The sequence below is a fragment of the Micropterus salmoides genome, unplaced genomic scaffold (assembly GCF_014851395.1).
Source record: "Micropterus salmoides isolate LMB-PRFRI ecotype aquatic unplaced genomic scaffold, ASM1485139v1 Ms_hic_scaffold_20, whole genome shotgun sequence".
Classification (NCBI taxonomy): domain Eukaryota; kingdom Metazoa; phylum Chordata; class Actinopteri; order Centrarchiformes; family Centrarchidae; genus Micropterus; species Micropterus salmoides.
Genome location: NW_024041151.1, coordinates 22,433,283 through 22,505,371, shown reverse-complemented (window position 1 = coordinate 22,505,371; position 72,089 = coordinate 22,433,283). Strand labels below are relative to the sequence as shown.

The following is a 72,089-nucleotide window of genomic DNA, read 5'->3' as shown; positions in this document are numbered from 1 at the left end:
GAAAAGTGCTGTTTTAATGCAGTGCATTCTTAATTCAGTGCAATGAATGATGCGAAGTTTAGTAATACATAACGTTAATGTTAGCCTATAAAAGCGTTCTTATAATCCGTGTTCTAGCTTGCTGTGCAAAAACCTCGTTGATATTTACACAGAAAAATACAGTGTCATGTATATACAAATTAAAATCCCTCTGTCCATTTATCCATCCTTCTATTCAATCCTCAGTCAATTGGTTCATCAATATTCCACAGAAAATGTCAACTCATTTTAAAACTGTTTATGCTTGGCTGATGAGAAAGTTCATGATAAAAGCAAAAATGAACATTTTCTTTCTCCAATTTGTTTAAAAGTTACATTTGAATGAAAACCTCACCTCGTCTGTCCTCCATTTATCCCCCCCCTTTAGATCTCTCTCTCTCTCTCTCTCTATATATATATCTATATATATATATATATCCCGCCCACCCGAGATGCAAGCTGGGAGGAGTTGAGGAGGAGACGCAAGGAGAGGAGTCGAGGAAACGGGCATTTAACGAAATGAGATGTCCTTTCCTCGGAGCAGTCATTTTAAAGTGACGTCAATTAAATATGACCTGTTGCACAGCTGCGTCATCTGTCCACTGTTAGAGCTGTGATCTCTGTCAGAGCAGCAGACCAGCTTTTGGCACTAAAGGCTACAGATCATTTCTTCACAATCCAGAAACATGTCTGGTTACATTATAACATGTACAAACATCTCAAGGTTCTAATAAACATAGCATCTGTGGAAAACAGTCAGATTACAGCAGCCTAATCATTCACTAGGCTACACAGTACGCTAGGCCTACATGGGCACTATTTGGCTATTAAAACATGAAACAGATTAGTGCGGAATGCTGTGGTTGATATTACAGCCTAATAATTTGACTTCAGCTGTTTTGTCACGATTATAGCAGCTGAACTGGTGTGATGAGCAGATCAGCTCGGACATTAATGGAACTCACAGGCCTATACACATAAATCGTCCACCCGCCCCACCAACTAATTTTATTTTCAGATTTGGAGACCAGCATCTGCATGGACGTTTTACCCCACAGCTTTAGTATATGAAACTGGACTCCGTGTGAGACCGTTTGGATGTGAAGATGAACACAGAACATGAATTAACACCAGATCCTGACCGATCCTGTCGGGAGATTTATTATTAATTTATGTTGCTGTGGCTCGTGCATAAGTGCGCACAGTGTTACTGGGGAGACGCTTGATACAGCAGCTATTTAATGTTCATTTTTATAATCCTGCTGCCCATCCACCCATCACATTCAACAACATCAGTGATATCTAAGTGAAATGACATTAAGGAATGCGGTTAGAACAGCGCTTTATGAGGCGCTACACGATGAAGGGCAGAAAGATTGAGCGCGCATTAGATTATTTTTAGTAGGCTTAACTGATACAACTTATGAAAACAGGAACACTGCAGCGTCCTGCTCTGGCTATGGGTTGGTCCAGCTGCTTGTCATGCCTCTTGTAAAAATCACAGCGGCTGAAAAGACTTCTGCAAAGGATACACTAATGTATCCTCACTTATAGCTCCTTCAGCAAACCTCCTCGATCCTTGCTCCTCGATGTGCATTATAAGAATTGAGATGTCCTTCAAGATGGCGTGCTGAGATCGATTTCTAAGTCACATGCTTGAGGATCGAGGAGACAGAAATCTGGGAAATGAGAAAGGCTCCACGGCTCTTCTGTGTAAGTGCTATTTGCGTTACTTATAACAACTGACCCACACTGCTGCAGGCATCTGACTACTGTCTTCAGGTACAAGTAATAGTAGCACAAAAGAAAAGTCTGTAAGATTGAGGCACTTTGCTGCACATGCCCGGCAACCTCTTTTTTTCTCCCTCAACTTCTCCTCTGCGTTGTCTTTTCCATCCATGATTTTTGTCCACGTTTCAACTGTTTAATTATGTCTGATGTGGAGTTTGTGATTGATTGACAAGAGTAAAGCGCTTTGGCTATGCGCCGACTCCGAAAATCGTGGGAGCCAGGCAGGCAATGCGAAACAAAAGTTTGCACTACAAAAGTGGGGCAAAACATAGATTTTGAAATGTGGGGTGGACATGTCCCCCCCCATGTATAATGTCTATTGCACATATGCAAAGAACTTAAAACCATACCAGGCGTTTAATGGAGACCTGCGTTTGTCAAAATGTGTTTCCACACCAGGCCTGTAGGCGGCTAAGTTGTACGGTACTAAATGTATATTTTGGACATTTGTCCCCAGTAGTCTGAAAGAAGACATGTTAAGGAAGCAAAGTGGCCCAAATTCTCAAAATTGACTAGTGCATGAAAAAAACACAATAATGTTTTGCATGCCTTGTCTTAATTAAAAATAGGGAAAGTCTATTGCTTTAAAAACTCATTAGAATTTTATAGCTATGGACATCATGGTTCATTTGGGTGGTGTTGCTTAGCTATAGACTAGGGATAAAAAGACTTGTGTTTTAATGTCAAAGCATTTATCTCTCCAACTGCAATGACAGTGGACAAAATACACTTACTCTCCTAACAGATTTTCTATGCTGACTGATCCCTTTCTTTCTCTAATTTGCTTTTGATGTCTGGGTCCATCTGCCTTCATTCCTCCCTCCCTCAGTTTCCCACCCTCTCACTTTACCACAAAAGTGTTTCATTCTCTCGTCCTGCTGTTTTTGTTTTTCTGTTTTATAGCTGTTTTTTTTTTGTTGTTGTTGTTGGTCGGCTTCCATTGGTCTCGTCCTGACACCTCAAGGCTTTCTTGCTATTGTATCTCAAGTGTTGAACAAAGTTTGATAACGCAAGGATTCACAAGCTCTCTCCTTTTGAAATAAGTCCAACAGATGGCTTCCAGGCCTCCCCAATGCAGGAGAATGCAAAACAGTGAAATCGTTTTCTGGCATTTAAAAGGACCGAAAAAATAGGAGATGGCACACTTTCTCTTATTTTTCTCTTTTTCTGGTGTAGAAGTGTATATACACAGAAAAATACACAGTAATGTATATACAAATCTAAGCTAAACTTGCTTAGTTTTTCATCCCTCTGTCCATTTATCCATCCTTCTATTCAATCCTCAGTCAATTGGTTCATCAAAATTCCACAGAAAATGTCAAATCATTTTAACAAAACTATTTATGCTTGGCTGATGGAAAAATTTTATGATAAAAGTGAAAATGCACATTTTCTTTCACCTATTTTCTCAAAATTTGGTTAAAAGTTGCATTACATTTGAATGAAAACCTAGCTGATGATGCTCTTTATCTACTTACCTCATCTGTCCTCCAATTATCTACTAAACCATTCCTCTCTTTGTTACAGCTGTATGTGTTTCTCTGTGATTTCTCCATGTTCCTTTTCTGCCCTAGTTCTGCCTCGGAAGTACTTCAGCTGATTGCCGAACGAGGTCCACCTGGCCTTGGAAAGCGGTCTTTAAAAGCTCCTGTGCAAGCGTCAGAAGAGGGGCTTCTTGATTTGGGACTGCTGGTCTTGCTGCCTCTCAGCTGGGGCATTTTTGTGTTATGTTCTTGTGTTTTTGTTCTTAATTTATTGTCTTGTTATGTTAATAAATTCCCTTGATTTGGTTGTTTTAAAGGTGTTATCTGTGTTAAGTTTGGGTCAGTGTTGGGGTGTTGTTCACCACCAAAGGGTGGCAACTTTAAACCTATATAAATATAAAGGGCGTAACACCTTTTATATTAATCACTCCTCACTGAGGTTTAAATGTTTTCGCATACCATCACGTCAACAGAATCTCCAGCAGCGAGTTAAAACTGAATCATTCTAACAATAAAAACTTCCACCAACAAACCACCACATCTGTCTTGAATATGTTATTCATCCTTGACATTACAAGGCTGAAATATGGGCAGAATTACCTTAAGATAACTGGCTCCAATGTGTTGGTGATTTTATTTTTTTCCTGTGTATGCTTTCTTCTGTGTGTTTATGTGCTTTATTGGTGTACTGCATGTCCTATACTGCTGATTTAATTTGCTCTGATCTTGTGTTTTATTGTAGCAGAAGGAGTACAAGATGTCCATATTTCTACTGCTGCCCTGTGCGCACACACTTTGGCATATCCGGGTTGCCAGGTCAGTCCAAGCATGTTAATGAGATCAATGTTCAACTACACACACACACACACACACACACACACACACACACACACACACACACACACACACAAATCCTTTGTTACAGAAAACAGCCAAGACTGAGACGTGTTACTATCATCTCAACACTGTATCACTTCATCCTCACCACCTCTCCATCCATCACACAGGTCCATCTGTCTCTCATCACCCCTGTAATTCAACTTCCTTGTTCCGTCTCTCCATTCCTTCCCTTCACATCACTCCCTCCATCTGTCTCTCATTACCTGCTACTTTTGTCACTCTTGTCCTCTCAATCCAACACCTCCCTTGTTCTCTCGAACTTTCCTTGCCCCCGGTGTTTTTCTTTTTTTCCCCACCTCTCCTCCTCTCTGCCCTTCTTATCCCATTCTTTACCTCCACACTGTCTTTATCCTCCTAACGTCTGTCACTATTCTCACCACTCACCTCCACTCTATTTTCTCTGCAATCTGTTCCTCTTTTATCGCCCATCTTTGCACCTTTTGTCAGTCACTCCCCCCATACCGTTCTGTCTCATCTCTAATTTTTCACCTTTGCCCTTTCATCAGCTTCCATGACTCACTCCTCTCTTATTCGCTACCCCTCCTCTTCATCCCCTCTGTCATGATATCCTTGGCGTTCTTGTCTATGCATTTGACCTGATTCCTTTTAATTACAGTCCTTTGCAGAGGGCAGAAGATGTGGCCTCTTTAACTTGAAATAAATGACATACATTGATTTTTATTATTTTTATTTATATTATGATATAAAATTTCGGAAACAGATTGACTTTTTCTCTTTCCTTAAATGTAAGGTCCTCCACTCAGGTTAGAGTGCTGGTTTTTTAAGTAGTGTAGGCAGGGCATGTGCGTCTTGCCAATAGAAACATGGTCAGTGTGGGTTTTATTTCAATCTCTAAATTAAAATCCTACAACTACTTCTTGCTTTGTAGTTCCTTACTTTGATTGCAGATCATTCTTTATCTTTTCTGTCTTTGAAATATATCAAACCAGTATTCTGCATGAGCCCATTATTGCAAATTGCCAACCAAAGCACAGCATTGGATCTGAGAGCTATGGTAGTATCTTTGTCAGCACAGAAATCCTCTTTAGAAAATTCAAATCAAACAGACCAAACCATAAATAAGACATTGTCACTCAGTCGTAATAAACCTTTGACAAATAAATGACAAATGTCATGCTTTACCAAATGGTGTAAGGTATGTATAGTGTGGCAGTTAATAAGGTAAATCATCAAAACTACTTGTGCTCTCTTTTTAACATGGTATTTCTTTCAACTTTTACATTTTATGTTTTTATTTGCAAATACCTTAATTTAAGGCCACATTCAGATCATTTTTAGCCCTGTGTGATGAAAGAAATAGTTGCCACCGTGATTGCTTTCAGAGTTAAAAAATTCTGTTTGAGTATCACAAACAATGTGTTTTGGTGTCTGATAAGCCTTTAAACACATTAATCTGTTACTTCAGCTGGATGTAATGATTGTATGATTCAATGATTGTATTTCATTGTCTCACCTGTACCTAGTGCAACCTGCTCAATCCCCGCTAAAGCTGGATTGATGGACACCAGGATATGTTCTCCTCATATATTCTCCTCAGTCTATAAAGAATCTTAATGTTCGCACCTGTGCAACACGTGTGAAGTCAGATAGCTGCCAGGCAACCTTTTAGTTGCATAAATAAAACAATAGTGCAGCTGTGAAAAAAGCTTTTCTTGGACCAGGGTAATTCTGTACAACCCATTCTGTTGCAGAGCATATTTCCAAACAAAGGCCCCCTCCTGCAGATGAATTGAAGTGGCCATAAAAACTCAGGTAGGAGACAATATATACGACATAGTTAAAGCATTACATCTCTGATAGAGTGTGCAACTCAGAATGACAGACAAAGTATGAGACAGAATGAGAGAAGCTGTGTTTTTGCACAGAAAATGAGAGAGGGGGAGATGAAGCGAGAGAGTGAGAGAGAGATAAATGGATGCAGAGGGGAAACAAATAATGAGGAGAGGATGAAAGGCAGACAAACATCTGCATATAGTGCAATAGAGAGAGCAGTTTTTCTCCTCATTGTATTACTCCCCAAGATCTCCTTAAAATAAATCAGTGTGGTTTATCTTGCCAACAATGCACTTACTCCTCTGTTCATAAACAATGCTTTTATGGCTTCTCACCAGATTAACTTACTTAGCCGGAGATCCTGATGGAGTGAAATGCACACTTGTTAGACTGTTTAGCTGGAGTACGAATGGAGGGGGGGAGGAGAGAAAAGCATGAAGACATAGTAAGAGGGAAGGAAAGCAAGCAAGGAAGGAAGGAACGCACAGAGGGAGGAGTAAGCGAAATGCTTCAAAGAGATGGCATTTATATTGTTTGTGAGGGGATAGTGGAGTAGAAAGAGAGGCAAAATTATAAAAAGTAACAGAAAGAAGAGAAAGTAAATGTGGAAAGAGTTGTAATTATACAACATTAGTAATAAACGCAAATGCTATGGAAACGCATTAAACTTAAATGACGCAGTGAAGCGACTCCAGTTGAAAGCAAAGAGAGCACTATGACCAAAATCAAAATAAATAACGTAGATATCACAGCTTCTTGCATTCATGGTATCAGGACTCTTCAACAACTTAATGTGATTATCTATTATGAGGTGCATTAACTTAATGTCTCTAATGGATGTTTTATGAAGTCTGAAAGTGCCCAAACATTGTCAATGACAAGATATTAGCTTTTGACTGTCATTTAATTTCTATCTACTCACATTATTTGTAAAGCTTTTGCTGGATTTTTTTTTTCCATATTTTTCATGATTTAAATTGTAAGGTGAAAAAAACATGCACCTATATGAATTGTTAAATTCAACATATTAGCTTATTTGTATACGTTATTTGTGATGATTTTACTGCAGCTGTCTTGACTCTTAAAGAGCCACATGCAGTGCTTCCCCTAGGATTAATTTGAAGGGGGGTGGTGGATCCCCGGAACTATTAGTGCAGGCGTGTTACGGATACATCTTGTGGTTATAAACCAGTGCACAAATTTTTGTCTGTTTAGGATTATCGCCATCTTGGTTCCTCTGAGACGTTTTTATTGCATTCTGATGCCGCTTGCTACAGTTATGCCGAGTCATTCCGATATTGGTTGATGAGACCATGGATTGGGTCCTATGAATTCGGTTTTAATTTTTCCCAAATTCTATATTTTCCATTTAAATTTTTATGAATTTTGTGTTTTACAATTTAAGCACATTTTGTCTTCAGGAACAGTGTGTAATCATGTGGTGGAGAGTAAAATTTCAGCAATTCAATAGGAAAATATTACAAATTGAATTGATATCAATGTATTTGATGTATCATGCAAATATGCATTTAGATACATTCAAACATATGTGCAGTTATTTATGGACAAGTCACAATAAATGTATTGCAACAGGACAAATACTGTAATAAGGGACAATTCGCAGTGAATGCATTGTTGCAATATATCGTGAATTATCTATTAAACAGGTTTTTAGGCTACTTGACAGAGGCTATTCTCATGTGGACAATGCTTCCCCTTGTTTACAAAGCCTGACTGGGCAAATATCTGACTCCGCCCACACAGCCATGAAATCTACAATGTGCTTGCATCTTGCATCTGCCGATGTGGTGGCACTTCCGAGAGTTTGTTGAAGTGATGAGCTCTTGCTAGCGCGCTGACTTCATGGTTGAAAACTCACAGACCAACGACACTCATTATATCCTAATGTCAAGTATACCAACCATACAATGACATGGCAGGCATGTTTTAGTTGAAAACCAGCCGTGCTTCCTGTGTGAGTTCCGAGGTTAGAGGTGGTTCACACAAGTGAATCTCTTTTAACTGGAGACATATTTTCCATAAAATCTTGTTTTCACCTTGGCCTGACAGCCCCAGCCATATCCCTGACTCCTACAGTGAAATTGGGTCTCACTCTACTCCACATGCACACACTCACTGTAAAACTTGACGGCTGCATGGTTGCAGTGCAGAGAAATGGTGGGAAACATGTGACTTTTGACCCCCTGGTCAGGGTCACAGCCAGGCCAGTGGAGACCTCAGAGAGAAGTAACATTATGAAGATGATCAGATCTGACAGATCACTTCCCCGCCAGACAGGAAGTCAGGTGGATAACTGCTCCAAACTGCCAGCGACTGTTGGACTGACATTATCACCTGCCTTTAAACACACGGTAGGAGCTGGACAACATTAGAGAGCTTCACGGGAACTGTTAAGGGATCATATTCCCCGTTAAAAGGAAAGAAAGTAGTGGTAGTAGTCTGGATTTGTTTAAATTTTAGCTTTAAAAGCCATTATATGACCATGTTCCTGCTCTTTATCTACATCTTTATAGCATTTGGAGATGGGATTTTTGTTAAGAAGCTCTCGTCTTCTGTTGGCTAAGCTTTAAATACTTGATAGGTATTTAAAGCTAAAGGTATTTTTTCTTGTGTTCATAGTATTTTTAAGATGCATGTCTGTGAGGCATTTATTCATCTTTGTAAAGTGTATTTCAAGGATGGCTGGCCATCTTAGTCATTGATATCCATTTTCTAATAGACTGAATAATTTTTGAATGAATATATTACTCAGGTAAGTTTTTTTTTTTAATTGATGTAATTGAATAATGTTTTTTATTTATTTAATTATTTTGACTTTGACTCATTTGATTGTGTGAGACTTAATTTAGATATATATAAATATTGTTAGTTTCTCTTAACAAACAGTGGTAGAGGTCCAGTGTAGTAGCTTTTTAGTGGACTATACACCTAAATATGCTTCACTCTTTTCACTTTTCAGTCTATATTTGTTGCAGTGAAAAAATCTGCAACCTCTAAGTCCATTAAGCCCTACAGTAGCAATGCCATTGATAATGGATGTATATCTGCCTAAGGCTAAATCAACTTTGCCAATATAGTGCTATCTGCTGTAGCAGACTGTGGATAAAGTGTGCAGTACATATTAGTGATTTACTAGGCTATTTAGAATGCTCCCATAGCCCCCCATCCCCCACATTGTAACTCAAAACTACATTATAGGTTCAGCCGCCTGCTTATCTGAAATCCTAATGAAAGTTTGGGTTCCCTCTATTTAGATGGACTATCATTTCTCTCCAGGAAAAAACAAGTGAACAATGTTAGATATGGAGTTAAGCTGTGTGATGAGTGAGATAGCTTGCAGCCAACTGAAAGAAGACATGAACATAAGAGACTGAAAAATGTACACACACATATAATGTATAAAATAAATGTGTGAGGACATTTTACCAGTGTGCAGTAAGTAGTACATGTTCAACTTTAGCCCTGACATTAAAAAAAACACTATGTGATCCAAATGTAAACTAAAGAAAGATTCAAGACACGTAAAGTTCATGGTCCATTTTTTAATTGCAGAGAGAGGTGGAATAGCATGTGGAAAGGCTTTTAGACCTGATTCAAACCCAGTACATTACTGTTATTATGTGCATGCCACTGAAATCCTGCATGGTACTATGGTACCTAGCAAGTACATTTAACCACAGTTTAGCTTGAATATGTAAAACAAAGTATACTGATCTGTTAATAAAATTTAAATCCATTATCTGTATTGTATTTTATCTGTTAAATCCACCACAGCAGTCATATACAGGGAAGATAAAAAAAAACAAGAGGTTGAAGAAAGAATAACCTTTTATCAATATATTTGCTCATTCAAACAAACATGACCCGCAATGACATAAATCCTTCTCTAGCCTTAACCATCCCAAATGCATGCCTAGCATCAACCCTTACATTAACCTTATCATGAAGTCCTAAACCTGAAACATCCATCGAAGAGGCGAGTCTCAAAAACGTCCTCACTCCGTAAAATGTCCTCTCACTCAACGTGTAAAACTCTGGTCCTCACAAAAATGTTTTGAAACGTCTTATGAGAACACAGACAGACACAGAGCAGACACATTTCCAAGCAGGTTGGGAGCTTCTCGTCCTACTGTGTGTTTATCTCACACCATTCATACTTTACTAGCCTCTGGGGAGTAGAACACATTATCATACAGACATCTGTCCTGCAAAATACCGCTCAGACGTCTACATTAATTCACAAAAAATACACAGAAACACAAAAACAAACAGTATACACACAGACATCTGATTATATATGCATGTTTGCATACATGCTGGCATACACACACACATACAAACTCTATCAGTAACAGTTAAATCAGCCTAAAGACAAAACCTCTCACACTAGCTTCTAGGTGGATGGATGCATTCTTTGATATGGTTTGACAGTGTGGAATAAAATGCGACATGCACTCAATTTAACTTTTCACTAAACTTGAAAAAGTTCAAAACCAAACAATTCAAGAGATGCCAAGGCGGGTCAAATGGGCCTCTGTGTCACCTGTTTGATACTTTTAGAGTTTGAATGATAGGAACACTGTCTTAATACAGAATTGCAGAATGTCAGTTTGTTCAGTCCATGTTTCCTTGTCTGGAAGGTTAAGTCATTTTTTACCTTCTCAGTTTTGTCTGTGTAACTTAAGCTTTAAGCTGTAAGCTTTTTGTCCCCCAACTCCAAAAGTGGATTTCATTTTTATTAGTGCTTGGCACGTTAACGTGTTATTAATGCATTCATTAATTAACGCTGACAATTTTATCGCACGTTAACGTTTTTAAAATTTTTTTGAAAGTCAAACCATGGGTCACGGGTGGGGGGGGGGTTGATCAGCCTGCAAATCACCCACCCAAACAAGCAGCGGAGGGGGGCTTTCACAGCAGATTACTCTGTGATTGCTTTTCCGTATTTTTACACGGCAGCAGGTGAGCCGCTTGCTTGTTAATGACGCAGCCTATCAAATAACTCAAACAACCCAAATCAACATCTGCACCCTGTGTGTTCAATGCTGCTTTAACGTTACCTGGTCCGTGCTGGTAAAATATCCACTTGTAACATCATTTGAAGTTTTTAACCAAGTAAAGTCTGTGCGAGTGAACAGATAAGATAAAATAGCAGTACATTTAAATTACAAGTGCACAGTATACTACTTTAGAATTCATTATTCAACTTTGCACGTAACAATGCAATTAAAAGCGATTAAAAATTTTACTTGTTGCCCAGCACTAATTTTTATCAATCATTAACAACATGGGCAATTGAAATATGCGGAGTCTGGCAATCTCTTCCAATCCTCTACCACCATCAAGACCATCCCCCTGTTTAAATAGCTGCCTACTTGTTGAACTTGGCAGTTGTGATTTACCTTTGATTAAATTGCCTTTGTACCAAAAACATTCTGGTTTATGTTGCTTCCCTTTTCCACACGAGCCAGGTTGTCACAGTATGTTTGAGATCCACAATGGAAATACACTACTTGCTTTGTAGTGTATTTCTCATTTTATATTATTTTATATTTTAAATAATCAAATAAAAGGGTGATCTGACTGCTGGAGGAGGTCAGATGCAGAATAAATATTAACTTTTAACCCTATTTTTTGACTGCAGAGTAATCCCAATAGATGAGCACACAGGAAGTACACTAAAAAAGCAATTACTGCACATATCCCTCGCTTTATATTAGTGAAGACTTTAGACTTGTAAGAAATATGGATCTCTAACATGGTAATTTTTTTGGAATTTTAAACAAATTATGTTTCCTTGCTGAATGTCTATATTTCTCTGCCAAAACACCATTTTAAACATCAAAGACATGACTTGCTGCATTTGGGGCAAGTGAAGGAGATAGACAGGAAGTAGGCAGATGTACACTGGGTTCACTGCTGCAGACACAGGTGTGTATGATTCAGTATAAAGCATTCCCGAAGGCATACACTGCCACACACGTATACACACGTGCATGTGTTTATAGCAGCATGCAACTGAATGTATAAATATACACACACATACAGGTGCATGTACAAGAGCACAGGCAAGACATACCAAGATGCATTCGTAGGGACGAACACTCACACATGCGCGCACGCGCACACACAAACACAAACACACAGTATTTCCACTGCAGACATGCATGCCAAACAGACAGCTCATTCCCCCGTGCTGCTGAGAGTCCAAGAGTATAAACGAGTCTGAGATCTGTATCAGGGCATTGAAATCAGAAACAGGTGCAGACATGCTGTCTGTCTTGCTTGCGCTCTGAAACACACACACACACACACACACGAATATAAGTTGTAATTTTCAGTGTGACATTATCTTGCAAATCTGTTAATTGTATTTAAGGAGAATTAGATTATCTCTGAACTCTGACCTCTACGTAGATGTCCTTATTTGCCAGACAGGAAATTGCTGTACAACCACTACATGGCCTTCAAGTCAGACCAGAGCTAAGTGAGATACAGTGTTTCAAATTAGTCTCACTTATCTTTTTTTTCAACCTTGTAAAGGGCTCTGCTCAAAATGTCCCATATCATTTCAGTAATGTAAAGTGTCTTGGAATGATTATGAACATACAGAGATAATAAGTTTAGAGATAATAAGCTTCATACCAAACATGTCAGTCAGTTGTAGAGTGGCGCAGGAGAGAGAGAGAGGAAGGATAGAGGAAAAGACATAGGGAAAATGAAAGAAAAAAAGAAGGAAAAGAGTTATTACGTGTGTTAATGGAAGCACCCAGTCATGAAGTAAGGTTGAGGCCATAACTGTGAGCAGACATGGACCAGAGATGAGTTACTGCACCGGACCTAGCCCCATCCCAGAGGGAGATGCTCACATCTGAAACAAACATATCCGAGGACCTGGGAGAGCCATGAAGCTAGCTGAAAGAAAATAGTTATATTCAGTTTTTTTCCATTACTCCCTTTTTCCAACTCTCGTTTTCAACATCTGTGAGCACAGGGAAATGTAATTTGGAAACTATTTACTTCATTGTAATTAGTCATGTTAGACAGTTACTCTTAAATCCATTTCTTTAGAATACCATTTAGTTAGGATTAGCTTAAAGTTTCATAAGTATGTTCATTTAGTTCAGTAACAAGGTGACCATTTTTCCTTGAGGAAAAATTAATTAATATATTAAATATACATATCTGTGAGTACAAAAATGTATGCAACCATGGTGTGATAAACCTGCAAAAGAGACAAAAATGTTATTGGGAACTAACCTTATTGACCCCCACTATCCATGGTAGCTCCATTTTATCTGACCCACACAAAACCAAAGTACTCTTGAAACAATTACCTGATTAACAAAATAAATCTGCCAACTTTTAATAATAGATTAAAGTTGTTTTTTAAGAAAACTGACAAAAAATTTCACAGGATCCAGCTTCCCAAATGTGCATATTTGCTAGTTTTCTTGGTTTTCTATGATGGGAAAATCAGTGTCACCAAGTTTTGGACTATTGGTCAGACAAAATAAGTGATCTAAATATGTTGGAACCTATGTTGAACTTGGCCTTGTGAGGCAACCATGGAAACCCAGGTGCTCCTGAGAACAAATGACTATTACAGCTTTAATTGATTTGATTCTGCCATAGAACAATGTACAAAAGGCAAAAACTAACAATACAATGGAAAAACAATAAAATCCTTAAAAAAATTATCAAACTATAAATACAATGTAACACAAAAAAGGTATTTTGCTTAAAACTGAAGCAAGACACAGGATAGAAACAGTAAGTTAACATGAAATAACTCATTTCTATAGAGATGTTAAATACACTGAAGCCATGGATTCCACTTACTTTCACTATGACAGAAAGAAATCAAACATTATAGCGAGGTTTGGAAAATAATGAACTGGCAGCAAATGGGATTTAAACTGCTAATTTGGTCCAGGAAAACAAGTAAACAAATGTAAGTTGAGAATGTCACTTGTTGCATTAATTAATTAATGTGTTAAGCTGCTTGTCACTTGTTACATTATTGGAAAACACTGATGCATTGTCACTGCAGAGCATTCTTTCAGTATTTATTTTTCCATTTCTTACCTCTCTTGTCTCTGTCATGTCTCCTTCAGCTGAAAGTGTTGTTAGGTAATTTCAAAGAATGGCCACCGAAACCACATACAATAATTTGTCCACTGTGGAAGTACCATACTGCAGAATTAAACTACACAGGGTCATAGAACTATAGGACACTGAATCTTCTAGCTTTCCACTGTCCTCATCTCCGTCACTTGAAATTTTTCCCTGTGTCTCTCAACTTGTGCCTCAACTAATTTCCCTTTTCGTGATGAAATAAGAGGATGAGAGTGAGAAAGATGAAAAGTTCTACGTCTCTCTTCTCCCCATCTGACTATCACCAAAATCTCCCCTTGAATCCCACTTTCTCATCTACTCACTCACTCTCATTTTTTTTAAATTGCTTTCTTCTTTATACCCCTCTTACGCTTCCCATTCAGATTTGCTTGAAAAACAAGTTTTGTCACAGCTTTATCGCCTTCTCTCTCGCCGTCTCTCTCTTTTCATATTGCCGTTCCAGCCATGTTTCTCTGCACTGCTCTCCATCCGCCCTCCTTCTCTTCACCACTCAAATCTTTCCACCTCATACCAGTTTAAATCTAAATGCTAATGACAGTTAAAGTCCTTGACCCTTCCCACTGCTGAATTTTGTATGAGGGAAGAAAAGGGAAGTAGGAGAGGAGAACAGTTTATTGTGGAGGGGTTAAAGGCTACTGGCTCTCATTATAAAGATCTGACAGAGGGAGAAACGGAGAATGAAAAAGAGTGACAGGCAAATGGGGAAAAAAGGCAATCTTTGAGATTAAAAATGCATATATGTATAGTGCTTTTAAATGAGAGGCCTTGGGCCAAGGAGGCAAAATAGTTTTGGTGTGTGCTTGAATGTATGGCCTTTCATTTGTTTGTGGACCCTCATTACATCATATCATATACCAAGTCCTAACCTCATGCATGATTGGACAGTAGGTTGGATGAACTTTCATCATATTTAAGTCTGCAGATATTAGAATCATATTAAGGGCTAAAGATAGAAAGCAAGATAGGCAAGCCGGTGATTGACAGCAGACATTTAGAGTTATTGAAGTGTGTTTGTGTCTGTGTGTTCATGTGGAAGTGTGTGTGTTGTGCTCAAATTGGCGTCCAAGTGTATTAGTGTGTGTTAATGTGTGTCTGTGTGTAAGTGAGCGTATTTGTTTCAGGTATTGAGCTGAACACTCTTTAAGCTGCTGACCTTCAAAAGCAGCTAAATGACAGGTAGGATCAAAGCCCTTTGGTTTAATAATGAACCAGTTGACATTTGAAGATCAGATCAGCAGCTGCATTACCATCAGGACTGAAGAGTAACAGATTACATTCCCAACGATTGGTTAGATCCAAGGCTCACACTGTTGAGTGCAAGGGTTGAAGACAAGTGGGAAGTACAAGACAAGTGGCAGTAGGGTGTGCGTCTCACGACTACAGTGTTCTGCTAATGAATTCTACAATTTGTTTTAGTATCGATTTGGAAATTTGACTTTTTTAAAAATAGAATGTATTAGTCAATAAAACACCATCAGTTTTGTTATAATGTGTAGCATAGCATTGAAGATACCAAGTTTAGAGATTTGATTTTTATTGAAGCCATTTGGAGTTCCTAATAAAATTATCCACAAAAAGGCTAAATGTTCAATCAATCCTCTAGTTACCTCAGTAAAACAATTACAGTTGCTTTTGGTTTTTAAATCAGGGGCATAGAAAATGGTCTCAGGATTAGACTTCACCTTTAGTGATGATATAGTCATAAAGACACAGAGAAAGCCACAATTTATTAATTTAAGCTAACTTGGAAATAACCTCATCGGATCTTATCTCACCGGAAGTCAGTCTCCATCACCCTGTGTGCAGAGGGCAGGCACAGATTACTCATAAAAGAAACAACTTTGTGAACAACTCCATCATCATAGTTAATTCCTCTTGCCTGTGAGTGGTAATGAACATTCAAACCTAATGTGTTTCCTATTAAAGCAATATGAGATCTTGTTAATTTTGTGCCAGATTTGAAAACTGTCGCTCTGCTCTTTTTTAATTGGCAGACTTTTTCAATTGTGTAACTGAGACCGGAATAAGTGAGTGAAGATAAGCTGCTTCATCTTCTAGGAAATGTTTGTTGGAATTATGATTTTATTTGCCAATGATATTCCCACTGATCAAGTACCGTAGCTACACATCAGTCAAAGCACTCCACGGCGATGGGCTATTAAGGGTTAAGATTGATATGAAGCAGGTGCTTAAGAAAAAAACTGCTCAAACTTTTCTTCTTTTAAATCAAACTTCAGCATGGGAAATTATCTTGTGAATAAGTAGTGTTAATGCAAGAACACCATCATAAATGAGACCCCAGGTTATGCAATCATGTGTCTCCTCTGAAACAATGCTCTTTGGTATACAGCAGCATTGTGAACCTTTTCTTCCTTTGTTTCAGGTTAGTTTTGTTTTTGGCTATTCAAATAAGTTCTCTAATAAATATATCTAAAGTTTCAAAGTTTTTTTCTTTCCTTGTCAGTGTAAAGTCCCTTGGTACACTAAACTGGTGGTTCTCAAGCTGTTTAATTTGAAGGATCCCTAAACTGACACAAATTAGACCCCATCTGATAGAATTTGTGTTTTTTATGTTTTATTAGAGCAGTGTATGAAACCCATGACCATTACATTCCAGATACATTCTGTCATTGTGTTACTTGGATACAATTGTTGTGAAAATCAATTTGTACTATTTTGAGACCCCACTTTGAGAACCACTGTACTAAATACACTGCTTGCTGTACACTAGAGCATAATGTACTACTGCAATCTACAAATCAAAAGCTGCCCCTTTAGAAAGGAAGCAAAATCATTACTGTGGAACAAATCAATACATATAATACAGAAAAAATATATAATCAATCTAACCATAGTTCATACTGGCTGAAAACAGATTTGAAAGTGATAAATTGCTGAATCTACAGTTTGTGAGGTAATATGATGTCTCCCTATACATCAATGTTGTATGTACTAAGGTTGTTTTGTTTTCAAATAGGTCTTTACCTTGTCGCCAAGACGAATTCCCTTCATTGAACTTCGTGAATTAAATTATTTCAGTTCATCGGGTACATCACTGAATTAGCCAGAGTGCTTTAACATTTTGTGCCAATTAAGTAATTTGCTCCTCTATAAATAAAACGCTTGAGCATTGATTTACTGCACACACGGTGGCTATTTATCATTCTATTTCGATGGTTGCCCGCAAGAAGAAAATGCAGCACATATAATATTATGTTGTTAGGTCCAGGCTTTTGATTTTCACGAAGATGATGTATCATATGTAATGACTAACACAACATTCTCAGCCAGAGAAATTATTTTAAGGTGATCTTATATTTTGACTGGTAGAAAATCAATCTTTCTGATTGAAAACGTCACAGGACTCCAGGCTCTTGTCAGCAATAATTAAGAACAATTATTGTTCATAGAGCATGAAATGATTCCATGAAAACATCTGCATTTTTAAACCTCATCTTGCATTAATAAAGTGTCTATTGTAAAGTATAATACAATGTATTGAGGGAATCAACAATATTAATGCTAGTACAATAAGAGCCTACCCAATCATACACTTCAGAGGTATAATTATAGAATGTAATTTCATCCCATCTGCCTGCAATATTAACAACTAGTTTTATTAGGCAAATGTTCTGAGTTCATGATGTTAAATGAATGCCATTGATTGATATTGTAATCAATTTGACAAATCACTTCTTGGCACTTACAGCATGCCGCCAGCTACAGCTTCCATCTTCATGTTATGTAATCAAGGAAAAATTATGCAAAGTGTTATGGTAATCAGAGAGCTAGAGGGTTGTGATTGTGAAGTCTTGAAGACGCTAACCTAATTATGTGGCTGTTGTTCTGTCAACAAAGTGTTTGCTAATGAATGGGCAGCCCGACAATGAATAAACGACTGAGAAACATCAAGAATATGGACGTTAATATATTTATTTTGCAATATGTGTGTGTTAGTCTCAGTATATTGGACTTCAATAGTTGTAGATTGGTTCAGGGTGTGTGTGTGTGTGTGTGTGTGTCTCTGTCTGTGTGTGTGTGTGTCTCTGTCTGTCTGTCTGTCTGTCAGATAGACAAGATAGACAAGATGAGGAAGTGTGAGCTGCAATTAAACTTGATTTATTTTCTTTGTTGGGGCAGAATAATTTGATATGCACATAATTCCCAGAAAGACGGCTTATTTTCTGTTCCCATGTGTGACTGTGTGTTTGCAATGGTCGTGGGTTGTATTTACAAAGCATTCTTTTTTTGTACAGTGCTTAATACAAGTTGTACTGGTATTAATCATGTAATGTCACTCAAGGACATTGGTATACACCAACCATTTGGACCCCCACAAAGTAAAGCACAACATTTTAAGGTTAAAGAGAAACTACACCCAAACTGGAAATCCTGCTTGTGCTGCCATCTAGTGGTTGCTAAATTCTGTGTCATAGTCTATGCAGTACAGCACTTTATAAAGCACTAGCTATCACAGTTGGGCGCAATCATAAGTACAATATCCCATGCCTAAATATTTTGTGGAGATCGGGGTTCGTGGCAAAAGGCAATAGTTTACTTATTTACACGTCACATGACATACTTGGTCTTTTCCAGAATCTAACCAAATAGCTTTGGTGGCTAAACCTAGCAAAACTGGACCGTTTCACAAAGTGAACCATGTGTTAAAAAGGCATCCACTTGGGTCCCCGCAAAGTCGAGATGCAGAGTGACGTGACAAAGCGAAGTTGGTATTTAGCGACCTGGGAATGAGAACGAGTTGGTACAGCAGCAGTACAGAGTTTTAGTGTGGAGTTGCTCTTCACAAGCTTTAATTCCACTTTTGTTGTTCTTTGTATGGTATGTTTTTGTCCTTTTATCTGGCTATGTTTGTTTTTGTTTACTCAGGTTACTCTTGCAAAAGAGATCCTGATCAACCTGATTAAATTAAGGTTTATATATAACTTTAAGTCTAGGGTTAACGTTAAGTTAAAGTTATGGTAAGGGGGTTGGTGTTAGGTATGTATTGGTTATGGTAACTGCAAGGTAAGTCTTAAGATAATTAATTTAAGTCAATGTAATGTCCTTCTTAGGGTGTGTGTATGTGAAAACAAAAGGTTCACTTGACGAATGATACCCATCCATACTGTCTATATACAGTGCTCAAAAAAATAAAGGGAACACTAAAATAACACATCCTAGATCTGAATGAATGAAATAATCTCATTAAATACTCCTTTCTTTACATAGTTGAATGTGCTGACAACACAATCACACAAAAATTATCAATGGAAATCAAATTGTCTCCTGTCTCAGATTGTCTCCTGAGGGATCTCCTCCCAGACCTGGCCTAAAGCATCCGCCAACTCCTGGACAGTCTGTGGTGCAACGTGGCGTTGGTGGATGGAGTGAGACATGATGTCCCAGATGTGCTCAATTGGATTCAGGTCTGAGGAACAGGCGGGCCAGTCCATAGCACCACTGCCTTCCAGCCACATGAGGTCTAGCATTATGTTGCATTAGGAGGAACACAGGGCCAAACGCACCAGGATATGGTCTCACAAGGGGTCTGAGGATCTCATCTCGGTCAGGTCAGGCTACCTCTGGCGAGCACATGGAGGGCTGTGCGGCCCCCCAAAGAAATGCCACCCCACACCATTACTGACCCACCGCCAAACCGGTCATGCTGGAGGATGTTGCAGGCAGCAGAACGTTCTCCACAGCGTCTCCAAACTCTGTCACGTCTGTCACATGTGCTCAGTGTGAATCTGCTTTCATCTGTGAAGAGCACAGGGCGCCAGTGGCGAATTTGCCAATCTTGGTGTTCTCTGGCAAATGCCAAACGTCCTGCACAGTGTTGGGCTGTAAGCACAACCCCCACCTGTGGACGTCGGGCCCTCATACCACCCTCATGGAGTTTCTGACCGTTTGAGCAGACACATGCACATTTGTGGCCTGCTGGAGGTCATTTTGCAGGGCTCTGGCAGTGCTCCTCCTGCTCCTCCTTGCACAAAGGTGGAGGTAGCGGTCCTGCTGCTGGGTTGTTGCCCTCCTACGGTCTCCTGATGTACTGGCCTGTCTCCTGGTAGCACCTCCATGCTTTGGACACTACGCTGACAGACACAGCAAACCTTCTTGCCACAGCTTGCATTGATGTGCCATCCTGGATGAGCTGCACTACCTGAGGCACTTGTGTGGGTTGTAGACTCCGTCTCATGCTACCACTAGAGTGAAAGCACCGCCAGCATTCAAAAGTGACCAAAACATCAGCCAGGAAGCATAGGAACTGAGAAGTGGTCTGTGGTCACCACCTGCAGAACCACTCCTTTATTGGGGGTGTCTTGCTAATTGCCTATAATTTCCACCTGTTGTCTATTCCATTTGCACAACAGCATGTGAAATTGATTGTCAATCAGTGTTGCTTCCTGAGTGGACAGTTTGATTTCACAGGAGTGTGATTGATTTGGAGTTACATTGTGTTGTTTAAGTGTTCCCTTTATTTTTTTGAGCAGTGTATTTTATAATGCACGTTTAACTGTCTGGCTTGACATTATTTATTTTGATTTTACTATGTATAAACCATGAGAATAAGTATTGAAATAATTAAAGTTAAACTTAATTAATAATTTAAAAAATGCCCCAAAACATGTTTGTGCATTTGTAGATCAATGCTCTCACAATGTGAGCCAACAGGAACAGATTTCATCTGCATCACGCTGTAGGCAGGGAGCTAATCAAAGCCTTGAACTTCCATGCAGTCCCTATACACTCAAACATTTGTTTGTCATAAATCCTCCTTTGCGTCGGTTTTAATGCACCATTAATTTACACTGAGATCTACAGTGGCTACAGATGGTTTTTACTGTGTTTTGGTGGATGATAAACATTTTGCTTGGGTAAAAAAAAAACATAGGCCAAGCCCTTCAGTTCCATCAGTTTCTGTCTTTCTTTCTTGAACTCATTCTCAGCATGTTAACGTGCACCAGTTGTAAATTATACAGATCATTTTCCGCTATCAGGAAACTCCCTCATTGAGTTAGATTGGTGTCCATCTGTTTTTGTGTGGTTAGTTGAGTGTGTGAGATTCTCTGTCAGGGGGAACTCCCCAGAATAATCCTTGCTGTCAGATTAAAGATCGATTGAGGCAAACCAGAGATAGTCTGGTATTACACCATCATGACATCATGGGGGTTTCTTAAATGCCAAGGAGGAAAGGATGGAAGGGTAGAAGAAAAACAAAGAAGAAAGGAAATGATAAAGAAAAAGGGGTGGGAAATAGCACTCACATGTAATTGATCCGGTTGATTATTCTCGTTTTTATCTTGTGATTTTTGTGCCCTCTCTTTCCGTTTACTTTTTTAATAAAATTACTTTTATGACATACCTGTTTGTTAAAGGTGCTTTATAAATATAAGCTGGCATATATTGTATCCCCAGAATGTCACTCCACCAATGTGAGTGAACTATTTCATTTTTAGTATGACTTAATGATATTTGAGGTTAGAACTTCTTTTATCTCCAAGGTGTGAAGTTATTGGGGTTTTTATTTCAGGGTGGATTTTTATTCAGTTTTAGGGTGTGTTTTTAAATTGAACTAAGTTCAAAGTGTGGTAAGTCCATGTGTTTTACTGATATGTGAGTCATTACCAGAAACGAGGTTTGCGGTTGCGTCCAGCCATAATGGGACCCATTTGCAATTTTAACTCTCTAATCGGCTTTTTAAGAGTGGTGTGAGTTTAATTCACATGGAGACTTGTTTTCAGAGAACTGCATGCTGCCACCAGACTATGGCAAGATATACAAATGTACTTCACATTGTAGATCTAACATCCAAACACAGCATTGAAATATACACAGTCACCTCATTTATACTTGGTATTAAAATCTATATCTGGATTTGTTATCCACATAATAAACTATCTATCTTTCCTTTGTGTTTACACAAGGTATGGTTATTGCATTCTTGTTATCCTCATTGCGATCAGATGCTCCAGAGCAAAACATGCCCTTTTGAAGTGGTGGCAAATCCGCCCCAGACTCCCTTAAAAAAAATGACATAATTTTGTGAATTGTTAAGTTAGGGGAAACTTTGAAACTGTTCAACAAATTCTTATTTGTCCCCCTCTTTAAATTCGGCAAATGTATCAATCAATCAAAATTTATTTATAGAGCACTTTAAAGTCACACAAAGTGCTGTACAGTAAAACAATAAATGAATACATAAAAGACACTAAAGACAAAGCTCACACGACGCATAAAATACAAATAAAAACAATACAATTAAACAACCATACAATAAAACAATAAAATCAATGCAACTAAAACAAGAAATATCAACTTCAGTTTTCAAAGGACAGAGAAAAGAGGTGGGTTTTAAGAAGAGACTTAAAAACAGACAGTGAAGATGCCTGTCTAATGTGCAGAGGTAGATTGTTCCACAGTTTAGGAGCTGCTACAGCAAAAGCTCCCCTCTGTGCTTGCGCTTGGTTTTGGGCACACTTAGGAGCAGTTGATCGGCTGACCTGAGAGAACGGGTGGGTCTATAGGCATGTAGAAGCTCATAGTTGTAGGGTGGAGCAAGGCGTTTAAGACACTTAAAAGCAAATAAAAGATTCTTAAAATGGATCCTATGTTTTACAGGCAGCCAGTGGAGTGAGGCTAAAATGGGGGAAATATGCTCATATTTACACATTCCAGTTAAAAGACGAGCTGCAGCGTTCTGTACCATCTGGAGACGAGCAATAGAGGACCCACTGACCCCCATAACAGTGCATTACAGTAATCCAACCGAGTGATGACAAAGGCGTACATTACTGTTTCAAAGTGCTGCCTAGAGAGAAATTGCTTTATTTTGGCCAGTTGCCTCAATTGAAAAAAGCTTGTTTTTACAACTGTCCTTATCTGTCTGTTGAGCTTATGGTCAGAGTCGATCTGACCATAAGCTCAGCTTATGATCATTTGCTTGATGTAGTGACTCAAGGAATCTAGATCAACACGGGGGGGTCCCAGTAGTGCCACCAAAAAAACAATTCACTTCTGTCTTGCCTTCATTCAGACTTCAGACTTAGAGCCATCCAAGCCTTTATGTCATCAAGACACTTAAGTAACGGTCCAACAGTTTAATTCTTTTTAAGAGGCATATAGATTCGAGTATCATCTGCATAACAGTGGAATGACATACCATGCTTCCTAAGTATGGAACCAAGCGGGAGCAAATAAAGAGAGAAAAGAAGAGGGCCTAATATTGAGACCTGTGGGACCCCACACGAGAGAGGAGCAGAAAAGGACACAGACTCTCCACAGCTGACGCTGAAAGTTCTACCTTCCAAGAAGGACCTGAACCATTTCAGTGCACCTCTCACAACCCAGTATGGTTAACTAGCACCCTAAACAGCCTTCAAATTCAGAATTAAAATAATTAAATACCTCTGTCAAACAGACTGAATAAAAAAAATAAATAAAAAAAAAACTTACCACCGTAATACCTATCAAAGAAAAGTTTTAATGCAGAGCCACTGTATTGCATTGTATTAGTTTGTCTAGGTGTTCCTAATAAATTCTAAAGAGAGTGTACCGTAACTAGCAAATGCCTTGACAAAATGACATGGTGGGTGGGGCACACGTAATTACATTTATTGGAAACCCTGTAGGCTATATGGCCATATAATATAAATTACGCTAGTTAGCAGTATTTATTTTGATGTAATACATAAACGAATAGTGGTCCAAAATTCTCTGAGCCCTGACAATTGGCTGTTTTGTTGCTGACACGGCCAATGCACTTCTGAACCATGCATAGCAACTCGGCGGTCCGTATAGACACGAAATTTATCAAACCCAGTTGTTTACCATGCTAACACTAGCTGACTACTTAGTTAGCGGGTGAGCTACAGTGTAGCACCAAGCACACAATTAAAAAAAAAAATTAAACACAACCTCTGCAAAGCCAGACTTTCAATACTATATTCAAACAAAATACTCACCTTTTTGACTTCAGGTTGTCTTGAATAAAACAGGAGAGCTGTGCTGGCATGTCCAACACTGACATGTGGATGAAAACCCCTGCAGGAATGCTTAGGAAACAACATTATTAGTGTGAAACATGAGCAGGGTACTTGACCTGGCCTCAACTTGAGTAGGCTCAGCTCCAACTACAATTTCAAAGTTATGCCACCATAAATTTTGCATTGAGACCAACTTTATACAAGGAAAGTAATAAAGTTAGTTCAAGAAACTACTTTTACGTTTAGTATTTCTTTGTTCAGGTTAATCAAAAATCTAATTAAGATGAGCAATTTCAAGTTCTCATTTTTACAGTGTAGGCGCAGCTGCAACGCACACAATAGACATTTTCATTATTCATGATGTTTTGTTGAATTACACATCTTTTTGTGCTTTCATGGCACAGAATAGACAACATTTCTATTCTTGCTATATTTTATGTTAGCTAAAATATCTGTAGGCTATAATGTTATGTTTGGATGCCAGCATATTGTAAGTTAAGGGCTGTACACCTACTTAAGATCCTAACACAATGTGAGCCAGACTACCTTCAGGTGTGGTAAGGCAGATGCGATCACATTTCAGTCAAGACTCATTTACATGCATTTTTCCTTATCTGGAAAATGTGTCCAGATATACATCACATTTTAATACCAGGTGTAAATGAGTGAGTGAGAAAGAAAAATAATGACATTATCTATGAAAATAAAAACACAATTTGTACTTATGTAAATTAGTATTTAGAAATTAATAAAAACTAAACATTGCACTAATAAAAGCATAATGATCAGCCATGCTGTACAGGCATGCCAACAAGTATGCACAGAAACATAGTTACAGCTGTACTAAAAGACAAACCAGTTTAGCTAACTTAGCTAACTTCACAGTTTAATGTCAGACTGGGTATGAATATCCATCATGATTCTAAATTGGTTTACGTCACATTTATATGGCAGGAACATTTCTGTCCAGTGTTTCTTGCCCTGTCGGGCTACCTTTGCTGAATGTTAGCCGAAATATTAAAAATAAGTAACAAGTTTTAAGTGATTCATTAATTATTAAATATCCAATCCATTTGTAGCTAAATAAATTGCTGACAAAATGTGGTGATGCCATTTGTGGAGACTAATTAAGAAAAAAATGATAGCACCAGTATTTCAGCAAGTGCCCCAAAACGATGTACATTTACATTCAATTGACAAAGCCCTGTAGCAGCTGTAGGAGGAATCGAGGCATGTTAATTTTACTCTTTCTCTTATTGTCACTAGGGACTGTTTTCCCACATCTCCACTAGCAAGCACTCCTGATGGTAATCAGATCTGTGACTTGCTGCTTACCTGAGCCACTGCACCTCATTAGCTCATTAGTCTCTAGTCACATGTTTTTGTCAGATCGTGTTGTTTTTGTGTTTGCCTGCCGAACTTTGTCTTCTGCTTGCTATCTGTGTTTCTGCAACTTCTTTTCTGTTTGCAAGTTTTCAATATATTTTCAGTATAAGTACTCAAACCCCGTCTCCTTCTCTAGTGTGTGGATTTCTTTTCTGGTACATTTTTTTGACAGTTGTTCATGCCATTCCATGAATAATGCATGATTCTGTTAACTACAGATAGAATGGGGTGAGAAGGAAAAAATAAAAAGGTTGAAAAAGACATAGTCTGCGATTTCAAACACAGCCTAACATACTACTCATACTAAGTATGATGTTAAATTGCGTTCAAACTACTGGTATTTTGTGTATGCGAGAAATACCCGGATGTGTACTAGATTAGCAAGAATTTCTGAGTTTCAGTTTACTGGACATACTCAGCTGCTCCACAATGCATTGCATCAGTTAAGACTGTGCAATTGTAGTAAAATAATTAGAAATTATAAAGAGTGAACATGAAACAGAAGCTACTCGGGACCCAGGGCGTTTAAGTACAAACCAAAAAATATTAAACACTAAGATATTTGTCATAAACAAAGTTTCATTCATAGCCGGGACTGGTAATGTGATTGATACAGTCACGTGATGCCGAGAAGACATATTGCTTGAGTACTTCAGAGTGAACAGTCTGCTGGTAATGGCATTCTTAACTTTTAATTTAGTACACAGTATGTGGTACATACTGATTATGTATGTAGTACTCACACAGACAGAAAAAGAGAGAAAAGGGATGGAATGACAATATAAGGGCAGCATACAATGCCAGAGTAAGAAACAAGAATAAGATGTAGACAAAGAGCTCCATAGGGGCTAACCAGGCAAGATTAAGAGTCACAAGTTTTTTGTTGTTTAAAAAGTAATTTGCATTTCATTGTTTCTTTTTTCCCCCCAATGGACAGTGCGCGCACACACACACACACACACACACCCAGAATGATTTCATCATTAATTGGTCAAATGCATCCACTCACACCTGTATCTCTCTCAGCAGTACTCCCCATGATCTCTTCTACTATCATTCTATTCATTAGCAAAAATGCATTACCGAAACATCAGAGAATAAAATTATTCTGTTCAAAAACTTTGTAGGTTACAGGATATTCATGCTTACGCACATGCTAAGGGTTCTCACTAAATAGTTTATAAAAATTTGTATTAGAATTGTTTCAATCAATGTACTATGGCCTTTACTTTCACCAGAACTCAAACCACTGAATAACCTATGGGAGATCTTATAAAGGAAGTTGATCCTTTAGTTTATCAGAAAAAATACAATTCAAAATCACCAAAGTTGGAGATACATGATTAAGTTACAGAAATGGTAATCACCTTTGAGATGTAGTAAGTATGAAGTTGCATGCAAAAAAGGATCAAAACAATCTATTTAGTTGTCACTTTAAGGATGTGGATGTGTGTTTAAGGACCACTAACCGCTTACGGTCTATAGAACCTTCAAATTAGGTGAGACTCTTATTGCCATGGCAACAATGAGAAGTTCAGAGACACTTTTCAGAATTTCACAGCAGCTTGACTGAGCCAGTGTTACCATGGAGTTCAGTGAGACACAATGACTGTGAGAAAGTGGGACAGCTGATGGGATTGGTATTTGGGGAGACGCCTGTGTTCAGTCAAACTCAAAAAGGCACAACTGAAATGTGTCGGAAACCAGTGGGAGATATTCCCAGAAAAAAAAGGACATGATCTCTCTGCGTGCAATCCTTTTTGACATTGCTGTCATTTTCATATTGATATTGGATATGGGTGACATCCTGGAATAAGTATGAGCAGTTATCCAAACAAATAAGTTATGAGGGCCATTTGGATACTCAGCATGAAGGCCTGTGGTGTGGTCTTAGCTAGAGACAGAGAGGAGGGACAACCGAGACAACTGTGTATAAATGATGGGAGTGGAGAGACAGAAGTTGTATGAGACAGACAGACACACTTAAAGGAGTTATTACGGGTGTGTGTGTGTGAGAGAGAGCAATAGACCAAGAGAACCAAAAAGCAGGAGAGAGTGAGAGTACACCAGACCCAATTAACAACCAGAGCTATATATCACTGCCAGCTAAATGACCTCTGAAAAAAAGAAATGATCAAGATGGCAACCGCTTGGCCATTACATGAAAATGACTGATTTCACAATATATCAGCAGTAGGAGGAAGAAAGAAAGACAGGGATGGCTGAGAGACAGAGAGGTGCAGAAATGGCAGACACAAAGTCTGGAGAAAAGAAGGCTCTGTGCTCAAGCTTTCAGTTATTAGACCTTCATTCGCGTTTGTTGCGTTCAAAGACAACCTCTGTATATGACACTAAGCACGTGCACTCAGCTTCTTTGGTTGACCATGGCGAGGCCTGTTCTCAGTGGAACCTGTCCTGTTGAACCGCTGTATGGTCTCGGCCACTGTGCTGCAGTTCAGTTTCAGGGTCTTGGCAATCTTCTTATAGCCTAGGCCGTCTTTATGCAGAGCAGCAATTCTTATTTTCAGATCCTCAGAGAGTTTTTTGCCATGAGGTGCCATGTTGAACTTCCGGTGACCAATATGAGGGTGTGAGAGCGATAACACCAAATTTAACACACCTGCTTCCCATTCACACCTGAGACCTTGTTACACTAACGAGTCACATGACACCGGAGAGGGAAAATGGGTAATTGGGCCCAATTTGGACATTTTCCCTTAGGGGTGTACTCACTTTTGTTGCCAGCGGTTTAGACATTAATGTTAGACAAGCTGTACACTCACTACTTTACATTGTAACAAAGTGTCATTTCTTCAGTGTTGTCACATGAAAAGATATAATCAAATATTTACAAAAATTCGAGGGGTGTACTCACTTTTGTGAGATACTGTATACTAATGTCATGGTAACATGCTGACGTTTAGCAGGTAAAATGTTCACCATATTAACCACCTTAGTTAAGCATGCTAGCAGGCTAATAGTGACTAATTAGCACTAAATACAAAGTACAGCTGACGCTGCTGGATTATTCCTTATTGGGTGTATTCGGTCACAGACCAAAGTGGTGGAGCCATTGACCGCTTTTGTGGTAAATAAAAACTTTCAGCTGCAGTGTAAACATGTCTGTCTCTCTCTCTTTGGTGTCAGGTGTTTGACACAGTCATCCATCCAACCCAAGCAATCTGGGAAAAAGATAGGACACAGTAGCATCAACCCATTATCATATTTCATTCAGTGCACTGTCAGACAACCAGGCAGACTATTACACACTTGTGCACGCACACACACACACACACACACACACACACACACAAAGTAATTGGCACAAAGTTAGGACCCAAGACAGAGAGAGAAAAAAGTGGACACAGGGAATATGTTGACCCACTAAATGTAATTTTGTGTCTGAATGGACTAAGACAATTGAACACAATTGATGTCATTCACCAGACAGACATTTCGTGTCTAATCTTGATGCACTGATGGGCATGCTTTCTAAGTAGGTTGGACTGAAACTCTTCATTAGGGAGACAAAAAACTACATTTTCTATCTATAGGGACCAATATACTATAAAAGGCATGTTTCTTAAGAGGACAGGAGGAAATAGATGTTAAGACATGGGGAATCAAGTGCTTTTGGGTCTCATATATGCTAGTTCCATTAAGTGACATTAAGTGATGTTTTTCTGATGAAACTGTCAAGCAAGGCGATTTTGGGTGACAGAAGTCTTGGTCCTCAACTGACCTGCTGAGAAACCAATTTAAGGAATTGAGGGTATAATGTTAGCTCGTTTCACTTTGGGACACTTTTTTTGAATGGGCCACTGGTGAGAACTTAAGAACTGATAAAACTGTTTTTTTTGGAAAGCCTAGAAACAAGATTTTTCACATTTCTATTCGACTTTATTTCTTTTTCTTCTTAAAAAGTGTATTAATTGTTTTAAAACCATAAGGGCAGAAATGTCTTTCCAAGAGCCCTTGATGGTTTTTTAGCGTACAATAGGCCACGGGCTGAGTTTAATATTAGTTGTATGTCTCAAATTTCACAGTTTGTGAATTTTGACTTTTAAATCAACACCTATATTTTACAGCAGGGCATGTTGTTGCTATTGTATGCATAATTAATGTATTTTTGTAAAGTTTGATTTTCTTTGCCAATTACTGATTTTTCAAAATGACTGTGTACAGAGCATTGAGCCAAAGAAAAGTAACAAACCACTCACACATTTATGGACCTGATAAAAAGTATAAGCAAAGTGGATTTAAAGAAATACTAGGATAAAACACTCCCAGAGAATCTTACAAACCTGTTGTAATATGAATATGAGTAAATTTACCTCGTACCTTGTTTCTTTTATTCTTCCACTAACAATAGGTTTCTGTAGGATGTTGTGTTGCCAACCCGATCGCATCTCATGCGTCACATATACATGCTTTGGAAAAGCCGTGTCTATTGTAACCAAAACGGCGATTTTGCGTGTATATGATACGCTGCAGTTTGCAATAGCATTGCAACACAAAGGAGGTTGACATGCATATATTTACTGACTTAGGTTTAGGCACTAACTAATGCCATGGTTGAGGTTAGGGAAGCCGTCATCTTTCCCCCACCAGTGCCTCGCAGCTCCAATTAGCAGTAAGTTGTGACAACCACTCTCCACAACAACCAGTGGCTGTAGAAACGGGGATGCCCCGCCTCGCGGCTTCTTCACACGGTAGCCGTATTGTGGCTGGCGACGAGCTGATAATAACACTGTCGCAGGCTATGATGTCATCAGAGCGACCGGCTCGGCCCTTTCGATTGCGCCCCCCCTTGGATCAAACTTCCTTTTATGGAAGGTTTGGTGGCAGAGATGGCCGAAGAAGCGTTTAACATATTTCTTAGTCCCCAAGAAAACAGGAGGCTACAGACCCATCATATCAGACAGAAAACATTCTTTATGCTGATGGTCAGGAAGCTGCTGGAGCTAGTTCAGCACGGCGACTGGTTCACCACTATCGACCTGAAGGATGCCTACATTCATGTGGAAGTGGCTCACCAGGTGGTCTCGTTGGGCCTGCTACACATGCGACGGCTACAACACTGGTTCTCAAATCTGGACCTCAAAAGGCACAAACGCTGCCCCGGCGGTATAGGGCGATCTACAGTTCTGGGTATCCCCACATCGGCTGTCAGCAGGTGTGCCACTCAGTCGAGTAGCATCATACGTGTCAGTGGTCATGGATGTGTCTCTGGGGGCCTGCCTGGGGAAGGCGGTAGGTGGTGTTTGTCCCCGGCCTTCTGTGCCGGACGTCACTGTGAGGGTTTATGGCCTGTGGCCGATCGTGTCGGTGTGATGGGCGGTGGCTTGTCGCGGCTGGGCGGACAGTCATCGGGCTCCACCCACTGTACCCATAGAGTCCAGTAGAGGGTGGAGCCTATGTGAGATAGAACAAAGGTTACGATATGGTAACCCTAGTTCTATTAGCACAGGTGGAGCCCTCCACGATGGAGCCCTGCTGCTTCGCTGCCGTCTACTGAAGAGGTGGCTGGATGCTAGGCAGTGTGGACACTGCTATTTATACGATTCGCACGTATCTGTAGCGTATCTCATTGGTCAGCTACTTTCACTAAGCAAATTTCAGTGGGCGAGTACGTGCGTGTGATAGGAGGAGATGTAATACCCATAGAGTCCAGTAGAGGGCTCCGCCTGTGCTAATAGAACAAGGATTACCATATCGTAACCTTCCTTACATCAAAATGTTGTTTTTAAAAGTAAAATTCGTTAATATTTGATTAATTACTAAAAAAATGGTCAGCAAGAGCAATCTTAGTATCACTATAGATTACAACAACAATATGTGAGGTAATCATATTTAACACATAATTTGCACTTTTTCATGACCACACCATTGGCAAGCTTAATGTTATGTTTTATTAAAGATACGTAACACGGAAAGGCTTACAAATCTCAGGGAGCTGAGACTTGGTGCGAGGTTGCTGTCTCATTGCAGGAAGTCTTCAGGCTCTGTTGAATCCCCTTGTGGTTCTTGTACTGAAAAAAAGAGAGAGGGAAAAAAGACAGGAGAGAAAGGGTTAGACACACGTATATAGGCATAGATGGGAAATTTCCTTGGGAGATGATGTGTGGTCTTGGTTCTCCAACTTCAGTTACGGAACTTCATTAGTATGATACGTTGCATCATTTACTGCTTTGATATGAATTCCTATAAAGTTGTTTCATGTTCTTGGTTTAATTTTAGATATGTAATGAGTGCATACATGTTTTGTGTTTCCCAATACCGTGCATTCAACCACTATAGGACATATGCATGTGAGTAGACAAAAATGCAACTGCTCTTCCAAATACCAGCACCCAGTTCTACAGCAGGTTACTTACAATATGCACTAACTAAGATGACTTATTTTAAAACAGTAATAAAATACATGTTTAGTATGATCACTTATGTAATACAGTAGTATAATACATTTGGTAATTAGTATGTCCCAACATTTGGCCCAGCACTCCTGTTGGGCCTCACATCCATGACATCCATGCCTGTCTACTTGCTAGGTGGACAAACCTTCTTTTAGACTGATCATACTTGGCTCATATTTGGTTATTGGTCCCTGATTCCAGGGTGGTTCCCCGTATTTATTAATTGTAATTAAGAATTTTTAATATTCATATTTTTTATTAATATTTCTAGAATATCTTTGATATTCAGCTAATAACCAAACCTGACCAATTGAAAACCCCAACATATTTGGTGTCCTGTGTGAGGGCATCTAAATACCAACTTTATTGCAACAATTATGCATGAATAATCCATAATTATTCATTCTGAATTCTTAGATATTTAAAAATTACAATTTTTTCTCTTTATTCAAATTGATATTCTGCAAGTTTCGCCAAGCATATTCAGTTGTGTTGTGGAATTTTTGTTGTTGTTTTGTTGTACCAGTGGATAGTAATTGCATTTTTTGGATTTTTTGGCACACTTTTGTTAAAGGGCTCTTAAGTCTGCTAGGTACCCCCCAGGGAGCTAGTTATTGACAAACTAATCTGTAAACTAGATTGACGCCACTCACCTTGCTGTTGTTAAAGGGCTCTTAAGTCTGCTAGGTACTTTGTAGAGTAGCTAGTTATTAACACAACGATTTGCAAGCCAGGTTGACACCGCTCACCTGTACCCTTGCCTTAACACATTAACAGCTTTCCCTACCAAATATTAATTGCGTGTCCTCTCTAACAGAGTGGTGAAATGAATCAGCAAGACTTCCGTAAGCTAGTAGCTGAAGCTAGTAGCTGAAGCAGGATACGGTCGCTGGTCTCCTCCACCTGTCCACGGAAGACAGAGTGAATTTGTCTAGCTACAATGCTAGCACATGTGATGTAGAATGATGAATGATGCAGAGGATACAAGAGCTCGTATCGTACATCAATGACATGTGTGAAAAGCTACAACGCTCCATCCCCGACGTACTTGCAGAAATGGTCCTCCTCTGCCAACGCAGAGCACAGCTACAAGCTGAAGAACAGGAGGAACGCTACGCCCAACTGCAGCATAGCTATCAGGCTGAGCAACAGCGCAACGCCAGCTTGCACTGGGACCACCTGTCCCATGCAAGCTCTGCAGATGGAAGACAAGAGCCCTCCCTCAACCGCTTAAAACAGCACCTGGACCTACAAGCCGCTCCTGATGTGTAGTCTTGGCAATGCATTCTGTTTCCACTTAGAACTTAGAACCAGCATACATGAAAAAGTTTTTTTCTTCTTTTAGTTTTTTTTGATGGTGAAGCCACAGGCCAAACTGGACAACTTCCTGTTTGTCAGCCATGCTTCCACGCAACAATCAGCAACCATTCAACAGACTATCTTAATCCTGTCAAGGAGCAAGTCTTATTAACCACCTGTACCTCCTGCTCTCCCTCTCTTCCCTTTCACCTTTCAAGTTTTCCCTTTTGGTTATTCGATCTTAACATTGATGACAAGGAGCAACAGAGGACGGCGTATGGATTAATCAAATGTCTGCTTGGAATGTAAATGATTGTGTGTATTGATTGATGTGTAAAAATAGGTCTAGAGTAGTTAGTAGTCTGCCCAGACGTAACCTCAACAGATCTGCCCAGACACTACAGCCTCTATGCCCTATGAACTATACATACTGTTGAACTATTTGTTCCCAAGAACACATGGACTGAGTAACCCTCAAGTTACTTTTAGACTCCTGGACTGTTCGGTCTTTTGACTTGCTCTGAAGACTGCTGCATGCACCCCACTCTTCAAACCAAGTAAGGGGGGATGTTGGGCCTCGAACACAATTCTGAACCGGATCCACCCCCTTCTCTTAGTCTCTCCCCCTCCTTTGTCTCTCACTCACATACACACACGCGCACACACACGCACACACATGGTTGCTAGATTATTGTATGTTTTTGTATGATTTGTTTATTGGCTTTATTTCATTTTGCTTAGAATAGTTAATAGTGATTTACTTGCTAAAGTTGCTGATCATTGATCTATGCTTGAGTTAAATAAATCCTGTTATAGTTTTAAGAAGTTGTTGCCTGTGATTATTTGTGTATAATGTCGTAAGAGTTGGTTTCCATGGACCCTTCTTTGTTTGCCATCTATAGGTGGACAAACCTTCTTTTAGACTGATACATACTTGGCTCATATTTGGTTATTGGTCCCTGATTCCATTATTAATTATAATTAATACTTTTTAATAATATTTTTATTAATATTTCTAGAATATCTTTGATATTCAGCTAATAACCAAACCTGACCATATGTTGAAAACCCCAACAACTTCATTTTAGCCTAGCACTTCATTTTCATAGAGTGCTTTCAGAAACTTAAAGAACAACATCCCAGACAGCCTGGACCCTCAGCAGTTTGCTTTCAGAATTAACAGATCCAAAGAGGATGCCATCTTCACTGCACTCCACTTTGCCCTTGAGAAAAACAACACCTACATCTGAATACTTTTTGTGGATTTAAGTTCAGTGCTCAATACAATCTCCCCCATGAAACTGATCAGCAAACTCAGCACTCTAGGCTCAAGTACCACACTCTGCAACAGGATATTGGATTTCCTCACTAACTGACCCCAGACAGATCAGATTGGCCCTGGAATGTTTTGCTTATTTTTGGCATGATGGTAAGATTAAATGTTGCTGTTCAAGTGCTTCATCGTGCTTAATAATGTCACAAAAATGTTTTTGAACCAGATGCACTGAACAGCGTGTTATGAATAATAGTGCTAAGAATGTTATTGAATACTTGATATACATTTTAAGTTAATGCCAAATAATTGTGATGAAGACCAATTTTAGTAAATAAAGGTGCAGTGAGAATATTTCAACAGTGAGTCTAGTAAAAGTCACGTTAGCAATGTTTTGAATAGACTTGATGTGACGCAGTCTGGCAAAGAGCGACAGACAGAACATATATTTATTTATGAGCAAGAGCCGTACAGAGAGACAGACATTTGTCAGAGAAATTTACCTGTCAGACAGTAGACACCCAAACAATCTGTGGTTTTGTAAATGGAGTGAACACAACAACTTATCAAGATTGCTGCAGTGCTTTTGACAGAAGGTTAAGTGAGACAAGGCACTGGAAGTGTGAAGAGAAAACTGTTATCGTAGCCACTTTCTCTCAAAATAAAGGTTTTGCTGATGAAGGTGGACTGTTTTTTCTGCACCCTATTAAGTCTGACGCGTAGGATTTATTTTTATTCAAAAATGAGCTAGTCACCTCAACAGATAAGTCCGGAAAAAGAATCACTATATTTAAATTGTAGAATATTCAAGTTCCAATAACATGAGCATCAAACCACTGCACTAACTTTCACCACATCCAGAAGAGAAGTTGTTGTTGAAACTTTGAAATTGTAATTATGACATAAAAAGCTCAGATTCGCCGGAACTTTAATCACATTGTACCTTTAACAACTCTAAAATAGCTACTATTATAGCTGAGACAAATCTCTAATTATTATTATTGTGTCATCACACTATTCCTGGCCTTTACTTTAAAAAATGATATTCAATGAATTTTACAAATTGAAATTTATAAGACATGTTCACTACATAAATACAACAACATAAAATGTCAAAGGTAATATAACATAAGTACAACAACAAAAACAGTCAAAGGCAATACAACATAAAATGTCAAAGGTACTATTACATGAATACAATAACAAAAACAGTCAAAGGCAATTCTATAAAGTGCAGAGTAATAATAAGTTTCAGTCTTTTGTATGAAATGCCAGTATGTTCCAGGGAAGACACTGAGATTTATCCAAAGTTGTCCTCCTCCGACTGTAATTGTTTTGTGACCATGTCATTCTCAATGACAGTGGCACATTTGGTTTCCACCGTTTTGTACATACAACACTGATGATTAGTTGGAACAGTTCTTTTGTTTTGAGGGTATCTTCTCTGATCTCACCACACTTTTATTTTTATTGTGACTGCAGTTGCTGAAATTTAACTAATACAAAATATCCCACAGCTATAAGATTTAGTTGCTGCACAGAAAAAGGTACAGGGTATATTGATGAGTTATATAGGCATTTTGACGGGTTGATCGGAATGTTTTGTAGAACTGACAGAGGCTTGAGGCTGATAAAACACAGTAGTCAAAGTCTGACCAAAGTTTTCAACCACACCTCAGGAATGAGCCTGGGAAAGCCAGAAATGCACAGAACAAAGTATTTACATCTCTACCACACGTCAACGCTAATCTTTTGTTAAACAACTAAGTTACAGCAAGGAAAAGTAATTCAATTTTGCTTCTTCCAGTGCACAGAGCATAACTGTGATCTGGCAGGTATGAACCAGTTAAACGCACACCAAGAGATCTCCAGGTCATCAAGAGTGAGGAGCAATGGTGCGGATGAGGAAATAAGAGATGGGTTGAAGAATTGCACAAGAAAGGCTTCGAGCAGACAGCTTCTGGGATGAGCCGATAGACAGACAATAAGTCAGTGCCAATGGGATTTTAGGGGGAGACAGAGTAAATTTGAGGGAGGTGAAAGGGTGGGTTGGGGAGGAAGCTTTGGATGTTGTCAGGCTTTTTTCTCGAAGTAGGTGCCAAACTGTTTGGCAGGAAGCGAGTTGGGGGGGGGGGGGCTGGTTCTGAGGCGAAGGATTGGATTTACAGAGGATGGGAGTGGTGAAACTTTGATTGCAGAGGTGACTTTTGCCGCGGCACCAACTGTGATGTCTTAATGCAGATGCGGAGAAGAACAAGGGAGATTGAAAGCGGAGGAGGTTATCTGTCACCATCTTCTCTCAACTGCCTGCAATCCTGTCGGCTTTAACAACATTTCAGGCAGCAAGAGTAGAGGTGGTAACATGGCAGAGAAGGGGGAGACGGTACAGGTCTCTGCTAAACAACACCAGGTGTGTCAACCACACAATTCAGTGAGAAGAGGAACTCTTTAACACTTTGTACAGTGTTTTGGTTATGTTGGCTCCCCCTAGCGTTCTCTATGAGTATTTGCTACACAATTGGTTCCATATGATTGACATTTTTAGGAGAAAGGGTGGACAAGGTGGACCACAGTGGCCAGGACCACGCTTCAACCACACCTCTAATCAACTGACAAGCCCATCTATACCCGTGCTACTCATCCAGCCGCGTTTGTCTCAGATTGCTCGACCCACCCTCCTTTTCCCTTCGCTTCATCCATTCAGCTTCCCCTCTTAACCCTCCCTCCACTAACCCCTTCATCCCCTCATCCCTTCATCCCTTCATCCCCTCTTCTTCATCTCCTCATCCCCTCATCCCTTCCTATTCTACTCGGTGCACACCTCTCTCATGTCTCATCTAGGTACCATTTGGGGGGCCCAGTAACTCACTCATTCAGAATAGTCATTGGCGTGGTCCTTACTAGTGAAATGGAGGTCAAATGAAAAAAAGTAACAAGGTAGAAATTAAATCAGTTGTGGCACCACACACAGCTTATATATCAGCTGAAACAGTGTGAAGCAGAAAGGGCCTCAGGTGTTGCTGTGCAATCTGGGTGATCAGTAACTCTGAGACAGCAAGGAAGTGCGGTAACAGCATGGAGGCATGAATTGAGATGAGCCAGGGTAGCTTTCTGAACAGCTGAAAATTTCTCAAACACGATTTCAGGGCATTTAGGTTTACTTTATATATTTTTTTTTTACTTATTTTTCTTCTTTTTCAAAAAGGGCACCTTTCAACCAAATAACCCCAGAAAGTAAGGAACCCCAGACACATGAACTTAAAGTCCCTTTTGCACATTGTACTGTTTTCCTGCACTGCATCTGAGGAGAAGTGATTAGTAAATACACCAATATCAGACAAGAACACAAAAGCTTTGTTCACTTTTGCACCAAAAAACACAGAGTTGCTGTGCAATGCTTTGTACTAAACTGATGCTTTACTCTGATGTTTCTCTGATGGATGCACAGATAAAAAAAAACAGGCTCCAACATGGCAATAATGTGCTTTGGTTATTTCTGATGTAGTACATAGCTACATTCAAACAATTAGAAATAAAAGCTAGCCGTGACTGTATCTTGCTTCTAACCTGGTTCCGTCGAAAGTAAGTTGAGTTCCTGGAAAAGTTGCTGCAGTGGAAAGGGGCTATTAGTACTGCATTTTATATGGTTGAACAGTTTTTATGTGGTTGTATGCCACTCACTAGTTAGCAGATCTATGTAGTGAGTGCTAATTAGTTAGCACTAAATAAAGAAATGATCAAATATATGAATAAATATAATCAATCCTGCAGTAGAAAACAACCACAAGCCATGCAATGTTTTTGTTTTCCATGCCGAGTTGGAAAGTTTTGAATGACTACTCTGTTTCTTGTCCACTGTGCACATTATCGTTGCTTTCAGAGACAAAGTCACAACAGTTGGTAAACATGACAGTGTGGAAATCTGATGTGCTCACGCTGCTACGACCATGAAAGGCTCAGCTGTGCCCAACCGTCACTGGCCAACAGTTTTGTTGACTTGCCAGTCTTGCCTGTCTTTTCTTAGCTATTCATCTTCCCTCTACTGAATGGCATTCTGCAGTCTGGTTAATTGTGTTATTCACTGTTAGAATGAATGGTTACTGGTAGGTCTGCATTATTACTAAAGACCTACTGGACCATAAATGTGTGATGTATTAAGGAGAACATTATGTTTAAGACAAAACAAAATTTTATTGATCCCACTGGAGAAAGTTAGTCAATGTTACAGCAAAGGTAATGCCCACTGAATCTGGAAAAAGAAACAAAAATAGCAGTTTACAACTTGGAATTTAAAAATGGACATTACATTACATTTACATTTAGCTGACGCTTTTATCCAAAGCGACTTACAATTGCTATACATGTCAGAGCTTGCACGCCTCTGGAGCAACTAGGGGTTAAGTGGTGGATGGGTCACAGTGGGGGATTGAATCCGGGTCTCTCACACCAAAGGCATAGTCTACTGTACACTTTGTCCTTTTTGATAAGTTTGACACAATTTCTGTCTATTCTTTTCTAATAATTGATATTTGCTTCTGCAATTCTTACAGCATTAGCTTCTGTATTCAGCCACTGTACAATGTACTGTATATTTTTCTAATTTAGTGAACCGCTATCCATGCCTCCTTTTCTTTTATTTCATTTTTACATCTTTATTACGTGCCATTTCTTTCTGTCAGGACTGCACAGATGGAAGGAGCAAATTACATTATTGAAAGACTGTGGCCCTACTCCACTGCTCCTCTTTTTTTTTCTTTTTTTTTTATAAAAAAGGCTTCTCTTGACACCTGCTGAGTTCTTTCACTTTAAAGTAAGAAGGAACACATTTCTGTTTTGTGTTGAGTGTCTTGTTCTGATTGTGTGCCAGTAAATACCTTATTAAACAAAGTGTCTTATGCCCTTGCAACAGTGTTACCAGGACAGGGTATCTGCAGGCATCAGCATTTAATTGAACACTATACATACATTTAGATATAATACTAATTGAAAATGTGTATATAGATGTTTAAAAGGAATGAGAATTATGCAACACATATTAAGCTTCTGGTTACACAGAAAACAGGTTAAGTCATGAGCAATGTTACAGTTTTGTTGTTGTGATTTCTGTGAGTTTATTCTTTTTACATGCTCATATTAAAATTAAAAAACCTACTGAAAATAATTTTATGTAAAGATTTTTGTGTCCAGTACATCACCAAATTGAAAGCTTTGGGAGACAATAAAACTTTCAAATTATACTTAAAAAATGATTTGGTAAAAAAAATTAATTAATCTTTAATCTTCTGTCATAAGACCTATGTAATAAATCGTCCATCCTGTGTTTAATCTGAGTGGTGAAGCGTCTGACAAGTTGAACTTTCTCTTGAACTCCATGACGTGGGTCACTGAGGTCTGTGGAGCTATTAAGAGGGGACAGAAGGATTTCAGATGATTTTAACACCGCTCTTGTCTTATGAATGATGGCCTTTTCTTTCTCCAACACACACACTTGTTTCTCATTCGGTAACTTACACGCATGCATTCACAAAAGAGCTTTAACACATACTCCTTCACACTTACTCTCTCATTCCTCTCTTTCTGTCACACACTTCTCATCGCCTGCTCCCCTCCTTTCCCATACTTGAATTTAATGAGAAATGCGGTAAAAGTGGAGGACTTGGCCTAACTGACTGTATCAAACCACAAGCCGCACTGATTAGGACCAGATGATAGGTGTGGCTCTAAAATATCTCTTCATAAAACCCATGAAATAAAATGTAAACCCAGTGTACTAAATCAATTCTATGCTACTACCAGTCATCTGTCTTTATGTGGGAGGAAGTTAAAGATCACCATGGATCTTGTGTTGAACTGCAATATAATCTTCTCTAATAAATCACATTCCCAGACTGAATGAGACGAGTCACTCGTGTGACTGGTGGCTTGGCGTTCATAAAACAGTGAGTTCAAATCAACCGTTGATCTTCCGTTGATGAGAGATGTAATCAGTGTTGATAAATCACCCCCTTTATCTTGTTTGGGAGCATAAAAATGCCACTCCCACGAATATTGGCAGGAAGCTTCGGTAGTTGCTTTGCTCTATAAATTCAGGGTTGGTTTGTGGATTTAAGGACCAGGTTTGCTGTCTGTATATTTTTGATTGGCCTTTTTATTATTCTAACCTTGACTAGATTATGTTTGGATTTTAATGCCTCCCTGGTCAGCTGGAACTAACATTAACCTACTGTATTAGAGGGAACAAAAACCCTACCATGCCAACTTAAAAGACTTTAATTTTAGACTGTGGTTTGAAGTGACAAGCGTTATTTTGATGTGAGTGGCTTGAACCTCAACAACAGGAAAATCAATTACAACTAAGCACAACTGCTCTGCAATACAAATTACTTTACACTGAAGCTTTTTGTTGTCATGATGTTGATTCACCTCTTTGTTAATTTGTGGTCTTCTACTGAATTGTATTGTATCATTGGATACATAAGTTCTTTAAGATTCATACTGAGGCCTTCTCCTGCCTCCCATTAAATGTTGTCACTAGTAAAAGCAATACATTCTTCCATTGCTACCTATATTCTCTAATGGAACCCAATGACCTTGCGACTGTGTCTCAGTGATGCCAAAACACATTACCCCACCAAATGAGAATAAATCAAATGACATATTTTCTTTGCTTATTCTTTCCAGATGCACACTGAATCTTCTCATAACGATGTAAGCTTTTTGTCCAGGAACATAATAATGAAAAATGGACACACAGTGGCTAACGTGCTCACTCTTTGTCACACTCAGTGACAACAGCTTTATTAAAGGGGCCATATGTAGTTTTTTAATATCACTTATCTGGTGCAAAACACTATAGTTGTAACATTATGGCTTGCCACATTACTTCACCAGCTAACGTGACCAATATTACTATCCTGTGCCCCAAGTGTTGATTTTAGCCTGTAAGAAGTGATGTAACGGTACTAAGCAAATGTGAAGCAATTTCTTTATACTAGCCTATACTGATGAAAGGCAGGGGCAACCAGCTACTTTAGCACAGATCTGCCGTTGTTTGACCTCGTAACTTTGAATTTAGATTTATTGTCATTTTACGATACTCGGGTACACGGCTTCTTTACCGGCCTCAGTCGCTATAACTTACGTGACCTACATAATATACTGTAATTCAACATAACGACACAGTACAACACCATCACTACAGTAACTTACTTACTTTGGTTTAACTGTTAAAAAGTATGGCAACAATCTCATTTAAAATATTTAGTCCAGCTCACTTAACTGTTTTGTTATCATCCAACACATTAAGCTATGTTGACTATGTTGACATTTTTTGCACGACATGGGTAAGACAGTCATAAAATGTCTTATGACTTAGTAAGGTGTTGGACCACAAATAGCATCAGTGCTATAGATTCTACAGCACATTGATTGTTTTGACAATGGTAGAGATCACTATCTAAAGGCTTGTGCAGACTACACGACTTTCAGCGTCGGCAGATCGCCGTGCTATTCACACTACACAATTCGCCGTCTTGTGATGTGAGTCTTGAAGTCGTTGTGGTGTTCACACTACATGACTGATCGGTGACAGCGGGTCACGCACTACACGAGCTGACAATGACTCTGTCACCCGACGGCTGGTCTCCAAACCAAGTTTGTCAAGAAAAAAAGTGAAATGTGAAAAAGGAAATGACGTGAAACTACACACGAAACAGCTGTTGTTTGTTTATTATAAAGATAGCAATTATAAAGACAAAGAATGGATTAGCACAGGGATTGTCTGAGCTACAGAGAGAGCTGGAGGTGAGTAAAAAGTGTTTTGCAGAGAAAAAGAATGCCTGCTCTGCCAGCTGCCTGCTCTCATTGGCTGGATGTGGATGTCAAGTCGGCCGACTCCTCCAGATATTTGGCATGCTAGATACCTGGCTGGTATCGGCGGTGTGTCAGCGATTTGCCGGGGAGACGTTTTGATGTGTCGTTGAGTAGTTCACACATAACGACTGGCGACCGCCGATCAATCGCTGATTTACCCCTGACCAACAGTCTCAATGTGGGTTCGTTTTTAACCATTACCGCAGCTGTCTTTTAACCTTATTGGTATCATTTAAACCTCTTACCATTCTGTAAAATTCATGCAACACGCCTATTCTAGGCATATCCAACGTAAATTGAATGCCGTTCTTGAACCATTTGGATGCATGCATGCATGGTTTCTTCTTTGAAAGATAACACTCTGGAGTGTCTAACACAAAAGTCAGAATCACTGTAAGTGCTACTGGAATTGATTAATATAGGTTTAAACACACTAAAACTAATATATTTTCCATTTCCGCTTGAAAATGTTTGCCAACACAAGCAACTATAGTTGGGACTTATTAGCTGAAAAACACACAGCATAAAGCCTTACCTGTCCAGTTTTAAATTTTATACCAATACCATGACAAATGTATATATATTACTGTTATTCATTTAACAATAGTACAGTGGCTCAGAAGGTGAACTGTTTGCAAGTCACTGGGGTAAAAAGAACTGATCTGAACAATCATAAAGCTTATTCCCTCAAATTCCACCCACCATTTCTGTTTGAGACTATTTGAATGAAGCCAGGAATTCATATTCATATTTTATTTTAGATTTTGATATAAAGGAAATCCTGGCTCAATTAATGAACTGATATTTCAATAAGGGGCTGGAGCCAACCAAAACAACAATTGTGGAATGATTTACTAACATGATGCAAAATCGGCAATGACTCTGTAAAAGTTATTAAGTTGAATGGTCACTTCTTAATTGAGCAGCCAGTTTGAATATCTATTTATTTTAATGTCTTCAGCACAGAGTAATCATAAATTAGAACTGGACTCAATGTTATCATATCTTACGTTATGCCAAATATCTTTAAAGGGGACCTATTATGCTTTTTCATATTTTCTGGCATTTCTAAAATGTTACAATGTCAGATGTTCATGTTCTACGTGACCAAAGCTTCAAATAATGAGGTAAAAAGTATTTAAAAGAAATCCCTGTGAACTGTTTTTTTCTACCAATGGCTCGCTATGATATCATTCTGAGCCGGATTTCCATATATGTTCATTTGCTCCAGGCAGAAAATGCTGGCCATGCCCACAAAGGAACATACAGCCCTATCCCTGTGGCAGCTTGATAAACACATTAGACAATGGCCAATCAGACGACAGTGGGCTTTGGAGGGGGGTCTCAAAGAGAAAGGAGCATTTACAGCTTGTTTCAGACAGATGCTGAAATGAGGGCCTGCATGAAGTGCCAGTATAAAACAAAAAAATTAATTGAACTTTGATTCATGCAAAGCTACCATAGAGGAGTCACAGAACAGCAATATAGGGCTGGAAATGTATAGCATAATAGGTCTACTTTAACTGTATATTAGGTCCATTTGAAATCACAATTCAATGTATTTCCTCTTTTTTACTGAAAAAACCCTTTTGAAACTTCCTTACATGAGAGTGCTGAATGTATGTTGCTGGGTATTTATTGCCTAGAGTCAAATTACACAGCTTAAAACTTTTAATGTCTCCACTGTGTTTTAATTATACATTTTAATTTTCTTTCTCATTAATAAAGTTATGTAATGAATTGAGTCAGGTCTGCACCGTAGATTGCCACATTAATCACTCTAGTCATAATCAACTAGAGTGAATGATGATGGCACCCTAAATGTCTTTCCACTTAATTACAAATCACCCCTGACACAGTCTACATCCATCACTGAAAGAGCTAAAACACTGACATTAAAACTAAAAAACACACCAAATGTGACACATAACATGTATCATATTGTTGACGTCAAACAGAAACTTTTTGACTGGTGTGCTGTCACTAGCTCAGACAGAAAGCTTGAGCACTTACAGGTGGAACTGGTATCTGCAAACTTCTTTTCTCAAAGCAGGAGAATTTTTCCTCCCAATGGGATCCTGGCAGCAGGAGGAAGCCATGCCGCTCGCTTCCCTGCGGAGGTGATCCTCACCAACAAGAAAGACACAGACACACTTTCAATTCCCACAGAGCAATGGTTAGAAATGGTGAATTAAATTAAACTCCCCTACAAGCAAAAAAAAATAAGAAAATGAATATAGTAGGGTTGGCTGCTGTGCTCAATACAAAGCAAGCTAGGGTTTGAACGTACAGCTAAACCAGCACACTAGATATAGAAAAGAAAATGTACAGTACAGTATGGCATATGTAATATGGCACTGTGCAAAACATGCCAACAATGTCAAATATCCACACAAGATCTCGCAATCTTACATGCAGATTATCATGGTACCTTGCTAAGAACTTTACTGCTCTACAGCGGACACATACATTTTATTTCAATGACTTCAGGATAATTTAATCCAAGAGAGCGGTTCTAAGGAGCATGAATGTGTAAGGTAAACTACATGACACTGTCCATTAGAGTTTGCTGTAGTTTTTGTGTGTGTATGTACAAGTGTATTTTGTCAGATGGTGAACACACACAGGAAAAATCAGGAGAGGTGTTAACAGTATAAAAAGGTTATCCTCTGAGGAGCATACGTTTCATGGTCTCCATGTTTTGGTGACAGCAAATAACCAGAGCATCTGACGTTTGCTTTGGTTATTTGCTGTCACCAAAACATGGAGACAATGAATGTCAATACCTCATTTCATAGAAATACAAGATAATTTATTAGCACAACTTTTGGCAAAAATGCTGATATAGGCAGTCTAGCCCCCAATAGAGGATATAGAATATAGGGTTAAATATCTATTGTTCTTTTTTATAAATGCTCCATATTTGTGTAGCGTTTTTCTAATCTTTAAACTCTCAAAGCGCTTTTACACTACATAGCATTCACACACTGAGCCTAAGTGCTCAAACAGAAACTAGCATTCACACACATTCATACACTGGCGGAACAGCCACCAGGGGCAATTTGGGAGGTGCCAAGGAGGTACCTGGGATTGAACCGCCGGCTTTCCGATTAACGGGCAACCCGCTCTACCTCCTGAGCCACAGCCAACGATTGTAATAATAATAATTTAACTCATCCTCATGAAACACATCCTATAGATCAGACATTATGATGATCTTGATTGATCATCATGTCTCTGATCAGCAAATCTGGAGCAGGTAAGGGTTCAGTATAAAAGCGTGGATGTTTTCACCTGGGTCCCTAAGCTACTGCTTTCTGCTCCCTCGTGGCTTTAATTTTAAATAAAAGTTTATTGTATGATTTCAGTAAGCTGTGTCCTGAGTCACATCAACCATATTTCACAAAAAAATAAGATGATTAATGTACATGTGCATGTATGTCTGTGTTCATTGATCAATTCAGCTCTGTTCTTGGTTATGATGCCTCAGCAGTACGTGAATGATAGTTTGAGATATGACCTCAGGACACACAATATCCATCACAGAACACCACATCTATCTAACTTTGAAAGGAAAAGTCTGCCAGTGCGTACATACACAACCACACACATTTACTCTGCACATGCACTGTGAAAGTGGTGTGCAAAAATGTGGGCACCCCTAACTGAAATGACTCTTTATAATTTATGTGAATAGAAGTTAACGTGACATCTAACTGGTACAAAGTTAAAGGCAGGGTAGGTAAGTTTGAGAAACCAGCCAGAAACTGCAGATTTTGAAATTATCCAACAAAGAAACTCCCACCCCCTCCCTTCTGGGCTCCTTCGAAAGCCACACCCCCAAAACATGTGAACGCGCGTTGCCGACACCGCAGGAGGACAATGACAGTGTGACGAGAGGAGGGCAGCGGCTCACATCAGGGGTAAGAAAACATCTAACTTTATCATTATGAAAATAAACAACTAACCCGGCTGTTAGTTCTCGCTATCATGTTATTATTGGATAGGTTTAAAAAGACCGAGTTTAAATCAGTAACAAGCTGGGTAGCTAATTGTTAGCAGCAGGTAGCTGTGCTAAAAGCTGCAGGAACATTGGGCAAAGCTAAAAACAGGCTGATACACATTTTCCCGTTTCCATCAGTTACACTACACGAACGTGAATTTCGTGTTAGACTCATAACATGTACGTTGTTTTGCATGTTAGAGCTTCCATGGTGACAGCATTAATGTCTCTGATGAGGACTGCACCCAGAGCCAAGCACAAATCGGGACAGGACCGAGGTCGAGGCGAAGCAGAGGAGGGAGGGCTGCCGGGGTCCAAGGAAGAAGAGGCAGGACGGGGAGGACGAGGTGCAAGCCAAAGAGCACATGTTCTAGGACCTGCGTCGAGCTTCACACTCCAACGACAGCATATGAACAGGTATATCTATACATATATATTTTGATATTAGTCTATTGTCTCCCAGTGTACTTTTCTTAAAGTTTGTCTGGTGTTTCCCCATAACCCCTTTGACAGTCAAAAATAAAGTGCTTTATAAATGTAATCCATCACTATTGTTAGTACTTTTTTATTATCATTTACTGATTACATCAAATAACTACAGCTCTGCTTCAGCCATTGGCTCATCTGTGTCAAGCTGATGAGCTCCACTTCCTGGACTTTTTGTTATACACCTTGCTGTACCTGATAATACAGAAAGGAGGATCAGCTTAGTGAAAAGTTTCTAGCACCTGACATTGTCCTCTTATAGAGTAATTAGTAAACTATTTCCACATAAAATGCAATCAATAACAATAAATCAGCACCATCTATCTGTATTCCTCATACTGTTTAATATTTTTTGATTCATCACTTATAAATGTATTGAGTAAAATGCACAAGTACTCATAATGCAACATACTGAACTGTGTCATTAGCTTTTTGTCCTGGCTGGTCTGTGGACACGATGGTTGTAATCCAGGCCAGCCAGCATGGTCTGATCAGTGTACTGGTGAGAAGCACAGGGGGTTGGAAGACTGCAGGTGACCTGAGGGCGCAGTAGAAATAAAACATACAGGATTTCTTACTTCTGGTAAAATAAGTAATGGCATAACACCAGTTACAGTAAAAGGTTTTCACACAGTAGGTTTAGCTACGAACAATGTCAAACTATATTATAGGTAGCTTATATACCAGAAACACAAATACTTGGGGACCTTTAGCCATCATTGTTTATGTACACTAACATTGAAATGTCTTTCTCATAACTACAAACACACAGCTAGATCATTTGTAAAAGAGTAACATCCGGTCAAACAATGCCTGCAGACACAAGATAATTACACAAACAGATTAGATACAAGGTGTAAACATAGGTGTAAACATAGTATAATAAACCTAGATGGTGAATAACTAAACCGGCGCAGTCTACACCTACATTGTCTTACCTAATATTAGCATTGAGCTGCTGTTTTCCAGCTCACCTACAGCTAGATATAATTCATTGTCTCTACTCTGGCTCCTACACCAGCCTGCACCTTCCTCATAGACTGTATATAAGAAATGGACGTAGTCATCGCGACGTCACCCGTTGGTTTGTGGACTGCCGTTTTGAAGCCTCGAGTTTGGCCAATAGGTCGAGTAGTGGCGAGTTTTTGCAACCAGGAAGTGCCCGGAAGTGACGATACAGCGGAGCTCACGTGTGCGGAGCTAGCTTGCTTAGCTAAGTGCAACTGTAACTCACGTTAACTGTCATTTCAACAGGGCTGATAACTTTGAAATAGCAAACAACAGTCTTAAAACTAAATGTACTCACCAGAGAAAGTGAACAGCCGACTCCCAATAAGCTTTTTCAGCGGCGCTGGTTAAATTTACACAGTGCCGTGGGTACGAGTCTGCTCTAGCCTGATTGACAGGTCACCATGTAACGACTTGTCAATCATAGATAATCCTGCCCTGAAACATACTTTGGTTTGTGGTCTATTTTAAAATAAATGGAACCATAATTTACTAAATGAACATCATTTTGTTGTCATCCACTTTCTGATAACGTTTCTGACAGTGGAAATGAGTAGTTTATAAAGTTGAGTTTTTTGTAGCCTTCTCTTGGTGGAAGTGAACTATCTTGTTTCTGACATCCTTGGACAACAATTTTAGATGAAACCATGGTTGTTAACACAGGCCTGGATTTATTGTAGTTCAAACATATTAAAATTTTAAAGAGTACATTTTAAATATACTATGAAAGAATTGTACTGTCTGTAAATATATAAAAAGTATACTAACTTTGAACACACTTTCAAGAAATACATTATATAAAAATATACTTGTGAAAGTTATATGTAATTTCCAAAGTGTACTATTTCATTGTATGCTCAAAATTATTAGTGTAACAATGCACTGAAAGTGTATTTTAAAAATACCCATTTTAATATGCTGAAGTTTTAGTAAATTTTAAATTACATTTGAGTGTAATTACTAAGTTAACTTATTCATGCTTGCATTTGTACATTTCTTTAAGAAATTAACATTTATTACTGCAAAAAATGCACGAAAGCCCTTTTATATTTTTTTCAATTAAGTACACAAATAGCTACTCGTGAAAAGTAATGTTTAATAAGATTATATTGGCAAATAAGTGTCATGTTAAAATACATCTTACACACAACCATGTCAAACAAAACACTAAACTTCAAAAGTACAGGTGCACACAAGAAAATTTGAGTTTTCTGCTGAACAGTAAGAGATTTCAACACGTTCTCATCTCAATGCGTCATAACTGACGCTTTCAGACAGCGTGACAAAGCGTAAGCAGCCACTACATTATCTTTTTGCAGGTCACATCCCTCACGCCAGACAAGTAAATGGTGGCTACATTACATGCAACCGTCTGTTCTATGTTTTGAATAAATCTGTGGCAAGTCCATCCAATCAAGCGTATCAGTTTTGTTGCTCACTTCCAGCCAATCAGAGCTGCAGATGGTACTCGTTCGTTGTGTTCACGTCCTAGCCTAGCTCACTCACATGAATGCATGTTTGCTAGATTACCAGGACACAGTTTTGTTCCGATTTGGCAAGGAGGAAAGCAGTGTGTGCATGCAAAAGAAAATGTGAGCGAACAACCAACTCACTGTTTTAACCACACCCTCAACCTCTTTTGGTATATGGTATTGAAATTGAACATTTAATAGTGTTCCCACAGAATCCCTCTTTATCCGACCACTCTTTGATAACTTTTGAGTTTGTATTGCTGAACTACACGCCACTGTGCAAATATTTCTATACAGGATGTCTGTCTGATAGTGCTGTAGCTAAATTTAAGGATGCGATTCCATCAGCTCTAAATTCATTATCAAGTCACAAAGTAACGGAGGACTCCTATGCTAATTTCAGTCCCTCCCAAATCGATCATCTTGTTGATAGTGCTGCAGGCTCGCTGCGAATGACACTCGACTCTGTAGCCCCTCTAAAAAAGAAAATAACAAAACAAAGACGGTTAGCTCCATGGTATAATACTGAAACTCGCAAATTAAAGCAAATATCGTGAAAACTTGAGAGGTATTCCACCAAACTGGAAAATTCTCGTTTAATTTGGCAAGATAGTCTTAAAGCTTATAGGAAGGCCCTCCGTAATGCCAGAGCAGCGTACTACTCGTCATTAATAGAGGAAAATAGGAACAACCCCAGGTTTCTTTTCAGCACTGTAGCCAAGCTGACAGAGAGTCACAGCCTTATTGAGCCAAGTATACCCATAGCTCTCAGTAGTTACGACTTCATGAGCTTCTTTAATGATAAAATTCTAACTACTAGAAACAAAATTCACCAAAACCTGCCCTTAACTGGCACCAACTTATCTCTAAACTCAGGAACCTTAGAAACAGCTGTAGAACCAGATATATGTTTAGATTGTTTTGCTTCCCTCAATCTTTACCAACTAACTTCAATAATTTCTTCATCTAAACCATCAACCTGCCTCTTAGACCCCATCCCGACTAGGGTGCTTAAAGATGTTTTACCCTTAGTCAGCACCTCTATACTAGATATGATCAATCTATCTTTATCAACAGGCTATGTACCACAGTACTTTAAAGTAGCTGGAATTAAACCTCTTCTGAAAAAGCCCGGATGTTTTAGCCAACTATAGACCTATATCTAACCTTCCATTTCTCTCTAAGGTCCTGGAGAAAGCATTTGCTAAACAGCTGTGTGACTTTCTACAGAGCAATAGTTTATTTGAGGATTTTTAGTCAGGATTTAGAGCTCATCATAGCACAGAGACAGCACTGGTGAAAAACTAACGACCTCCTTATTGCATCAGACAAAGGACTTGTCTCTGTACTGGTTTTATTAGATCTTAGTGCTGCATTTGATACCATTGACCATCAGATCCTTTTGCAGAGACTGGAACATTTCATTGATATTAAAGGAACCGCTCTAAGCTGGTTTAAGTCCTATTTATCAGATCGATTTCAGTTTGTACATGTTAACGATGAGTCCTCCATGCATGCCAAAGTTAGTCATGGAGTTCCACAAGGATCTGTCCGCGGACCAATCCTCTTCACTTTCTATATGCTTCCTTTAGGCAATATTATCAGGAAATATTCCATAAACTTTCATTGTTCTGCAGATGATACTCAGTTATATCTATCAATCAAGCCAGATGAAACTCATCAGTTAGTTAAACTTCAAATGTGCCTTCAGGATGTTAGGATGTCAGGATGACCTGTGATTTTCTAATATTAAACTCAGATAAAACTGAAGTTATTTTTCTGGGGCCTAAGCACCTCCGTGACGCATTATCTAAAGATATAGTGTCCCTTGATGGCATCGCCCTGGCCTCCAGCACCACTGTGAGGAATCTTGTTATCTTTGATCAGGACATGTCGTTTAAATCTCACATTAAGCCTTTTTTCACCTACGTAATATTGCGAAAATCAGGAACATCCTGTCTAAAAATGATGCAGAAAAATTAGTCCATGCATTTGTTACTTCTAGGTTGGATTACTGCAATTCCTTATTATCAGGCTGCTCGAAAAAGTCCATTAAGACTCTTCAGCTGATCCAGAATGCTGCAGCACGTGTTGACGGGAACCAGGAAAAGAGATCATATTTCTCCTGTCTTAGCTTCTTTGCATTGGCTTCCAGTAAAATCCAGAATTTAAAATCATTCTTCTTACCTACAAAGCTCTTAATGGTCAGGCACCATCTTATCTTAAAGAGCTCATAGTACCTTACTACCCCACCAGAGCACTGCGCTCCCAGAATGCAGGGTTACTTGTGGTTCCTAGAGTCTCCAAAAGTAGACTAGGAGCCAGAGCGTTCAGCTATCAAGCTCCTCTCCTGTGGAACCAGGTACCAGTTTGGGTTCAGGAGGCAGACACCATCTCCACATTTAAGAGTAGGCTTAAGACTTTCCTCTTTGATAAAGCTTATAGTTAGGGCTGGCTCAGGTGAGTCCTGAACCATCCCTTAGATATGCTGCTATAGGCCTAGACTGCCGGGGGATTTCCTATGATGCACTGAGCTCCTCTCTCCTCTTCTTTCTCTCCTCTGTATGCAACCTCATCCCATTATTGCATGTTACTAACACAACTTCTCCCCTTTTCAGTAGTCTTGTGTTTTCTCGTCCCTCTCCTCTCTCCTCCTATCACTTCCTGCAGGTGTTTCTGGCTCTGGAGCTGTGGAGTCTGGATCTGTGGTTGCGAGTCACCTGCTGCCCCCGTGTTCCTGCTCGACACCCTCTGCTACAACAACTATTGTTACTAGTCCTATTGTTATTATTGTTATTATAATCATTAACATTACGATTGTTATCATTAACACTACTATACATATCTATACCATTTTTCATTTAGTCTATAGCAACATCACCTTTACTGTCTGTATCCCTGTGTGTATATTGTGTAGGTTGCCTCCCTCCCCTCTCTCTCCTTCCACCCCTCTCTTTCTCTCTGTTCCTCTCCTGCTCTCTCTCTCTCTCTCTCTCTCTCTCTCTCTCCTTCACCCCCAACCAGTCAAGGCAGATGGCCGCCCACCCTGAGCCATGGTTCTGCTCGAGGTTTCTGCCTCTTAAAAGGAAGTTTTTGCCTTTTTTGCCTCGGTCACCTAGTGCTTGCTCTTGGTGGGAATTGTTGGGCTTCTGTAAATAACATCATAGAGTACGGTCTAGACCTACCCTATTATGAAAAGCGCTGTGAGATAACTGTTGTTGTGATTTGGCGCTATATAAATAAAATTGAATTGAATTGAATTGAACAACATGGTGGAGGCAAAAAAAAGCCCTCCTGGTAAGTGGACATACAAGTTAGCCTACATATTACTCGTCATGCTAGCTCAAATAATGAGGTAAAGTTGCTAGCTTGCTAAACGTCCAGCTGCTTTCTTGGGAGCTAGAGGACTTAACATTATGTATTATGCAGACAGTGGTGAAATAAGTATTAAGATCCTTTACCTAATTAAATGTACCAATACAGCAATTTAAAAATACTTTCCTGTCCTGCATGACAAATCCCAACATTACTTCAGTAAAAAAACAGTATTAGCAGCAAATGTAGTTAAAAGTATCAAAGTTAAATTAAGTTTGTGGTTTGGTTCCAGTTGTTATATTTTGCATTGTCTAAAATATTCATCTTAAAAGTAACTAGTAACTGTCAAAGCTGTGAAATAAATGTAATATTAGTGGAGTAGAAAGTACGGTATTTCCCTCTGAAATATAAGTTAGTGTCCTCTTTCATGAATGTTACCTGTTTTTAGTTGCTAAAATTCTTGACACAAGTAAACCAAAGTTTATAATACCATAGTTAAGGTTAACTGGTGTGGAATTTAATTGATTATTAGTAAATATTTTTAGTACAAGTACAATTAAAATTTCACATTTTTAGGATAATGCTAGCTATCTTTCTACTTTCATATTATAAATGTTTTTGTCTAGGCAAAGAACGCAAAGAAAGCTGTTTTGTTACCCCAGACATGCAGTCCCGATCATCACACCAGTACTGATGACGCCTTAACTTCCTGATATTGTAAGTCATACTTTTTTTCTTAGCTGCTTGTTCTTTACTCCTCAGACACAAATTATCTGTTTTATTGCTTTATTGATCTACAGTTGTTCTTCTATTCCATATTTATATATTTCTACATTATTTATGTTGACTGTAAGTTTGTCTACATGTAGCACCTTATCACCACAGCAAATTCCTCGTATGTGTAAAACACTACTTGGCAATAAAGCTCCTTCTGATTCTGATTCTGATTGCCTTTTCCCTGTTTTAAACTTCCAGGCAACAACTCGGTTGAAGTTCAGTATATCACCATTTATATTTTGTCTTTGCCAGCATCCTCCGGTGTTCATGGTAAAATGGATCTTATAAAGTGATGGTATTTAATATGTTACATGTGTCACACATCAGTCATGTGGATTATCTTGCAGTCAGTGGGAGCCTTCACACCTCTGGTCCAACCACACCATAGTGGGATATACAGACTACTACCAGAGTTTTATATTTGAATAACAATTATTCATTTCTCATAGGTAGATAGAGCTCTCCTATCTACATACAGTATTATTTATTCAGTTGATTCCTTTCTCTCTCCCTCGCTCCCATTCTCTCGTACAGCACCCCTTTGCTGGCAGCGCATTCACAGTTTCAAAGAAGTCCTTCCTGTGGCCAATCTCGCATGACCATGTGTGCTCAGGAGCTGGCTGTGCCCCGGAGAGAGACAGCCAAAGTCAGGTCTCTCGGTATAGCGGTACGAAAGAGATCGCTCGCTGCTTCGGTTTGTTTTGTTTCCTCCACGAGCGGCTCGTAGCGCCTTGTTGCAGCAGGCAAGGATGTCTACCCTGCCGCTGCTTCACATGGAAGCTGTGAGCTTGAGGCTGACGTCAACACCAGGTGACGTGTCATCCACAGTCACAGCGGCTGTGGTGTGTTCATGGCCCGGTTGGCCTTTTCCAACTCCGTGCGTTCAAGGACACCACGGCCTTTTCGATTGCAGCCCTTGGAAAAAGTCTAAGCCTTATTATTAATTTTTTTTTTTAAAAAGGGTAACAGAGGGACAGAGGCTGATTCACACCACCAGACCTCCTCCCTCCGTTATGTGTAGAGCATGCAATTATTTGTGTTTCATGTGCTGCTTGTGTACACACTGAAAATACTGTGAATGTTCAACTGATTAAATACAGTACATTCCTAAAGAGCATTCTCCTCCCCACTGAATCCCCTCCATCTTCGGCTCGGTGCGTAACGCACTTCAGTCTCCACAAAACTGCACGTTCACCGATGCTAAGCTAATGATCCGACCTACGGCCCACACTGCTCTCCTTGCTAAGCTCGAGAGAGACAGTGGGAGGGCCTGGGTCTTTGCTGCTAGTCAAACCACTGGGACAGAAGCCCATATCCCATGTTGCTCTCCTGGTGGCATCCGAGTAAGACGGTGGTAGGACCTGGGCTTCCTCCTTGCTATCCAGCTGTCCGGCCTGTGCAACGGGTCGCCTACATCGCCTGGCAGCCGAATGAAGGGCTACTGCCATGACAGTGACACAATGCAGCAATGCGAGCTAACTCTGCGTTCCCCGTGCAGTCACGACAGTGTGACAGATGGCACGAGCCGAGCTAACGCCAATCTAGGTCAGATATAGCCAGAGAGACACAACCAGACAACACGTCTCTTCCAGCTCGCTGCAGTGGAGAGGAGGATGCCCTGTCCTGACTCGGCTTCACTCGGCAGCTGTGTTGATATTGACTGCTCCACTGACAATGTGCTCATGGTGACACTGTTGCACGTTGGGCCGTCACTGGAGCATCGAGCTGTGGTGCGTTCAAGGATACCACGGATCAACAGACCATGGGGTATTCAAGGACACCACAGAGCAGCAAGCTGTGGTGCGTTCAGACACCAGGGATCAAACGGCCCTGGTGCGTTTGACGTCGCCCCCGCCTTGGGCTAAATTTCCATTTTAGGAAAGTTTGGTGGTGGAGAGTGCCGAAGATGCGTTCACATGTACACATTTTCATGCAGAATGGCGACGCCGCTGTATGCTGACAAGCTGGGTGAACAGCATTCTGAGACGAGGCTACTCTCTTCAGTTCTGCTGCATACCACCAGTTTTCCTGGACATAATGGAAGCCAGTCTATCCTCTCAAGAGGAAGTGGACTTCCTGGCCGCCGAGATCCAGCAACTTCTGCTGAAGCAGGCTGTCTTAGGGCATCTCTGCGCATAAACATGCACATAAGTGTTCTTCCATGTAATTTTTGGTCCCCAAAAAGACGAGAGGCTTCTGAGCCATTCTGGATCTCCGCCCCCTGAACAAGCATAATGGACAAGAGGGCGTTTCCACATGCTGATGATCAAGAAACTGCTGGAGCCAGTGCAGCCCTGCAACTGGTTCACCACCATCGACCTGAAAGATGCCTATTTCATGTTGAGGTGAAACAGTAACAGGGAATTTCTACGCTTCTCCTCTCAGGGAGTAGCCTACAGATACATTAGGCTCCCCGTCAACTACTCGCTAGCCCCCCACACGCTAGCCCCCCCACACGCTCAGCAGATGCATCGCACTGCAATCGTTGCGCGAGAAGGGCATGAGGGTTCTTTTCTACTCACGACCTCATGGTCAAGGAGAGATTGAAGCCTTGAGTGATCTCCACTCATCCCAGTTGATTTTGCACCTCAGCAGCCTGGGGTTGCGATCAAATGGGAAGAGAGCTCCCCCAAGCCGCTGCAGCGAGTGGATTATCTGGGGATTGTGCTCAACTGCAACACTCCAAGAGCGTATCTGTTGAGACAGGCGCGTCGCTTGGTGGTCCACAGGCTGCAGCAGGGGACAGCTGCGAAAGCGCTGTCAGTGATGCTGCTGTTGTGCCTCAGGGCAGTAGTCCATCAGGTGGTCCTTCTGAGTTGCTGCACAGGCGACAGCTACAATGTTGGTTTGCCAGCCTGCATCTGGACCTCAAGAGTCAAAGTTGATGCATGGTGACCCCCCTGACCTGGGGGTCTCTCACTGTCTGGTGCTGTTTGCACCCCCCCCCCCCACCCCATCTATCCCTCCAGTTAGGGGAGGCGGGAATGGTTGTTCATCATTCTGGTAGAAGTGACGCAGCATACAGTGACAGAGCTCTGGCCTGTACCTATGGTCTGGGGGGCTCTGTCACAAGAGTGAGGCTTCATATGCACAGTGCCGGTGTTGGACCCGGCCTCTCCAGGTTTTGCTCCTAAAAGGGGGGAGAGGCAGACTCAGGCTGGTCTGATCCGCTGAGGTTGTACAGACCATCCAAGCGGCGGGCAGTCCCCACCACGTCTTGCTATAAAGCTAAGTGGTTGGGCTTTCAGCGTTGATGCATTGAGAGGGAGAAGGATCTGCCTACCTGTTCGGTGGAATCCGTTTTGTCTTTCCTGCAAGGTCTGATGGGGAAGGGGCTATCACGCTGCAGCTATCTCTCCTGTCACAGGGGGTTTGGCGATTGGGATTTTGCTGCTTGTGTTGGTGGCTCCTTATGAGCCCCTGGAGCAGTCTCATTGAAAATACTATCTCTTGATAGTTGCTCTCACCTCTGCTAAGAAGGTGAGTGAGCTGTGTGCCTGTCGGTTCACCCCAGCTGCATGCTGGTTCTTGGTGTCCACAGGGTAGCCGGATTGAGACAACACACCTCCTTTGTTCTTAAGAACATAGGGAGCATGTTCAGGTCCAGGACAATAAATCTGGATGCTTTCTACCCCCCCCTACCCACTTAGGATGCAGGGGGGGTGAGGGTGCATCTGTTGTGTCCATGTGTGCTATGCTAACGACCTATATAGAACACACAGCCCCAATTCGATGCACTGGTCAGCTGTTCGTCTGTTTCAGTGATAGTGCAGTCAGTAAAACCCTGTCCAAGAAGAGCCTGGCCAGCTGGACTCCCAAACGTGGACACGGCAGGAACAGACCCCCCCTTAGCGGTTCGTGCACATTCCACTCCGAAGTGTGGAAGTGTCTACGACCCTTTTTCAGACCCTTTTTCAGCAGGTGTGTGTCGAAGAGATCTGCACAATGGCATCTTGGCCCTTACTGTGCCCATTTGTGCGTTTCTATCTCTTGGATATGTCGGGCTCCTTCTTGGGATCCTGCTTGCAAGTGCAACCTAGGATCTGAAAAGTGAGGATCTGGTGACTACTGGGTGTAGAGTGGGAACATACACTGGCAGTGCCTGACGTTCCAGTGAGAAGTCAGGGCAGTTCAGGTGTTAAGGTTCAGGCCAAGCCCCCATCGGTACAGCGACCTTCTCAGGGGTGTCCCACCATTCTATCACTAGGTGATGTGGTGGTCGGGGCTTTGGCCGGACTGTGGCCGACTGGGTTGGCGTGGTGGACTTTGACTTGTCGCAGCTAGGGCGGACAGTCATCGGGCTCCACCCACTGTACCCATAGAGTCCAGTTGAGGGCGGAGCCTGTGTGAGATAGAACGAAGGTTACAATATGGTAACCCTAGTTCTATAAGCACAGGCGGAGCCCTCTACCGATGAGACCTGCCGCTCTGACGCCGTCTGCTGAAGAGGCGGTCGGATGCTGAGGCACTGCTATTTATACGTCACGCACATATCGGTAGCGACGTCCTATTGGTCGGCTACATGCACGATAACATTTCAGTGGGCAAGTGCGTGCGTGTGATTGGAGGAGGTCCAGTAGAGGGCTCCACCTGTGCTTATAGAACTAGGGTTACCATATTGTAACCTTTGTTTCTGTATAGTGGGTTGTAGGGCAGTGGTGCAATGAACAGGAATGTTGATTTTTTATTGTACATTGTTCCACAGTGTTCTTATGAATTCGAAATGTGTTCAGTTTGTTTTACTAGAACAATGTGACATTAGTGAACTATATTTTTCATAATATATTTCTAGAAAGTGTACTATAAAACAATTATGTTACACAATTCTCATGTGTGTTAAAAGTTAATTGTGAAAATAGTTTAAAGGATAATGTTTGTAAAAAAAAATGTATTTACAGATAAGTACACTTAATTTCCACTAATCAAGCATGTTTATTAGTACATATACAGCCATGTACTTAAAGCGCACTAAGTATACTTGAAGTTGTTCCACTTTAGCACATAAAAGTACACTAAGTACACTTCAAATTGTGCTTTTCTACAGTTTAATTACAACTAAAATATATTTAGTACAAAATTAGTTGTTCCAAAATAGCATGCTTCAAGTTAACTAATCATTAACAAACTTGAAATATACTGATGATTAGTCTGACTACAAGTACACTCAAGTATGCTCAAATTTAATACACTTAGCATATTTATTTTCACTAGGGAAAACATCTAAAAAGGTTTTACACAGGACCCCTGCCCTTTTTAAATAAAAGAGTAGTTTTGCTTTAAAATGAGAGGAATTGTGTCATGTTCAACTTTTTATCATTTAGAGGTCAGGCTAGTTTCTGTTCACTTAAATATTCATTTTAAAATGCATTTTGATTAGGGGTGACCAAATTGTTGCACATTACTGTAAAATGAATGTTGTGTGTGTGTGTCTAGTTTAGAACACAAGTACTTTTATAGCTTGAAAAGAATTGGAAAAATCAGCTGAGTAACAACAAACTGACAAATGGAAGCTCCTAGTTTGCAAACAGTGAGATTTATGAAAGCCTCTGAGGTGCATACATAAACAAAAGCACACAGAGATGGAGATAAATGAACAGAGTGGCTCTACAAAAACATGCAGAAGGGTGGATAATGTTTTTTGAACTCAGACTACTGAGTGGTTATTACTTCTCAAACAGGTGCGGAACGTATGTGCATAATGGTGATCAGCTGGTTATTAGCTGTAGTCTTTGAAGTGTTTTCAAGTTACATTTTTTAGACATGAGGCAATGCGAGACAACGCATCAGTCAGTGTTCTGTGAGGCTGGCATGTGTGTCATTGTACCACAGCTTCTCACCTAGAAGTTGCCCAGTACAATCACAGCCTGGACTGTTAGATGCAGCTAATTTAGTGGAGCATTTGGGGGTTGAAGAATAATTTGGGTTTATTCAAACCGGGATCTTATTTTTATGGTTTGGGCCATTATATAATAATATTGTACTTGCCAAATGAGTTGCTGAGATATGGAAACATAGCAACATCACTACAACAAAGTCAAACATGGGCAATAATCAAACCAGTCAGATGATGGCTAAACTGTTGTCCTAGCCAGTACTAGCAAGGTTTACCTAATAAAGTGGCCAGTGATTGTACATATCAAGTCACTTTGGATAAAACTGTCAGCTAAATGAGTAAATCTAATGTCACATAAAAATCTGACTATTATTATTGAACACACTCAAATGTGTTCCAAACATTGTTCCTGGCGCTCTGCGTGAGACGGTTCAAAATTAAAACCAAAGAAGTTCACAAAAGGCAACAAAGGTAATGCAAACGGCTAATAATAAAAGATTCATTCCAGACAAGTGTCAGTTCCAGCAGACAGACAGACAGGCAGGCAGACATGCACATGCACACAACTGAGAAATGAGCGACAGACCAGGAAGGACAAAACAGAAATTACAACCATTTATACACTTGCAAAAGAGGAGGGCAGGAGTACAAACAGATGACAGCAATCAGGGCAGAACAGACACATAGGCAGGCACAACAAAACAGGCAGAGAGGCAAACTAAACCCCAAAGGATAAAGAATGTAAAAATACAAAAAATTAAGAAACAGACTCAGATCGTGACCCCAGATTATCAAAATACTTTATTTGGAGGTAAAATTAAAAATGAGCTCAACCAAATTGTTAGTAATAACCCCTCATTGCACAGAAAAGCTGTGTGCACACAGCTACAGTAAGTATGGTAGGTCAAAGTCTGGCTAATAATCTTGCAACTCTCCTTCATGTTTCTTCGTTTCCAAATAAGAGGAAGATTACTTCAATTACACTGTGCATGTGTATATAAAAATCAGGTGGTGGTTGCAAACAAACACAGTCATGAAATCATTAGTTCTCTCTCTCAAACACGTGCACAAAGAAAGACAAAGCGGGATAATTGTTCTTTGTGTGTTTCTTATCGTGTGTCGAGTGTGCGTCTTTGATTCTGAGTTTGTGTGAGATAACTTAAGTCTTTCATATATTTATTTTTACTTACCTGTGTTTACTTATTTGTCAAGAGAAAGAATAAGTTTAAGATATTTAAAACCGTCATGTACACACACAAACACACATTTGTGTGTAGATACATTATTCAGTTGTGATCAGGCTGGATTCAAACTGAGTGAAGCACAATAAGTATCTGTGTGTTTGCTCATGAAATATGGAAGAATCTTTGAATTAGACAGTCATAGCTGATAGATATTATGAGGTGTTCAGTATTGCAGAGAGCAGATTAATGAAGTGACTGCATGTGGTATTCATCACCTATATTCATCACCTTGTACCTTCTCATCACGAGCCAAATTAGCCTACCGTTGTGAGCTGTGAGCATTTCACAGGTGAATGGCCATGAATGTGGATGATGCAAGGTTTAGAAGGGCGATAAAGAAGATTAAAACTCCAATTGGGAGGCTGATTTAAAAATGGCAGTAAGAGGTAACAATTTGCATTTTGAAATACCCAGAATTCCCAGGTGAGATCACTGAACAAATCACATTGCAGAAGAGACCATACCAGACTAATCCCATTGGAGAAGAGTGTGCATTTATTCCTTTAGTGTTTCATATTGCTGCTACTGTAATTAAGGAGTAGAAGCAGTTGTATGTTGTAAAAGGAGAAGTTTAAGTTGCTATTGATCATGTTTTTCTAGCACCAAAATGTGCACGTTTTGTTATTATTAGAGTTTAATTACATATGCTTAATTTGTAGTATGGATTATTTATTTTCTTCTGTAAAGAATTATACACCAACCGAGAAGTGGAGGATTTGGTGGTGGTGACAGCATTTATTAAACATTACTACACTAGAAAACAATACAAGCCTCTCCACTGACCAGACATCTGCGGCTATACGACATACTGAACTTAAATTTAAAGGTTATATAGACAGATCCCAAAACTTTCTGTCAAGACACTGTGTTTTTCCCCAACTGTTTTCTTTTGAGGACATTTCATTTAAAAAATAAAAAAAAGTTTATTAATTTAAAAAAAATTACCAATCATTTCAGTTGCGCATATGGCATAGAAGCAGTGTGTAATTGATTCTGTGATCCAACCTTAATTAATTTTCTTTTTTTAATTAAGTATAGCATATTTGCAGCAACAGGCAATAAACAGAGCACAGTCCATGCCAGTTAATTAATTTACCAAATAACTTCATTAAAGAGCCTGCATGTCAGTTATAGGTCAAAAGTAAGTCTACATGTGTCGAGCTAATAGAAAACATCAGAAACCTTTAAAACTATATTAATATAAACATATACAAATAGAGCAAGTTTATTTAGCCAAATATTTTTTACATGAAGAAACAACCTGTCATTCATCAAAAACTATCTGTCCATCTACTGTTTGGCTTAAGTTAAAAAGACTCTTCTGTGACTTTCATGAAAGCCAAATTTGAAACGTTCTGTTCCAGGGTGAGGATATTAAATATCAAGGTCTCTGTGTAAGTATGGATTTATTGACAGGGGCAGAAATGAGCTGACTAGAGCAGGGCAGGCTGACACACACACACACACACACACACACACACAGACTGTGAATGTTGGTCCAATCTGGCATCTCTCTGTTTCTTAATGAAGTAGCAAGTCCCTCTTCTCTTCCTCGTAGGCCAGCCAATTAGGACACAAGCCGCTGGGTATAGACCAATCAAGTTGCTGGCTTTGGGCATTTAGTGCATGGCCTTGACGTTAATATACCTAATCAGTTAGTGTGGAGAAACTATGTGTGTGTGTGCAAAGTGCTCTGAAGCTGCTGTTGGGTAAAACTATGTTAACAAGTATTGATTCACAGCTACTAAATTGACAGAGGTTGGAGGAGCAGAGAAGGACTGAAATGCAAAGGTAAACAAGATGCAGAGAGGGTGACAAGAAAATAAAAATAAAAGAAGGGAGAAGCTGAAGAGAGGGGAGATTGTGAAGCGATGAAGACATAAATAAACCAGAAAGAAGTAGAGAGAGAAATGAAAAGAAGGAGTGAAATGGAAAATAATGTGAGGGAAAGATAGTTTGGCAACAAATAGACAGAGATCCCTCAATCTAATCACCAGTGAGCAGACTGGGAAGCCACTTTGCTTTTGAGATATTTAATCAACTCTTTATAAATGAGGATATTTGGCTTCAGTGCATGAGCAGTGCCCTCTCTTCTCCCCCGAGACTGATTATAATTTTCTTTTCAAGGCCTGTTATCTGCACACAGATGGATCCTTGTCCTTGCGCTGCAAAACATAACAAGCTCTGATGTGAAAAGTTTCCCCCGCATTCAGATTAATCCGATTTCTTGTCTAACTATTTCTACTGTTGCTTGAACATCAATGAAAAAAATTGAATAACAGGTTGATAGAACTGAGCACAGAACATCTGCTATATTTGTTATTTGTTGCATGCACATGTGTTTTTTCCTAAACCTCCAGTGAATGAATAAGAGATCAGGACTTTGCTAGGCCTCCCAAATCTAGAATGCTTCTGAGCATGGCAGGCTTTTTGAGCTAAATAAACTGCTACTTGTAACTATAATAATTTAATGATTTTCTAAGTAAAACTTAAGCCTTACCCTCCCAGAGTGTCTTACTCTTAATCCCTCCAGCATGTCCTGGCTCTGCCTCTGTGTCTTCCTAGATGGTTGTGCATGAAACACCTCCAGAGGCAGGCAAGCGAGGGACACACATCAAAACCAACTAAACTGACTCTTTTCAGTCCAAAGTAACATAGGCCATATTAGGATAATCTATATTGCTGAGCACCAATCATATAGAGTGGAGTCACCTACAAGGTGTAAGTTTATGGGCAGATAAAATGTGTGCTCGTCAACAGATACATTTGGAGTGGATTTAGGTGGATTTAGACAATTCTCTGTGGCCATTCTGCACAAATACTATTTTCTGCTGCAGGAAAACCAAATACCCCACAGGAATCATTAGCTATTTTTCATCTTTTAGGCAGTAGTCATGGCAGAGGTATGATAAACTGAATTGTAGTAATAAAATATTTCATTAGTTGTGCTTCATGTTAGTCCAGGCAGAGCACTGATATTTTGCATCTCTCTGTCATCTGATCAGCATAAGCCATCACAATTAAATAGTGAGTGATCAGGTCTTTACTGCAATGAAGGTAAAGCTCACATGCTTTGTAAGTGGCTACTCTAGCAATTCTTTCTTTACTTACTTGTGCACTACTCCACCTCCTCTTACTGCTCTATTTTTGTTAATAATGCTTTCAATAACATACCCTGCTTGTAGATTTTATGTGTTTTCAAATCACACTGATAAGGTGCACAAGGTACTGGAAATACAATAAAATCTGATCCAGGAAATTCAGGCGGAGTTACAAATGAATGCATGTAAAGGCTTATCAATCGCCAAAACAGTTCAGTTTGTAATATTGATAGACAGGATTTCACAACACTGGAAAGTTATCACAGCGACATCTGTTTAATCTTTTGTTGTGACGACCGCAAGGTAAACAGGAGAGATATGACGTTCAAAGTTAGAGTAATCCACGAGGAATGTGCACCTGCACTTGCTGGAGTGCTATGCATAATCCTGCTACACTGACCGACTGGGTCCATTCAAATGAATGAGACACATTTTTCACACAGTTAAGAAGGACTGGACGCAGCCTTACCCTTAAGATTTGAGTTATGCTTACTGCAAAATGACTTGCTCTCTGTCTTGATGCACAGTTCTTAACTGTGTGAACATTTGCTGCCATAAAATGATCAAATCTCTCTTGATGTAACTTTCTCACACCATAAATCCAGTTATATTTAAGGACAAAATAGTGTTTAGAGTTTTTAAATACTTCTGTAATTAAACTCTTCCATGGTCACATATTTATCACAGTGTGCTCAAAAGTCAGCCATATGTACACAGTCCCTTCAACCAAACTTAAAGATTAGTTAGAAAATAGGAAATCCTTTTTCCAAGTGTAGGATTTGTCATCGGCATTAGCGTCACAGCGAACATTCAGCCTGTGCGCCTACCTGATGTGTATTGCTTACCATGACTAAGAATGCCAGTGTGCTGAATGAAGATGACAGTTTTGCTGTCACACACTCGCTTTAAGTCCAAGTGAGAAGTAGTGCTGTTGTATGTGTGTGTGTGCCTGTCAGCCAATGGTATTTAATAAGAAATTGCATGATGCTATTGTGCACTGGTATTCCTGATAACAATGTTGAGTCAAAGTGTTTTTGTAATATCAAACCAGTCTGTGTTTAGTGCCGAGAAAATGGTGCCTGTCACAGTTGGTGCTGTGACTCTTGGGGGTTTTCCTTTTTTTCCCCTGTGGTGTTCTGTGGGTGTGTCTAACACTTGGCAGGAAGCTGATCACCTGGTAAAGTTGTACACCTGCTAGCGATCCTCATCAGCTGCCGGCCTTAAGATGTGGGGTTTCCTGAGACTCGTCGCCAGATTATTCCTAACCTACCCAGGACTAACGTTTGATGTTTCTTTTCTTTTTCAAGATACCCGCATCCAGTGTGTCTTTTGTGTCTTTTGGGATCGCTGACTGCCGCTGTCCAGGACTGCCTGCCCCTGCTCACTCCCAGCCTTTTTCACACAGTTCTACAAGTTACTCCGTTCCTTGTGAATAAACTCTTGACTTTAACTTGCCTTGGCTCAAGTGTTCTGTGTCTACAGCCCGGTCCACAGTCATACTAAACCTAACATGTGCCACCTTTTTGTACAGCTTACCCTTAATATAAAGGCACAAACTTTAAAACAAAATTAAATGTTTTATACCCTGAAAAGTACCAAGCCTTGTTTATTTATTCTGCATTATTTTATTCGCAACACTTGTGCAAATTGAATTGCATTACATTATGCAAGGATTGCTTTTATTGTATACCACCTGTGTGATATTTGTGTCCAAACATCCATCCAGAAAATGATGGATTACAGAGAAGAGTAATTTCAAGTGTAAATCTGTTGCACATGCATATGATAGTGGTTTAGAAAAATAGCTCAGATCATTAGTGTAACACTTGTTTGATCGCAGTTTCCAGAGTTAATGATAGGATTGAGCATGTCTCAATAATGGGTCTGTGGTTTTTGTGTGAGTGTACTTGTGTGTTTTTGTGAGGACCATGTTGAATTTAAAGACCCTGAGAGAGGACACTTTTTGAAAGTGAAGACATTTTGGCTGATAATTACTTCTTCAAAGGGATGTTTAAAAGTTAAGACCTGGATTTTAGGTTTATAATTTGGTTTAGCTTAAGGGTAAGGATTGGAGTGAGATAGCTAAAATATTATATTTTCTATGAGTACAATATTATAATAACCAATAGAAACTAAGTGAGATGCTGAGAACTGGGAACACAAGGAAATCACTAAAGACCAATGGGGCACGAGCAGACAGTCTTACTGGTTTTAAACAAACCTCCAGTTTGGCCAAATGTATTTTGAAGAGAAAACAAAGGCTTTGTCCAAATTGTCTGTTGGAAAGATCACAGTTTACAGACCAATCTCCTGGTTCAGCTATGACCCACCATACCTTAACCATATTTTGGGTACACTTTGTTAGGTTTCGACAGGTTGGGTCATGATTGGTTATTAGCTAAATATCTAAGATGTTCTATCAATATTAATACAATTATTGATATTAAAAAAGATTAATAATCATTAATAAATACCGGGCATCTAAAAGTTTTGTCCAACCTATAATGGCAATAGTGAGACTATGCTATTACATTAATAGGGAGGGATAGTGAAGGGTGTGTTTATTGTTTACAAATTGTCAACAATGAAGCATTGTTAATTAATAATAGGCCAGCAGTGAAAGACAAGTTTGTACACTGTCTATCTCAACCAACTGATATCACAATACCATACACAGTAACTAAAAGCAATAACTTGTTAAAAGAATAACAGGTTTTATTTACTTCAGAACGGATTAACAATCACAACTTCAGTAATCAAAGCACTACTATCTAATCTAAGTAAACAAACAAACAAACAGCAATCAGAAAATGCAAAGAGAATGTGTTGGGTGTGTGTGTTTGTATGTGAAGGGGTGTGTGTGTTTACACAAAAGGGAGCAGGTGAGAGAAGGAAGGCATGGGCACGACCACATGTGTAGGTGGCGCAACACTACCTCAAAATGGTGGATCAAGACCGCAAGATTTCAGGTGGGATTTGACCCTCTTTCTATTCTAAACTCCACAAATTGCGATGATCACAAGGGTCACAGGTCAAAGTATTCTACTTTGTGGTAACATTTTTGCATCCAGTAAAATGAGGTAGCCTACTTGCAACATATCACCTCCGCGTACATCATGTATCATAGCAACCAAAGCGCCTCAGCAGCGGGTATGGACACAGCCGAAGTGACTTTGTTGTTGATAGGGGGGTTGCCGAGGTTACCGTACCATGGGACATTGGTGCAGAAATGTTGCCGTGCCCCTAGATCTCAGCAATTACTTTGCTGAATACAGTGTTAATATACTTTATAAATGTGATTTCCTAAACTACAAAATAATATCTCATGTCTTTGTAAAAGAGGTGAGACAACGATGAGACTGACAAAAATGTTAAAGTGGTCATATTATGCTCATTTTCAGGTTCATAATTTTATTTAGGGGTTGTACCAGAATAGGTTTACATGGTTTAATTTTCAAAAGTCACAATATTTCTTTGTCATACTGTACATTGCTGCAGCACCTCTTTTCACCCTGTGTGTTGACCACATCATGTAGCATCTCACTTCAATTGGATCTTCGTTTGGAGTTGTGCATGTGCAGGACTACTAGCCAATCAGAAGCAGAGTAGGGGTGGGTCCTGACAAGCCAGTAACCAGGGTTTCGGTTCAGCTGTATGTTCCCAAACCAGCTTTACAACCTAGACTGGTGCAAGAAATTCAGAGTACTAAGTTATTAATTTGTAAGAAATGTATCTTTGACTGCCTGTAAGGTAGTTAACGTTGGGTCAGGAGGGTGAGGGGAGGCAGCACTGTGTGAGCTGCAGCTCAGTGTGTTTCTCCACCAGTGTTTTTGAGGGCGTGCCACACTAGCCGCAAGGACAGCATAATGACGCGTGTTACATAGTGAAGCAGATAGGTTACAGAAGTAAAGGGTGGACTACAATCAAGCTGTTTTCTGGCAGTTCAGGAGCAGTGTTTTCTGTGGGAGATGGTAACTCCCTTTGGGGTGGACTTTGGGCTTTTTCACTTTGCAAACCTATTACATACACAAAACAGATATATAACACAATAAAGGAAAGGGAACAAGCCAAAAAGCATAAACTGACTTCTTTAAAATGTTGTTTCTACTGAAGAAGGATGCAGAGCGACAGACCAAGGCAGCACTGTATGGATGAAGGCAGAGTGCAAAACGAGAGAGTAAATTAAAACCCAGTACTTTTTAACTGAGCTAGTTATCAAGAGAAGGTGCCAGTTATTGACTTATTCTGGGCAGCAGATGAGAAGCTCTTTATAGACCTGGCACACATACCAACCACAAAAACACACACACATACGAGATCACTCCAGTACGCTCATACACATACTCTCACAAATCCACATTGACATGTATAAAGGCCCACACAGATGTTTAGCCCCTCCGACACACATGTTCAACACGCTGACGTCCACAGATACACGTCCACATTCCTCCCTTGTAATTATGCGGCTGTTTTATCCATTTTCTTTGCCCTCTGCAATAGAGCAACTCTGCCAGCTCTGTCTTCACAGAGCTGTTTTATTAGCATACCACTATGATCACAGTGCTCAGTGCTTTATAGTGTGTATAAATGGCATTGCTGCATCATTGTACTGGCATATGCTTAGTTTCTTGCTGACAACACAGTTTTATTTTCTTATCAAATGTTACCGAGAGGGAGAATATCATGCTATTTTCCACTGGAAAGGAGAGGATAGGGGTGGAAAACAGAGAATAGGAGAGGTACCTAAGATGAGAATAGCCGGGAGAACAATAGAGGAATGAAAGTTGAAGGGGGGGATAATACAGGAAAAGAGGGGAGGAGAGGGTAGATTAGATATGACAGGGGAGCAGAGGAGTTGACACATGAGTAAAGGATGAGGTGAGAAGAAGGGAGGAATGTCATCTGGGTTAAGAATATAAGACAGAAGAAGTGAGGGGATATGAGAATAGATTACTGTCACATATCAAAACATTAACATTTGAAAAGCTTGAAAATATGTAAATTGAGGAAACTATGGTTTAAAACTGAAACATATGATTTCAACATTTGAAAATAATTGCTTCACTCACTTGCTGCAGCTGTTATTATTATTATTATTATTATCATTATTATTTTCAATTTCAAGGAACGGTTATACTTCTACTACGCATGCGTCACTACTACCACGCATTCGTAGTCAAAGTAAAACAGACCCTTACATCAGTGGAACCACACGATTGGATGAAATGTTCCCTGCTTTGGCTGTTAAAAGCAGACGATTGGCTTTCTAGTGGGATGGGCGGGAAACCCGCCATCTTTGCCGTTACAGGCTTTCCCCATTGAGTTATATTGAGGATGTGATTGAGTGGTATGTCTCCTCTATAAAACATCTCTGACATAGCACAAAGCCTTTGTGGCAACCCCATCACCTGGTGTATTTATTTTACTGACACCATACAAACTGGGAAAATAACTTAACAAGCTGAAAATGACAATGAAAACAGTAGAGCTCAGAAGTACACTATACATGGATGGAAGGATGCGTGACCAGGACCATTATTGGCACCTTGTGCGGACAAATTACACAAGATGCTGTCCTGCTATTCAGAGCAGAAAAAAAATGTACCGTATCAAAATAAAAGAATGACACTTAAATTGTTATTTATGTTGGAAAAGTATGTGATGCATTTACATATAATTTTTTTATTTCTGTATTAATTTAAAACACCAAATTATGGCCCAGGTCAATTTGACCTGGCAAATACCATCAATGATAAATCCAAACAAGGGTTAAATGCACATACAGACAGCTTGCACCTTTGAGCCTATGCAGACTTTTAAGATAAATATAATGACATTTCCAGTATCTAAAACTTTACTGCCTTTCCTCCTATCCAGGGAATGTGATTTATGCAGTGTGTGTGTGTGTGTGGTATGCAGGTGGCCCAGGACTGCACTTTGAGAATGAATACATGCCTCAGCTTCTTCTCCTTCTCTTCGGCTGCTCTCAGGACTCTATCATCATCATTCCTCCTCCTCCGCTCTATTCTCCTCAGTACATACTGTATGTAGTGTCACCACTTAATGCATTTCAAACGTAGTCTCCTCCCCTTGTCTCATCATATCTTTGTACTTTCATCAGTCTCCTTTTATATATCTCAGTGTTTCTTTCCCCAAATTTCTTGCTTTTAATATGATCATTTCCCTCCTTCTTATTCTGTCCTTAAATCAGTCAATATTGGAACTTGTTGCTTATCTCTTGTGTGAAAGTATGCTCTTGTGTGTTTGTGCATTATTAAGTTTGTGTGTTGGATCAGAGAGGAAAGTAGAAGACAATCCATAGAAAAGATAAGGAAGAACAGTGATATGGAAGAGAAGAAATGGAAAGAGGCATATGATGATCAGGATGATATGCATTGTGGGACAATCTGTTCCCTGTATGTGACCTATTCTGGCACCTGCGCGCGTAGCGAGACACACATCGCCAGAGTCTTCCAAAAAATGTTTCTATACTGCTAATTTGGTTTGCTAAAAAGTTTTAGAGGAAATGTAACTGCTGGTTTATGTTCACTTGCAGGGTTGCTGTTTTTTCTTATCGTTGCTGGTATGTTATGAGTACAGTAAATCAAGTTGAAATATGTTTTCTAGTAGAAAAGTATATGATGAATTTATATTAAAAAAAAACTATTTTATTTTAAAAGGTTGTACTCAAATAACACTGAAGGCTACATGAAAAAGATGCTTTAATAAAAACACTCAACCCAGGGCTTTGATTTCTTTTGAATGAACTAACCCACTGACAATATTGTAACAGAAAATGTTTTCATAAAACACCATTCTTAAAATGTATGCATGCACTAGCTGACACATCATCTGAATAGTATCAAATTTTGCAGCTTTTTATTTCACAGCTGAAATCAAACTCCATTCAGACACAGCTCCTGCATCAACCTTTATGTTGCAGAGGTGAACAGCTCAGCAGATAAACAGCTGCTGATGGAGGTATTATACTATACAGACAGAAACTGTTCTCAAATTGCATACATTATACACATAGGTGCCTCCACAGATAAACAGCTGCAGAGACGCAGAAGCAGTTTATGGAAGCCTGCAGGTGTTATGTTTGACAACATGATAGATACACCCAAGTGGATGCAGTAGTAGCAGCAGTGCCTAGCAACCTCCCTGCATCCTTTCTAGCTTCATCGAAAGATGACATTCTTGACATTTTGTCAGCAAAAAGCCTCAGTGTAGTCTTCATCCTTTATAGCAAGAACCATGTGCATAGTTTTTAATATGATACAAGCCCATGTTTTCCCCTTGTGATTGTATTTTCCAGCAGGACCTGGGATTAGTGTGACTTTATCTGTGGTTGTGCTTGCAGGTCACACTCAGGCTAAGGCTGAGGCTAAATGAGACCTTACTTATCCAAATGAGATTATGTTCAGCTATTCGTCTATGTTGTGATATCACACCGTTACACACTGTAACAATAGGTCAATCGACTATGTGTAATGACAAATGTGTGGTTTGTAGTAATGAATCCCTGGAGAATATGTACCTAACTTTGTGTCATGTTGGGCCAAGCGCAGGAATAAGGACCAGGAACCCAAGACACAGGTTAAGCAGATGCAGTTTATGGTGTTTATTAAGAAAACTCAAAGGTAAACAGGCTTACATGTGACATGTAATTCTTTTTTTTTCCTTTTTTGTATACTGACTTGTTTATGTTTTATATATTCATTGTTAAACCACTGTAAAAACCACTGTGTGTATTTCCAATTTTTATTCCACTTGTCTATGTTTGACATTGATTAATGTAAAGCACTTTGTTACTTCTATTAAAAAGTGCTTTACATAAGTGGTCTAAAAAAGTAGCTTCATAATTGCTGAATGTGTAAGTAAAATGGACAACTGTCTGCTAACACATTAGCCATAACAAGTGCCATAATAAGTGTCAGTATACTTATATATTGCCCCCTAAGTGGCCAAAACATCGGTTCAGTATCAGTTGACAGAACTTTTAATGTTTGCGTACACATTCAGAGTGAAGTTTGGAAGTGTTTTGCATTGTCTATTTGTTGATTTGGAAATTAAACAGACAATACAAACATGTTTGCCTCATCCCTTTTTAATAAAAACTAAACTAAAATAAAGATAAACTGAATCCATGCATTCTCTCTTTAGTCCATATTCATAAATGCATTTTAGCCCACAGTCCTTTTCATTTCAACATTTCATGCTTTGCATTTCTTGCACATATTGATTTCAAATAATTGAATTACACTGTAATGTAGCCTAAAAACTAACATACCACTTCACCAGGACTTAAGACATATCCTCTGTCAAGCTGTCTCCGGTTTGTACTGATTAAAAAGTTCCTGCTGTCAAGTGTCAAGTGGAGCCTTATACTGTATGTGTGCACTGTTTAATTTTATTTAAATGTAATTTCCATGTTGACTTATTCTGTTGCCAAAAAATTCAAGCCCTGTCTG

At 39.6% G+C, this 72,089-nt stretch overlaps 1 long non-coding RNA gene across 1 annotated transcript; it reads left to right on the top strand.

The window, feature by feature from the left end:
• The first annotated feature begins 46,587 nt into the window (after positions 1-46,587).
• On the top strand, positions 46,588-65,065 carry LOC119914093. Its single transcript, XR_005446727.1, has 3 exons — positions 46,588-46,796; positions 53,287-53,377; positions 64,923-65,065. It is a non-coding gene; the product is annotated as an uncharacterized LOC119914093 (long non-coding RNA).
• Positions 65,066-72,089: the final 7,024 nt, after the last annotated feature.